Below are 71,927 nucleotides of genomic sequence, written 5' to 3'. Positions count from 1 at the left end.
TAATAAACAATAACAATAACAATACCCTAACACAAACATACACAACTATACAATAACCAATAACAATAACAATAACAATAACAGTAACACTAACAATACCAATAAACAATAACAATAACAATAACACTAACAATAACACCTATAAACAATAAACACTAACACTAACACATAACAATAACAATAACAATAACAATAACAATAACCATACATAACAATAACAATAACAATAACCAATAACAATAACACATAACAATAACAATAACAATAACACTAACTAATAACAAACAATAACAATAACAAAACAATAACAATAACATAACAAACAATAAACAATAACAATAACAATACCAATAACAATAACAATAACAATAACAATAACAATAACAATAACAATAACAATAACAATAAACAATAACAAATAACAATAACAATAACAATAACATAACAAGTAACAATAACAATAACCAATAATCAATAACAATAACAATAACATAACAATAACAAATAAACAATAACAATAACAATAACAATAACAAATAACAATAAACAATAACATAACAATAACAATAACAATAACAATAACAATAACAATAAAACCAATAACAATAACGATAACGATAACGATAACGATAACGATAACGATAACGATAACGATAACGATAACAATAACAATAACAATAAACAATAACAATAACAATAACAATAACAATAAACAATAACAATAACAATAACAATAACAATAACAATAACAATAACAATAACAATAACATAACAATAACAATAACAATAACAATACCAATAACAATAACAATAACATATACAATAACAATAACAATAACAATAACAATAACAATAACAATAACAATAACAATAACAATAACAATAACAATAACAATAACAATAACAATAACATAACAATAACAATAACAATAACAATAACAATAACAATAACAATAACAATAACAATAACAATAAACAATAACAATAACAATAACAATAACAATAACACCTAAACCTAACACTAACACTAACACTAACAATAACACTAACACTAACACTAACAATAACAATAACAATAACAATAACAATAACAATAACAATAACAATAACAATAACAATAACAATAACAATAACAATAACAATAACAATAACAATAACAATAACAATAACAATAACACATAACAATAACAATAACAATAACAATAACAATAACAATAACAATAACAATAACAATAACAATAACAATAACAATAACAATAACAATAACAATAACCAATAACAATAACAATAACAATAACAATAACAATAACAATAACAATAACAATAACAATAACAATAACAATAACAACAACAACAACAACAACAACAATAACAATAACAATAACAATAACAATAACAATAACAGTAACAATAACAATAACAATAACAATAACAGTAACAGTAACAATAACAATAACAATAACAATAACAATAACAATAACAATAACAATAACAATAACAATAACAATAACAATAACAATAACAATAACAATAACAATAACAATAACAATAACAATAACAATAACAATAACAATAACAATAACAATAACAATAACAATAACAATAACACTAACACTAACACTAACACTAACACTAACACTAACACTAACACTAACACTAACACTAACACTAACAATAACACTAACAATAACAATAACAATAACAATAACAATAACAATAACAATAACAATAACAATAACAATAACAATAACAATAACAATAACAATACCAATACCAATACCAATACCAATACAATACCAATACCAATACCAATAACAATAACAATAACAATAACAATAACAATAACATAACAATAACAATAACAATAACAATAACAATAACAATAACAATAACAATAACAATAACATAACATAACAATAACAATAACAATAACAATAACAATAACAATAACAATAACAATAACAATAACAATAACAATAACAATAACAATAACAATAACAATAACAATAACAATAACAATAACAATAACAATAACAATAACAATAACAATAACAATAACAATAACAATAACAATAACAATAACAATAACAATAACAATAACAATAACAATAACAATAACAAAAACAATAACAATAACAATAACAATAAACAATAACAATAACAATAACAATAACAATAACAATAACAATAACAATAACAATAACAATAACAATAACAATACAATAACAATAACAATAACAATAACAATAACAATAACAATAACAATAACAATAACAATATACAATAACAATAACAATAACAATAACAATAACAATAACAATAACAATAACAATAACAATAACAATAACAATAACAATAACAATAACAATAACAATAACAATAACAATAACAATAACAATAACAATAACAATAACAGTAACAATAACAGTAACAGTAACAGTAACAGTAACAGTAACAGTAACAGTAACAGTAACAGTAACAGTAACAGTAACCGTAACCGTAACCGTAACCGTAACCGTAACCGTAACCGTAACCGTAACCGTAACCGTAACCGTAACCGTAACCGTAACCGTAACCGTAACCGTAACCGTAACCGTAACCGTAACCGTAACCGTAACCGTAACCGTAACCGTAACCGTAACCGTAACCGTAACCGTAACCGTAACCGAAACCGTAACCGTAACCGTAACCGTAACCGTAACCGTAACCGTAACCGTAACCGTAACCGTAACCGTAACCGTAACCGTAACCGTAACCGTAACCGTAACCGTAACCGTAACCGTAACCGTAACCGTAACCGTAACCGTAACCGTAACCGTAACCGTAACCGTAACCGTAACCGTTACCGTAACAGTAACAGTAACAGTAACAGTAACAGTAACAGTAACAGTAACAGTAACAGTAACAGTAACAGTAACAGTAACAGTAACAGTAACAGTAACAGTAACAGTAACAGTAACAGTAACAGTAACAGTAACAGTAACAATAACAGTAACAGTAACAGTAACAGTAACAGTAACAGTAACAGTAACAGTAACAGTAACAGTAACAGTAACAGTAACAGTAACAGTAACAGTAACAATATTAATAATAGACAATAATAATGACGTCATCGATAATTGATAATGCCAATGTACAGACACTGACATATACGGCATAATTTATTTGTCTGATCTTAAAAAGGGTAATCATGTAGAGTTTCTTTCATGTATCTCTTTGAGTAGAAGGCATAGCCCCCCTCCCATACACATACACACTGAAGAACGTCTAGAACCCCCCCCCCCCCCCCCCGCCCACTCAACAAACACCCCTTCCCACCCTGAGAAAAAAGTCTGGAACACTATCTGCATGATTGAGGTTTAGTGGCCAAAAGTAGGAAATGGATATAGATTTTAAAAGTAGGATCCACCTTTAGTCTGTATGATCTACAAATGCCACCAGTGTTTCTTCAAAGCTACTCAAAAAAAAGAATGAGGTCATTGATTCTATATTATATAACTCTAATGACACGAAAATAATGACATCATCGATTCTCGATAATAAAGACACAAACATTACCACCTAATATATTTGTCAAATCTTATACAGAGAAGGAGTTGTGTAATGGTTATAAATGGCCACCGTATAAAACACATTAGATATCTATTGGCAGATTCTGCGCATGTATTTTTCATATTTGTGTAACAATACTCAAAAGTCATAAGGCGTACATTGGCATATAAAGTGAGGCATTGAGTAACGGTGTGTTATTTCTATACCACTTATTCTGTCATTTATCCTGACCAATAGCAAATCGAAGATTTCACCCCAGCCAGTGACGTCACATTACAAAAAAAAAACAGTTTAACCAACTAAAATCAAAGCTTTTATTTGAAGAAATGGTTTATTACTCCAGTTTAGCGCAAGCTATGAATTATAAATATTATTGCGTTACAGGATGCGTTCACTAAACCTAACACATATAGTATTGACGTCACAGTTTCATAATTTGATTCTGGCAAGTTGACCAACAGGGCAGGCATGTTGTCTAAGACAGTCACTGGTAAACAAATCACCATTTTCGATATGCAGATGGAATACAATGTCCAGAAAATTTTTGCCTCATTTATTTTGTTAGCTTGAGTCTTGGCTGTAAACTTGAATTTTCCGGTGCACAACTTTCGTGTGATGAGGATAGTGCATGTTGTGTTAACAATAAGCGGTCCCGTGATAAATAGTTGGGGAACTACATTACCTTCTAACACAAATATAAAGTTCATGAATTGTGGCGCTATTTTAAGCTTATAAGCACTAAAATCTAATTTAAGGCTTTGAGAGTTGATCCAATACATTAGATATAAAATATGTGTTGGAAGAATGAAAAGTATTGGTAGAACGTAGGCTAGACAAATTAGAATTTTGATCCTTCGAGAAGTGAAGAGTCTAGACGTATGAAAAGGAAAGCAAACTGCGACCATTCTTATGACTGATAGCATTGTGACATGACACATACTCGAGTAGAAACACAAGCGGATAAATGGTAATGCAACATTGAATGCCAGAGATACTACGCTATCTGGCAGTTTTATATTTAAATTTTCAACAACAAAACACCCGTGCATGAACGAGTTCCCGAGTGAGAACAACAGATCCACCACAGCTAAAGATAACAGAACAGCGTTGATGTTGCTTTTGAAGCCTTTCCGTTTCAGGAAGTAGATATTCCACAAGTTACTTACGACGCCCGTAAAACATAAAACCGGCAGAATGTAGATTAACAAAATTTTGTTAAACATTTTTGCGCATCGTTTATCGTGTATACACGGCAGTGCATGAGGAATATTTTTAACACGTTTAAAACTATTTGTTTTTGTGTAGTTTCAAGTAGGCTGAAATTCCATCTCCGACTATTTTTGCTTAAAAATGTAGTTTTCTCAAATTAAACTTTGAAAACAACGAGATACCAATAGAGTAGAATACAATTTTTATCCCCTTTTTATATGGAGGAAACATTATTTTACTGACGTAGCCTATAAGCTTGCGGGTTTCGTGTTACACAATTGGCCTAGATTAGTGTTTCAAAACGTAATATCTTTCATTATATTAATTAATGGTAATAATGCAGCAGTTAAGCATGCTATGACACATTTACGACCAATGAAGTCTATTTAGGTATTAACGACATGATGAAGAATTGAGAACGTGGTTAGAAAGTAAAGAAACACTAAGGTAAAAATCTCGACGTATATGCTGACTAGAAATAATGGACTGGCAATCAAGTCCGCCTACTACAGTAGGAGCCAATGTAAGTATTCCTATCTCTACGATCGGCCTAGGCAGGGGCGTAACGACCGATCCTAACATCCGGGGAATTTCGCACTCCCTCACGCCCATTTATATACATATAGTTACTCAAGTTGGTGAAAAAGAGTTTCCCTTCCTCACCCCCACCTGTTTGAAAATGTTGGTGGCGCTTTTTATCATTCACAATGCCATAACGGTTTGTACTGTGGTCGAACAAAACTGATGTAGTAAACAGTTACATCAGTGTGTAAAGCCTTGTAGATGCTTACTTTCCTAATGTTGAATATTTATAATTCAATACCTCAGCTTTAAAAAATTCCAACTCTTTTGGCGCCCCCATAGGTTCAGCGCATGGGGCGGCCGCCCCAACCGCCCTCCTCTAGCTACGCCATTTCGACAAGGAATGATGAAGGAACTGGGCTGAGTCGTTTAATCTGTCCTTATTTCATATAAATATTACAAAACGATGGCCCGTAAAAGGTTGCGCTTTTGTGTGTGACTTGTTATTTTCTGACGCGAGACACAAGTACTAGAAATTTTGTTTCTTACATTAAAGATATTAAAGCTACATTAACTTTTAATAGCTAATTAAAGCTCCATAAAAGCGAGATTTCTGATTTCTTTTATATGTTCAACACGATTTATAAAGGCATAGCCATTTATAACACTATTTTCCGTAGGCTTGCAAAACAAAACGTTAATCTTGTTTTTTTTTTTAATTTGCTAATAATAAAGAAGAGGAGTAGTGAAATAAACAAATAAAAATTATCCGTTATCTAATGTCTAACAGACTCCGTGCTTTTATTTCCTTGTGCCCGTAAAGAACAGTCATGAGTCATATGCTTTAGAAAGTTTGAACTTTGAACAATTTTTGCTTTTCCGGAAATAGAGATAAGTGAAGTAAAACCAATATCAGTAGTTTCATAACATTTTGTTACAGAGGCGTAGGGACCCCTCCCGGCGCCCGGGGACAAACTTTCAATTTGGCGCCCCCCCCCCCCCGCCCCAGATATATTTCTTACGTTTATAATTCAAATATGCAACTAAAATGAGCTTTTAATATTTTTTCAACCCATTTTGACGCCCCAAGGAACGGCGCCCGGGGACATATGTACCTTCCCGCCACCCTTTGCTACGCCTCTGTTTTGTTACCTGCGTCTCTCCATCCCCTATGTAATCCATAAAACTTTGGTGCCCCCCCCCCCCCTCTCAGTGCAACACATTACTTTTAATTTGATGGATGTATTTGCTAAATGGAACAAACTGTATCGAACCTAAGTGTTCTTAATAGTGCTACTCACATCTACTGTTTGTGCGCGTGCTGGATATTTGAATTTGCTTGCAACTAAAAACAGAAGACAGCTGCTAATTAAGGCTAAGCGATGGGTCGTGTAAAGTGATCGTGCGCATATTTCATAACGCACAATATTTTTTTGATGAACAGTCAGTATTCATAACATCTACACCATTGACATGATAATGTTCATGTTTTGGTTTTTTTTTGCTTTTTTTATCTGGGGGGGGGGGGGGGGGAGGGAGGGCGGTATGGGTAAATTGCTTTTATGGGTATTTATTGTGATGTTACAGTATCGATGTAAAAGACTTTCAACTGATTTTTTTCAGAACTGGTAGTTTGAAGTGTAGCCTATATCATTCAGCATGCAACTGACAATTTGGTTAATAAAATAGTTTTTTCTTTCTCTTTATTCAGCATACACTGGTAACAGTATGTTTGCTATATAAATTCTATTTCATTGTAGGGGGCGGTAGACCGTTTTCGGGGCCACCCACTATGAGTTGCCTGAAAGAAATTATGAATGCGACTTTTGTCAATTTGGAGTTTAGGTTTAGGAGTATGACTACGATTATATTGGATATGAATGGGCAGTAAATACATGGAGATCAAGGTAAAACCCGGTTAAAATGCCAATTCTGGATAAAAATCCGTCTTTAACGACCTTTAGTTTCCGGTTAAATTTGAAGTTGATGTGGCGATTTTGGTTTCGGTTTATAGAAAAAGACAACACTTTCAATCTAGTGCCCGTTGTATTTCTTTCACAACGGGCCATTTCTCTAGTAATAATAATAATAACAATAATAAAAATAACGACAAACTTTTATTTTGAGATATATATTTTACTCTAGTTTAGCGCATGTTGTGAATGATATATATTATTGCGTTACAGGATGCGTTAACTAAACATAACACAAATAGTGATGACGTCACAATTTCATAATTTGATTCTGGCAAGTTGGCCACCAGGGCAGACATGTTGTCTATGACAGTCACTGGTAAACAAATCACCATTTTCGATATGCAGATTGAGTACAATGTCCAGAAAATTTTTGCCTCATTTATTTTGTTAGCTTGAGTCTTGCCTGTAAACTTGAATTTTCCGGTGCACAACTTTCGTGTGATGAGGATAGTGCATGTTGTGTTAACAATAAGCGGTCCCGTGAGAAATAGTTGGGGAATTATGTAACTTTCTAACACAAATAGAAAGTACATCAATTGTGGCGATATTTTAAGCTTACAAACATCAAAATATAATTTAGGGCTTTGAGAGTTGATCCAATAAATTAGATATAAAATATGTGTTGGAAGAATGAAAACTGTAGGCAAAATGTAGACTGCGGTAATTAGAATTTTGATCTTTCGAGAAGTGAAGAGTCTAGACGTATGAAAAGGAAAGCAAACTGCGACCATTCTTATGACTGATAGCATTGTGACATGACACATACTCGAGTAGAAACACAAGCGGATAAATGGTAATGCAACATTGAATGCCAGAGATACTACGCTATCTGGCAGTTTTATATGCAAAAGTTCAGCAACATAACACCCATGCATGAACGAGTACCCGAGTGAGAATACAAGATCCACCACAGCTAAAGATAACAGAACAGCGTTGATGTTGCTTTTGAAGCCTTTTCGTTTTAGGAAGTAGATATTCCACAAGTTACTTACGACGCCCGTAAAACATAAAACCGGCAGAATGTAGGTGAACAAATTTTTTGTAAACATTTTTGCGCATCGTTTATCGTTTATACACGACCGTGCATGATGAATATTTTTAACACGTTTAAAATTATTTGTTTTTGTGTAGTTTAAAGTAGGCTGAAATTCCATCTCCATCTATTTTTGCTTAAAAATGTAGTATTCTCAAATTAAACTTTGAAAACAACGAGATACCAATAAAGTAGAACACAATTTTTATCCCCTTTTTATATGCACGAAACATGATTTTACTGACGTAGCCTATAAGCTTGCGGGTTTCGCATTACACAATTAGCCTAGATTAGTGTTTTAAAACGTAATATCTTTCATTATATTAATTAATGATAACATTGCAGCAGTTAAGCATGCTGTGACACATTTTACGACCAATTAAATAAAGTCTATTTAGCTATTAACGATGCAACAATTTATGAAGAATTGAGAATGATGTAGAAAGTAAAGAAACTCCTAACATTAAAATAGGTTCAGCGCATGGGGCGGTCGCCCCAACCGCCCTCCTCCAGCTACGTCATTTCGGCAAGGAATGATGGAGGAACTGGGCTGAGTCGATTAATCTGTCCTTATTTCCTACGAATATTACAAAACTATGGCCCGTAAAAGGTTGCGCTTTTGTGTGTGACTTGCTATTGTCTTACGTGAGACACGAGTACTAGAAATTTTGTTTCTTACATTAAAGATATTAAACCTACATAAACTTTTAATGGCGAATTAAAGCTCTATAAAAATTGAGATTTCTGATTTCTTTTATATGATCAACACGATTTATAAAGGCATAACCATTTATAACATTATTTTCCGTAGGGTGACAAAACAAAACATTAATGTTGTTTTTTTAATTTGCTAATTATAAAGAAAAGGAGTAGCGAAATAAATAAAAAATATCCGTTATCTAATGTCTTACAGTCTCCGTGCTTTTATTTCCTTGTGCCCGTAAAGAACACTCGTGAGTCATATGCTTTAGAAAGTTTGAACTTTGAACAATTTTTGCTTTTCCGGAAATAGAGATAAGTGAAGTAAAACCAATATCAGTAGTTTCATAACATTTTGTTACAGAGGCGTAGCAACCACTCCCGGCGCCTGGGGACAACTATCAATTTGACGACCCCACCCCCCCCCCCCTCCGTGCAACACATTACTTTTAATTTGAAGGATGCATCGAATCTAAGTGTTCACAATAGTGCTACACACATCTCGCGTGCTGGATATTTGAATTTACTTGCAACCAAAAACAGAAGACAGCTGCTAATCAAGGCTGAGCGATGGGTCGTGCGAAGTGATCGTGCGTATATTTCATAACACACAATGTTTTTTTTGGATGACACAGTTATTATTTATAACATTTTCACCATTATGTTTTTTTTTTGTTTTGTTTTTTTTTTGTTTGGGGGGTTGTATGGGTTATTTGGTATTTATATTTATAATACACACGTCACGATCCTTTATAGATACCATTTTCGTTGTTGCTTTTTCTTTTTTTTTCTTCTACAGAAGCCAGTGCATAGCCTGGCCGGATAGCTAATAAAAAAGATTATGGACTAAAATAAATTGTACCATTTTAAAGTATTTAATACTATTTAAATTCTATTGTATACATCCGGTAGGCGGGATGCTTAAAAACTACATAAGATGTAAATTCGTAAACATTTCTAGATTTAGAATTTAGATCTAGATCTAGATCTAAATGATACATATTATTATGTTAATATTATTACATATTGAGCCTGAGTATTGATTGACCTTGTGCTTGTTTGTATAGGGCGGGCAGAGCTAGAATCTAGATCTAGGGTAATCTCTTCTATCGTTTTAGTTTTGGGTACGTAAAATCGCCCGCGGCTAGTAATGTACGAAAAAGTTACGTCATTGTCAAGGCTTTAATAGAAGTATATTTGGTAATCTATCGTTTTGGGTACGTAAAATCGCCCGCGGCTATTAATGTACGAAAACGTTACCTCATTGTCAAGGCTGTAATAGAAGTATATAGTATATTGTATTATTGTGATATGTTTGTGTCAAATATTAGCCTATAGATAAATGAATAATAAACCTAAATCAGTGGCTAAATATATCAATATAGGCCAGAGATTAACTTTAAACAGCAGTGTCTGCAAGCAAGATTTGCTATATAAACAGCAGCCATTTGTAAAATAGAGTGACTTCCCCCTGAATCTCGCGCTTAAGTCTATAAAAATAAAACTTTAACAAGATGGCTGCTATAGTAAATGAGCATGGTTGCATCTGTTGGAAACATCGCTGGTGTTCATTTATATTACTGAAAAGTTTTAATTCAATTGTTTAAAAACAGGTACATAAAATGAAACAAGGAAACATTTTTGTATTTTTCAAAACATAAATCCTCCTCAAAATGTGAAATAATTATTAAAATGTAAGGAGTCACCTGTTTTTCACATTACTAGTCGCGGGCGATTTTACATACCTAAAACGATAGATTACCGTATATTTTGATATATTTGTGTCAAATATTATAGATAAATGAATAAATAACCTAAATCAATAGCTAAATATATCAATATAGGCAAGAAACTAACTTTTAACAGCAGTGTTTGCGAGGCTAAAGTTATATAAACAGCAGCCATTTGTAAAATAGAGTTGCCTTCCCCTGATCTCGCGCTATAAGTTAACAAAGAAAGAACTTAAACAAGATGGCTGCTACAGTAAATGAGCATGGTTGCATCTGTTGGAAACATCGCTAGTATTCATTTATTACTGAAAAGTTTTAATTCAATTGTTTGAAAACAGGTACATAAATGAAATAAGGAAACATTTTTGTATTTTTCAAAACACAAATCCTCCTCCAAATGTGAAATAATTATTAAAATTTAAGGAGTCACCTGTTTTTCACATTACTAGTCGCGGGCGATTTTACGTACCCAAAACGATAGATTACCAGATCTAGTCTAGGTCATATTAGATTATTAGGTAATCTAATACATACCTAATACATACCTAAAACGATAGATTACCTAATTTTAATGGTAATCTATCGTTTTGATTTTTTCAGTTTTCAATAGTTGTTAAAGAACCATGTCAACCACTGCTGCTTTGGATACAAGCAACAGATGGGTGTTGTCACTGTCAGATGCTACAACCTGTGGAGGGTTTGAAACTCTTGCCACCTTCATATCAGAGGATAGGGTAATGTCCAGCTTGCTATTTTAATTACATACCTTTTAACTAACTTTAACTTTAAACCCTCAGGCAGGTAAAAAAAAAAAGGTTTTGTAAGTGTACTATGCCCTTACTAGCCTAATTTATGCCAGGTACCTGTCAGAGCTGGATGGACTCAGGCTCAAGTATATCCAATGGATTCAAATGCAGGAGTGGAACTTCAGATAATAATTTTTAATAAGTCATGTGCCCTTCCACACCCTCCCCTTTACAAACCAGGCTCATTTCATTAATACCCCAGCATAAAAAACAAAACTACAATATAAAACTAATTTGGTTTTTAAATGAGACTGTAATATTTGTATTATATAGGGTCTTAATAATTTTTAATGTGAAGTTTCTATGTTTAAAAAATCATCTTATTGCTTTATTTTACTTTAACTTTAAAAAAGTATCATTCATTATACAAGTAGTGATATGATTTAGCTGATTGTATTTACCTTTAACTGAACTATCTATCTTCAGGTGTTGAGGGAACCAGTTGTATCATCAACATCTTTTGGTCCAGAGTTTAGCGCTGTGGCTCTTGATAATTTGCTGGCTGTGATACATGAACAGGATGTGATCTGCACCAACTTCAGTACGTTTTTAAAATTTTATTTTTTTAAAAATTTACATACAAACAGTAACCAAAATAAACCAGTTTAAAAACTTGGTGACCACTTCACTGGTTGGTGAATGTGTTTGTACGTTTTTGGTTTCCATCCAATATTTCTTCACGTTGCTGGTCTTTTGTTTGGGCAGCTTGTGGAGAGGTATGGGGTGGTTGGGCAGTGTCATAAGTAACTACTGTAAAAAAGTAATGTTCCTATTCAACCCTGACGGTCTAAGTGGCAAGTGAAGTAGAGTTCACCTGTTTCTGTGACCTCGGCATATGAAGAGATAGTGTGGTCAGGACTATGCCCAGCCGCATTTACTTTCCCTTGTACTCAGGGACGTTCTGCTAACTCGAGACTTTCAGGTTAGTAGTTTAGCGTTCTATCTACCCCTGACCACGCCATACATGATACCCTAAGCAACTACTGTAACATTGATTAATCAGCATGTACTATTTAAGTTACAAGTATGTAATACTTTCCATTTCTCCTTTTAGAGTACCATATTGATGCAATCGCAATATTAGATGGTGGATATCTTGCTGTAGGTGACAGAAGTGGAACTTTGACTATAGGGGTTGTTGCTGAAGGAAAATTTATTGTCAAACATTCTTGTGTAAGTTATATATTTTAAATTTTTTATTGTAACTGTAACTTACACTTTGGATTAGTTTCCATTTAGTTTTTTATTGAAGTTAAATACGGTATCTGGTACTGCTTGTCAGAGGGATAAAATGATAGCCTAAGTGAGCAGCTGACATACCAATATCAATGGGAGAAATTAAGCCATATGGGAATCAGAGTTCATTATATATATATGATGGGTTTTTTTAAGTAAGTTTTCTCTACTGTTAGCATAAGAAAAGAAAATATATTTGAAATAAATTTTAATAAGCCATTGGATTTTACTAGAGAAATTAGTTACTTAAGTCTATTATTGTTTTCCTTAACTTTTTTCCATGCAATAGCCAATAATTTAAACATACGTTTTTTTAAATTTCTTTTTTTTTATTGTTTTTCTTTTTTTTTTCAGAACATTTTTCCTGATAAAGCTTACACCTTAGCAACCACATTTCATAGAATATTGTTTCAAGTTGTCACAGGTTTGAAATTGTAATATTTCTCTGTTATTAACTTAGTTTTGTTTGTCGTAGACATGATTTTTTTGTAAGTTTTCTAATAAAACTTATGTTACAATATTTTTTCTAGTACTCATTTTCATCAGGAATAAAACATTTTTTACTATATCTTACCCTTAGAAAATGAAACTACAATCATTGCTAGATTAGTTTGTCTTTGCCCAGAGAACACATTGCTGATATTTTCCAACCTAATTCTACAAAATGGAGGTGAGAGATTTATAAAAACTTTAAAACTGCGTTTAAATTAAAATAAAATATTATTAAGCTGTAATAAAAGTGAGAATTTTTTTTTTTAAAATCATTTTTTTATTTTCCAATTAGATATTGATCTATCTGCTGTTAAAATGGAAAAACTGGCATGTATCCATGAAACAAGAGATATCTCTACATTTCCAAATGGGATTGTCACAGTGGTTGGTATATCTTTAGCGTCAAATTGTGTCCCAGTGTTTCATTGCTTGTTTGTTAAATTAATTAACTCCTTGCCTATCATGGACATACAGAGCTTCCATGTGAAGTCCTTGCTAGTAGTTTCTATTGACCAGCAATTGACTTGGAAAACAAACTTGCTGTAAGTGAGTTTAAAACTGCCCAGAAGATCCAAGTACACATCTTTGCTTGAATCTGGACTAGAATCTGGAGAGTTTAGTGCAGTTGTCATATCAATTCCATAGAATTACCACACTCCAAATTCTATTTTTTTTTGCTTACAAAATTTAACTATCTCCATTTGTAAAACATTTTTCAATACCTGAATGTTAAGTAAGATCTTTTTTGCACATTTAAGTGAAATAATCCATGACGAAATGTAGATGGTCTATTAAATTTGTTTAGCTTCTAATAAAAATTATTTACCTTTCAATTGCTAAGGATATTATTTAATTTTCTCGCTTTATTTAATTAATTACTTTTTGTTACAGGGAAAAGGATTTGACTGTATTGCTGTATATAGATTTGACACAGATGGTATTGTTCTGGAGGACAGTAGCTCAGCAGGTAAGTGCAACACACATCTGCTACATAGATGCAGTACGTAGATGCAGTAGATACATATATTTGCTAGACACACTACTGTTCTGACAGCTAAACTTAAATCCATATACAATTGTAACTTAATGGCTTTATTAGGCCTGTATTGTTAGTTAAATCTGAGTGCTAGCTGTGGCATTAAATTGTTTGACATAGATGTTGTATTTTAGTATGGAGAATTTTTTTCAAAATATAGAATTGAATAGAAATAAACAGCTGGTCCCCTAATATAATGGTATATTTTTCTTCTTTTAAAAATGCTTTAATTGAAAATGCTATAAAATTGTAGCCAATTCTTAAAACCATCAAATAAATATTTTTACAGAATCAATAAATCTACATTTTTAAACTTCGTATGTTCATTGACAACTTAAATTCTTGAAAGGCAATCTTCATATATTTTTTTCAACTTTGTCTCTAATTTAATCTAGATGAAGATGATGCTGTCATGATTAGAGTTCAGGCCACTGAAAATAATGAGGTGTATCTTACTTTAGACTCAAAGGTTAGCCAATATGTGCTCTTTCATACACATATAGTCACAGTTAGTTGTTTTGTTGTAAATAAATAGATTACTATATTTAATAATATCCATTGTTTTAAAAAAAAATCTGTAAACTATATGATGTGCATTTTATAACAAAATTAGTAGTTTTAAGTTACATTTTTAACCATGTTTTGTTTTTATAATTTAAAAAAAAAGAACACATAATGCAGTAAACACAAATGATATTCTATGTGTGAGAGAATGGTTGAAACTTGAATAGTTTAACACTCAACTGCTGATCCAAATTTCTTGACTTCAGTTCCCAGTCTTGAATCCCTAGGATCTCCTGAGTACACCCAGGTCTGGTGGATACCTGACTTAAATCAGGGAAACTAAACTTGGCTGGACATAGTGCTGACTACCAAATTTCTTTGTACGTCAAGAATACAGATATGGACCATCAAAAAAGTTCACTTTTTTATGCGTAATGTTCTTTTAATACATAATCATAATGTTTTTGCATTGCTTTTTAGGGAACATTTTATTTATGGGATAGCCTGACCCTCTGTGTTTTGGACACATTTTGTTTGCCAGGTGTTACAGATTTTAGACTGGTGGAAAGCAAATCAGACCAGTTTTTCAGGTATTGTTGCCAAATTGGATGATGGGAACAAATATCAGCTTTATTTTTACACATACACATTCATTTATTTTGTTAAGCAGAAAAGATGTTAGAGTACAAAATGTAAAAATTGTAATATTTTTAAAAAATCACACTATTGTGCATTATCTCTTAGATTATAATTAAACAATACAATCTTTATTAAAAAACGTTTTTTCTAGCTTGGAGAATATAAAGCTGATTGTGAAGCAAGGTCATCTGATACGCACACTCAGTCTCCCACAGCTAAAGGTTGGGTTTGAGTACAGGACTGAATCTAGTCATGTGGGTTTAAGCAGGATGCCCTTGTCTCTTGTGAGTTAAAAATATTTCTGCTCAAAACGATTATAAATTGATTAACTTCGTTTATGAAACTATAAATGACTTAAGTAAAATTTTAAATTATTGTTTTGTAACTTATGACTAGATTAAAATATAAAAGAAGTAAATCAGAATACTTTTAAAATTGCCACCAAATTGATGATATATTCTTTTTTAAATTGAAATTTCCTGCTTAAAAAAATGTACTAATTCTGCATAGTTGATTTTTAAGTAAAGTAAGTAAAGTTCCCTTTTCAAACCTGACGGTCTATAGGGCAAGTGAAGTAGAGTTCACTTGTTTCTGTGACCTCTGCATATGAAGAGAAAATGTGGTCAGCACTATGCCCATCCGCCTTTACTTTCCCTAGCATGAGTTAGGTACCCATCAGAGTTGGATGGAATCAGGGGCGGTCTACTGACTTGAACCCAGATTCGAACTTGAGACTTACGGGTTAGCAGTCCAGCTCTCTACCGCTAGACCACTATGTCCTATTAGTTGATTTTTTAGCTTTTTAAATACATTTTTAAAATATCATTTAATTGATAATGTAAGTCGAATTTTTTTATTTCAGGAGGAAATCTACGTGACAGAATTTAACTGTGATGAGTAAGCTATACTCTTTTTTACATACAAGTATTGTGTCTGACTGTTTTGATTGCAAGTCACACTCATAAGCTTATAAAAACATAACTACATGTGTGGCTCCCTAAGAGACTGGGTAAATGCACCCATAGAATCTTAGGGGTGTGTGGCAGTACTTTCGATTAGGGGATCATCATCATGAGATGCCCACATATCGCAATCCCTTTGGTTTAGTCCAAAGGAATTCTAATCAATACATGTTGGTACTAGCATTAGTTGCCAAAGCTGCTGAAAGGGGACCAGAGGGGTAATTTGAAGGGCCTTTTCTCCAGTCCTGTTTGATTTCAGTTTTGTCCTCAGCCAACAAGACTCATTTCTCTGGGGGTCAAAAATGCCATCCCCCCTCTAAAAATAACAAGGATTTTATAAAAATTCTTTCATTTCCTTCATTTTTTGGAGTAAAATCACTAATGTTTAGATTTTAAAATGTTTAAAGTAATTTAAAAACCACAATGCAGTAACTTTATTTAGAGCTAGACTCCAAACTAAGTTCACTTCTGAAAATAAAAAAAATGTATTGTCATGGTTTGAGAAATTGTTTACCTTTTGTTATTTCTTGAAGAGAAGACACTGAGGCACAGGTGTTCTTCAGGTGCTATACAGAGACAAGCCCAGAGAGAAGGTACAGTACACATTGAGAAGAATTTATAATTTGTATATTTAAACTTAAAATAGTATATTATATGACATTTTAATTGAATTCAACATTTTTACAGGCTTTTGCGTCTTGTTGCTAAGAAACGGTTTGAGGAAGCTGAGCAATTTGCTAAACTTTATGGACTCAACTTTGATGTGAGATTGTGCTTTATTTTTATTTATTTTTTTTGCTGGCTAAAGAAACAAGCAGTTTCTATTTGTTAACTAGAAATAGTTTCCTTCTCCAACCAATTTCCAATGAAGCTTAACCAATACAGTATGTTCTGTTTTTATTGTATATATATTATTAGAATATCAAATAGGACAGAATGACCTAGATGTAGAGCTTGAATCCTGGTTTTTAAGTCAGTAGAATATCCCTGAGACCACCCAGCTCTGATGGGTACCTAACTCACATGATTGAAAACAATGGTGGATAGGCGTAGTGCTGACCACACTATCCCTTCAAATGCAGAGGTCTCTGAAACAGATGGACTCTACTTCATCTGCCCCATGTGTCTAGGGCATGGATGGGAAAAGATGATGATGATTAGAATATCTAACCAACAAAGTGAATGTTACTTGACTCCACTTATTAAACTTTTTTTGTAAAGTCCAACAAAAAGAAATCAATACAGACCTATTTTACCCAACCACTCTCCCATCCTCTGACTCTGTTAGTGTTAGTTTGATCCAGTCGTAGTCCAGTATAGTCCAAGAAAAAGAAATTAATTCAGAATTTTATTACCCAACCACTCTCCCATTCTCTGTCCCTGTTAGTTGGATCCAGTCGTAGTCCAGTATAGTCCAAGAAAAAGAAATTAATTCAGAATTTTATTACCCAACCACTCTCCCATTCTCTGTCCCTGTTAGTTGGATCCAGTCGTAGTCCAGTATAGTCCAAGAAAAAGAAATTAATTCAGAATTTTATTACCCAACCACTCTCCCATTATCTCTCCTTGTTAGTTGGATCCAGTCGTAGTCCAGTATAGTCCAACAAAAAGAAATTAATTCAGAATTTTATTACCCAACCACTCTCCCATTCTCTGTTTCTGTTAGTTGGATCCAGTCATCGTCCAGTACAAGCTTAGAGAGGTTAAAGACACCTTTGATGAAATGTCCTGCCACCTGAAACAGTGCAAAAATCAGGTAACATTTCCAACACATTTTACCTGTTACAAGATTTAGAAATGTTTACTTTTCCAGTTCAGGGCATTTAGAATTGTAAGTGTTAATGATCAAAGTTTATATAGTATAAATTTGACTTCAAATTAAAAAGTAGGTTAATCCATTTTTGTTTTTGTTTTTTAAAAACTCCCTGAATATCTTACAATTTTTCTCTTATAATATTTTTTGTTCTACACTAAATACATTTATTTCATTCTGTTTTTCACTATCTTTCTATGCTATCAGCTTATTTTACATTTTATAATACCTGTATATTTCTTTCCTCCCTGTTTCTTTCATTTCTTCCTGTAAATTTATTTTATCCCTAAAGATTATGTTATTACATCCTTCTTGTTTACTTTTGTACTGCCATTTTTTTATCATCCTGTTTGTATATTTTCCTTATCCTACCTGGTAATGTTCCTGAATTTGTTTTCAGCTGTTGAAAATGAAATCTGGCAACCCATCAGTGAATCAAGTGCTTGCTGAGGTACCCTAGCTGTTTATGCAGCTTAGTCATCATTTATTGTTAAAGATATTATATTAAAAATTTTATCTTGCCTAATCCCACACTTTGCCACCTAAAGCACAGTTTTTCAATGCTATTTTAGTTGTAACTATTAAAGGACTCACATTTTATTTTTTACTCTTTTAGGTGTCTGATTACAACTATAGATTGGAGTCGTTTGCCAGAGTGTTTGGAGAGGCTAATTACAGGTGTGATAATTAATGACTTTTTTCTGTAATTGATACCTACCCCCACCACATATTTTGTTTTTTTCCCCCAAAGTATAAACTTACTATCCATATCAGTCAATGGAGTAGAGTTATCTATCTATATTTTGAGTCATACTTGAATGTATAAAAGTTTACATTCACCACAATAGGAAAACCACTTTTACTGTCTCAGTTTTAGTTAACTGCTGATCCATGACAGCTGTAATCTTAAGACCATATTTTGATGTTTTTTTTTTTGAATGTTAGATGATCATAGCAGCCAGTGACTTTAACCCACCCACAGACCGTGTTCATTTGAATTTTTCTAAATTTTTGGTGTTAACCTACCCAAAGATGAACTGAATTTGATTAATAGTATTAGAATTGTTTTAAATTTTTTGGTATAAACTAACTGTAGTGTAAAGAATCCTCTTCAGGCCTAGCGATCCATTGGGCAGATGAAGTAGAGTTCATATGTTTCTTGACCTCAGCATATGAAGGGAAGACATGGTCAGCATTTTGCCCAGCCACCTTTACTTTCCCTAATATGACTAAGGTTTTAGGTACTTATCTAAGCTGGGTGTACCCAGGGACTTTCTGCTGACTTGAACCCGGATTTGAATTCGAGACTTTCAGTTTAGCAGGGTAGCACTGAGTGTAGGGTCACTGACAAAATGTTTTTTTTTTTCCAGCCGGTCCCAGTGGGAAATCTTTATGGATGAAAGTCCTACAGCCATGTTCAGCCACTTGCTCATGGAGGACCCAGTCAAGGCTTTTGAGCTGTGGAGATGTTTTCAAGTGAGCCATCAGCAGTTGCCTCCCTTTCTCTATCCCAGCCTCTCTTTCAGCCATTACTTCAGTTGTCTCCCTTTCTTTCTCTCACAGCCTCTCTTTCAGCTATTACTTCAGTTCCCCTTTCTTTCTCTCCGAGCCTCTCTTTCAGCTATTACTCCCGTTGTCTCCCTTTCTCTCCTCCCTCTATTATTTGTATAGCTGGCATAAGCATCACTCTTAAGCCTGACAGACTGCAACAGAAAATAGAACTGAGCTTTTTTTATACACAAAGCTGCCATCTACAACACCTGGTATGGATGGGGGTGGAATCAAAATAAAGATTCTCTCTGAGTCTTTGACAACCAATAGGGAAGGTGAAGTAGAACTGTTCTGTTTCAGTGACTGCTATTTTTAAAGAAAGTGTTGTCAGTACTACGCCCAACACATTTATTTTCTCTAACATAAGCTAGGCACTCATCCGAGCTGGGTGGACTCAGAGACATCCAAACTCTAGACTTTCAGGTTATCAGACATGCTCTTTACCGCCCAGCCATGTCATTCCAGTGAAGATGGGGGGTAGGGTCTAGAGTGTTGTATTAATTTTTTCCTCATCATTTAAAAATACCCCTTGCTAAAAAAAATCCACGCAATTATTCACCATATTCTCAGTGGTTGAGTGTTTCAATCAAATGTTTCTGCAGGCAGACATGAGCAAGCAGCTTAAGCCAGGCACCATCCACCTCATCCTACAGCGGATACCTGTGGATGTGCCCTGCACCTTGACCGCCAGCTGGATCTGTGACTGTGTCGTGCCAATCCTCATTCAGAAGGACCCAGGGGCTCTGGTAGGTTGGACACTGGTCAGATAAACTTTGTGCGAATTGTTGGGTTTTTTACCAAACTGACATAGACCCTGGCCACATAAGCTTGACCTTTTTACCTCAGTTTTTTTATAACACTACAAATAAATGTATTAATTAATTGACATTATTTCTAGTGACCACTATTTTAACATGGACTAGGCCAAATAAAACTATGCTGTTGACAACTATGGTGACAATTAAGGTGTATGTGTTTTTTTTTATGTTGGATTGGAATATTAAACGTGAAATATATTTCAGACTGCAATAATCTCATGGGCAGAGACCCAGGTGTATCACCTAGAACAAAACAGTCAGGTAAATATCCGCCTACATTTTATTTGTGTAATATTGTAAATGTTACTTTTGAATATTTTCTTTGCTGAATATAGCCAAGCAATTTAAACTCATGTCAGCTGCAGTTAAATAATAATAATAAAATGTTCTTGGCTCTTCTAAAAATTGGTTCTTTGTGTATATCAAAGGGAAATAATGATGAATAATAGTTTATTAGTTTAACTCAAATATACTACCTTTTAATATTTATGACCTGAAGATGAAATAAAATTGTCTCTGTAAAGTTTTAATGTTACTGAAATCTTTGTTTTGTTTAGGATGGCTATAACCTTGTGTGAAACACTACTGAAGAGTTAATTGTCCCTGTTCTTAAAGTTTTAATGTTACTGAAATCTTTGTTTTGTCTAGGATGGCTGGCCAGTGAATGCTATAACCTTATGTGAAACACTGCTAAAGAGTTAATTGTCCCTGTTGTTAAAGTTTTAATGTTACTGAAATCTTTGTTTTGTCTAGGATGGCTGGCCAGTGAATGCTATAACTTTATGTGAAACACTGCTAAAGAGTTAATTGTCCCTGTTAAAGTTTTAATGTTACTGAAATCTTTGTTTTGTTTAGGATGGCTGGCCAGTGAATGCTATAACCTTATGTGAAACACTGCTGAAGAGTTAATTGTCCCTGTAGTTAAAGTTTTAATGTTACTGAAATCTTTGTTTTGTTTAGGATGGCTATAACCTTGTGTGAAACACTACTGAAGAGTTAATTGTCAGTGTAGTTAAAGTTTTAATGTTACTGAAATCTATTTTTGTCTAGGATGGCTGGCCAGTGAATGCAATAACTTTATGTGAAACACTGCTGAAAAGTTAATTGTCCATTTTAAAGTTTTAATGTTACTGAAATCTTTGTTTTGTCTAGGATGGCTGGCCATTGAATGCTATAATCTTGTGTGAAACACTACTGAAGAGCCTGGAGCAAGCTGTTAAGTGTGAACTGGACCAAATCTCAGAGCAGAACTTGCGAGAAATTATGGTAATTTTATGTCTAATGATAGTCAAGCAAAACATCAACTCATACTTGTATTTTGTAGACTACCCACCTAGACAATCCCACAAAGGGTAAATACTAGATAGTTCTGTGATGACTTTCATCTCACATCTATGAATAAAATGATTATCACAAAGTTCTTTTTAAATATGCTGAATCCAAAGTTTCAGAACATTTTTGACTGCGAACTGGACTTGCTCAAAATAACTCCACAATGCTACTGTGGTTATTATTTCCCTTTAGTTGATGCTGAGTTCTAATTTTCTTGGCAGACAAAAATGAAATGTGAAAGTGCTTTACCTCCCCTGAAATTGCTGATAGACCAATTGCACTGGCTTCATGAGCTGTGGACAAACTTTTCATGTCATTTATCACTTGACAATCTCAAAATGGTGAGTTGAATTGTAACTGGACACTCTCAGAATGGTAAGTTGAATTGTAACTGGACACTCTCAGAATGGTAAGTTGAATTGTAACTGGACACTCTCAGAATGGTAAGTTGAATTGTAACTGGACACTCTCAGAATGGTAAGTTGAATTGTAACTGGACACTCTCAGAATGGTAAGTTGAATTGTAACTGGACACTCTCAGAATGGTAAGTTGACCTGTCACTGGATACAGAATGGTAAATTGACCTTGGAAGACCTAAGTTATCAAGTAATCTAATTGCACTAATTGTTACACATGATTTCATGAAAAGCCTAACAGCATTTTCATTCAGTGTCATTACAAGTAAATACTAGTAATTTTCATATGTTGATGTGGTTTTTATTAAATAGGATTTATTTGTTTTTAATATGTAAGTAATTTTATTTAATCTTTTATAAATACAATTTTCCAACTTTTCTAAAACTGTAAACTCACTTTGCCAAATTACAAATTGTTCTGCTGTAATTCATTATACCACTTGAATAATTTGTTTCCTTACTGCTCATTAAATTCTCCCCTGTTGGTTTCTGTTGACGACTGCTTGTTTTAACATCTGCAGGAAACAACAGAAAGTATCGTCTACAGAATGCTGGACAGGGTGGCGGCCGTAGACCTGCTGCCCCAGACATTGAAACACCAGGTGTTGCCCTACATGCAGAAGAATGACTTGTCAGCTAATGAAGTATTTGCCAGCTATGTTCAGGTTAGTTGTCTCCCTTAATGCTTTAAACCTATTCATAACATTTACATGAGGAAATATTCACCATTTTGTTAAAATATTTGTTTTTTCTTAATTTCATGCAGTCAAATTATCTGAAAAAAAAATAAACAGAAAATGTAATGTTTGTGTCTATATTATTGTGTTTTGTATAGTGTAAAGTAAACACTTTTGGTAAACTATGTTATAGCAGTTTTAGCAGTTATTTATAGTGAAAAAAATTACCATTAATGCTAGTTTGTTAAAGATAATAAATTGAGCATAAAAGATCACAGCTAAAAAACAGACAGTCATTCTTTGTCCAGTTTAAGTTCTATGATATTTTAAAATTTTAGGTCCTAAACAAAGATATATATAATTTGATAATAAATGGACCGTATCTCCATATATTAAATGCTCATGTCTGTCATAATGAATACAATTTGTTTTGAATCAGGATCTGATGAACAAAACAACTTGGGGGCGCTGTCAGTACTCCTGGGAGGAGAAGATTAAAGCCATCATCAGAGTCATCAGTGATCCTAAGGTATGGGGGTCTGGGCTGCGGGGGGGGGGGGGGGGGGTCATTCCTATATGGGGGTCATTCTTTGGCAGTTGTGTTTGGTGGGGTGGAGGTGGGGTTTATTTGATGTATATATGATGTATTCCCTAAGTAAGTGGGGGGTTCATCCCTAAGTAAGTGGGGGGGTTCATCCCTAGGTAAGATGGCAGGGTTATTCCACTGCAAGTGGGGTCAGGTAAGGGATCATACATTTTAAATTTGAGTTTTGCTATGGTAAGTGGGTTTCTTTAAAATGTAGATTTTTTAGTTAACTAAGATGTGTCATTATTTGTTAGGTCATCCTATAATGCAAAAGATAATGCTGCAAGTTTTTCACTTTAGATAAAGATTGGAGCGCTACTTAACCTGGTAGAGAAAGTTTCCCTGCCCATCCCAGGATTTGTACATGATTTGGTGGCAGAGATCAACAGTGGGTGTCAGCATGACCTGTAAGTCACAGGCTGGTCTAAGGTGGGGGGGGGGGTTAAAGGTTGTTGTGATGGTCTTGGTGGGGGTGACAGGTTGATGTGATGGTCTTGGTGGGGGTGGCAGGTTGATTTGGTGGCTGAGATCAACAGTGGGTGTCAGCATGACCTGTAAGTCACAGGCTGGTCTACGGTGGGGGGGGGGGGGGGGGTGGCAGGTTGTTGTGATGGACTTGGTGGGGGTGTCAGGTTGTTGTGATGGACTTGGTGGGGGTGACAGGTTGATGTGATGGACTTGGTGGGGGTGACAGGTTGATGTGATGGACTTGGTGGGGGTGACAGGTTGATCTGGTGGCTGAGATCAACAGTGGGTGTCAGCATGTCCTGTAAGTAAGTCACATGCTGGTCTAAGGTGGTTTGTGGGGGTGTCAGGTGGTTGTGATGGACTTGGTGGGGGTGACAGGTTGATCTGGTGGCTGAGATCAACAGTGGGTGTCAGCATGACCTGTAAGTCACAGGCTGGTCTAAGGTGGGGGGTGACAGGTTGTTGTGATGGACTTGGTGGGGGTGTCAGGTAGTTGTGATGGACCTGGTGGGTGGTGTCAGGTTGATCTGGTGGGTGGTGTCAGGTTGATCTGGTGGCAGAGATAAACAGTGGGTGTCAGCATGACCTGTAAGTCACAGGCTGGTCTAAGGTGGTTTGTGGGGAGGGGGGAGAGATCATATATCAACAAAATACATCAACATAAAGCATTCAAAAATAGCACAAAACAAACCAATGACAAGACAGTTGACAGTAATTCCATGCAGGATTTCATTACATGAGGATATCTTAACATCAAACTTCTATTCTGTTTTAATTACAGACTGGCAACACTGAATAACAGATGGAACTTGAAAAATGCTGACAATATCATCTTTAACTATGGCATGAAGCCTGGTTATGTGAAGACTGCACGGCAGGTCAAGGTAAGGCTTGCTTTACCTCCCCTGGACTTTTTTTTTATGCAAGGGAGACTACTATGTATTTTTTGCACATTGCAGAAATATAGTATCGTTAATTTCCTTTTTTTACTTTGAAACGCTATATAAAAAAATATGAAATTTTGAAATAAACAGAAAAAAAGTAAATAAAAAAGATGTAGATAAAAAGTTATTAAAAAATAGTAAAAATGGAAAATGATAAGGAAAAAAGGAAAAGTGAAACAATAGTTTTTAAAATTATAATAATAATAGATTTAGTAACCTGACAATAATTAATTTAGTAACTATCATATTATCCTCTACTGGGACTTTTTTTTCATTGCTGATTTAAATTAAATCGTAATTAGAAAAAAAAAATTAAATCATAATTGAATGCTACACACTTATATTAATATGAAGTAATTAATTTTTATTAATGAAAGATAATTACTTAGTATTAATGAAAAGGAAATAATAAAGTTGATTTTTTTTTCAGACGAATGATTAGAATTTATTTTTCTACAGATCGTATTAGAATGAGCATAATTTTGTTAATTTTGTAATGTGGTGGTGTAAATGACTAGGTATGGCAGCAGAACTGCAATCAGCATTATTTTTCAAATAGTTTTACAAAATAAATTTTTATAATATACAAAATCAACCCAATAATAGGGGTTGGCGTGGTCGAGTCGGTAAAGCTCATGGTTGCTAAACCGAAAAGTCTCGAGTTCGAACCCTCGGGCAGATGAGGCTCGTTAGCTAGGGACAGCCACTCTTCTAGGAGAGACAACTCCAAAAATTAAACAACTGCTGCCTTGTAGTTTGTTCTTGGTTGGACAAAGGCTATGGAAGCAAATCCAGAAAGAAAAGCAGGCTGAAATCGGAGTCAATGGCCTCAATGGCGCATAACCAGTTGACACGTAACGCTTAATTGTGTTGGAGGCGTGGTCGAGTCGGCAAAAAGCTCATGGTTGATAAATTCGAACAAAGTCTCGAGTTCAAACCTACTGGCAGATAAATCTCGATGCCCTTCAACGCTAATAATTAAGAACGAAGAAGAAGAAGAAGAACCCAATAATAAAACTTCAAGAAATAAATACAAAGAAAAATGGCTGCTCTTGTGACCAAGATTTTCGATTAAAAACTTGGATTCTGAAAAAACTACAAATTAAACAGAGACAATGTTATCAGACTCTGGGAGTGTTGTTAGGGCATGGCAGGTCGGCCTGTATTAAATTCTGCCTGGTTATGATCTTAAAGAGTTAACAGAAAAATGAGCAAATAGAAAATATTTATACTAATTGTAAACCATATGCAAATATAAAACATAACAGTAAACCATCTTCAATGAATGAAAGCATATGTCATAAAGAAGTATTACTATTGTAAATCTGTATCAGTTCACAAAAGCCAATTTAAAAAAAATAAAAGCTGAAAAAAAAAACACTTTTAATTTCTTATATTTTGTGGAAAAAATGTTTTATTACGCTGCAAGGTGATGATTTTTTTTTATAGAGCTATAAATGCTTGATTAGGAAAAAAAGCCCTTACTCAAAATTGTGCCTACAGTTCTTAATATTGCATATTTATTCTGGTTGCTGTCAGATAATTAGAGTTGCTGTTCCTTAACTCTGTTTTTCATCAGATAATTAGAGTTGATGTTCCTTAACTCTGTTTTTCATCAGGAAATGGCCAAGTTCATCATCTCTAGTGGGGGACCATTTACTGATGTAGAGAGGCTGCTCTCTGCCCATAATCTCACCTCCACTGGGCTGAAAGAGCTGCACAAGTTTCAGTGTCAGCTCTTTGTCATCAGGAATCAGGTGATTGTGATTTGTGATCTTTGTGTCCCTCTTGTAATTTGTGATCTTTGTGCCACTGCTTGTAATCTGTGACCTTTTGTGTCACCACTTGTAATTTTCGATCTCTGTGTCACCACTTGTAATCTGTGATATTTGTGTCACCTCTTGTAATCTGTGATCTTTGTGTCACCATTTGTACTCTGTGATCTTTGTGTCACCACTTGTGATCTGTGATCTTTGTTTCACCACTTGTAATCTTTTATCTTTGTGTCACCACTTGTAATCTGTGATATTTGTGTCACCACTTGTAATCTGTGATCTTTGTGTCACCATTTGTAATCTGTGATCTTTGCATCACCACCTGTAATCTGTCATTTTTGTGTCACCACTTGTAATCTGTGATCTTTGTGTCACCACTTGTACTCTGTGATCTTTGTGTCACCACTTGTAATCTGTGATCTTTGTGTGACCACTTGCAATCTGTGATCATTGTGTCACCACTTGTAATCTTTCATTATTCCTGTTGTCTCAATCTTTAATGATTGTGTCACCACTTATAACATTAGATCACAGTATCACAGTTTGTCATCTTTGATCATTCTTTCACATGTAATCTCTAATCATTGTGTCACCACTAGTAACATTTGCTCATTGTATCACCTTTTAGAATTTGAATCACTTTGTTCCCACTTTTGATTTGTAATTATTACATCTGATCTTAGAATTACTATTTTTAATCTTTTATTATTTTTGTCACCATTTGTAATCTTTGATCACCATGCCACAATTTTTAGTCTTAGAACATTTAAATCATGTCACCATTTACATAAAAAAAATAGTAAAGTTCTCTTTTGAACCTGACAGTCCTTGTGGCAAGTGAAGTAGAGTTCACCTGTTTCTGTCACATCAGCATATGAAGGGAAGTCTTGTCAGCATTATACCCATCCGCCTTTACTTTCCTTTACTAGAGTCAGTAACCCATCAGAGCTTGGTAAACCCTAGGACGTTTTATTTTATGTATTTGATTTCGGATTTGAACTCAAGACTTTTGGGTTAGCATTCATACCATTTGACCACACCATCTCATAACACCACTTACATATAGTTAGCTAATTATGCCATGCAGACCTCAAAGGGTTAACTCCCATTGACTGTATCCACAGATAGATGAGCTGAAGCTGTACCTCAAGTCCCTGCCCACGCAGGCTGTTGTCTACTGCTGTGTTGATGTTGTCACAACTGCCTTCTACAACATGGATGAGGCTGATTTCCTGACACAGGTAAAGCTTCAGTTGCTTATCCCTGCCAGTTGCAGGTTGAGGGAGAATCAGCCTGATAGCGTTGGTCTAAATTTAAGTAATGGATATAACATATGAAAGCTTGATAGCTTTTGTCTAAACTTAAGGAAAGGATATAACATGTAAACTTTAGCTCCATAGTTTTGGTCTAAATTGAAGTAAAGGATATAACATATGAAAGATTTAGCTTAATAGCATTTGTCTAAACTTAAGTAAAGGATATAATATATGTAAGCTTAGCTTGACATTGTTAGTCTAAATCTAAATCTAAGGAATGATATAATATATACAAGCTCTAGTTATCCATGACTGTACAGTGACTGTGTAACATTAAAGTTTATCTGTATTTTTTTTTACCTGTTGCAGGTGAAAAAACAAGTAAGGCTGTCATATTTTGAAGCTGCAGGTATCGCTGCCAGAATTGTCCTGCCACTAATTGAAAGTAAGCAGCTGATATTGCCTTCCATGTATAGAATTTAGTGGTCACTAAAGCCATTTCAAAAGATGACTAAGCGTTCCTTGCCATTGAGTGCAATCAGTTTTACTAGTCGTATATGCAACCAGAAGTCTAAATATCTATTACCTTTGTTTTATTTCATAAATGTATTAGATATGAAGGATATCAAAATTTAGAAACAAATACACCTATATACTAACATTTAGAAATAAAATGTAATAAATGTAGTTTTATAGTATAGCCTTTTGATTTTTCTAATTAAATTAAAACAAATTTTTTATATTTTCTTTTTTCTAGGCATTACAGAAAGAAAAGAGATAAAATATAAAGCCAAGATGATAAAAAAAGCAAAGGATCTTGAGGTTTTATTTTAATAGAGTTTTTAGTGTAACAAATACAGCAAACTAGTTTTGTAAACAGTTTTGAGTATCGCTTTTTGAGTACTGCAGTATTTTCTAAAGTTCATGTTTCTTGACCTTGGCATATTATGAAGGGATCATGTGGTCAGCACTATGCCCAGCCCCCATTACTTTCTCCAACGTTAGTCAGGCACTCATCAGAGTTGGGTGGACTTCCTTCAGTCACACGTCCGAACCAAAATCTAAAGATGAAACCTTTGTGCTAGCAGCCAAACACTTTATCATTCGACCATGCTGTCCAACAACTATGAATGAAGGCCACTCTTAATTTGTTGTATTATTCTCAGGTTCATTACCAAATCTACATGAGTGAAGCAGGGTTTCAGGACAAGACAAGGTGTACTCAACTACTCAGACACTACATGGGCAAGCTTCAAGATGAGCAGCTGTGCAGGTAAATTGGCCAACATTCTTTTCTTTTATACGCTGAGAAAGCGCAAAATATTTCTTCAGACCTGATCGTTTACAGAGCAGATAAAGTAGAGTTTATCTGTTTCTTTGACCTCTGTGTATGCAGTGGTTGTGTGGTCATGTCAGGCACTGCTTTAACCACCTTAAGTCAGGTAACCGGGTGAGTTGGGTTTTCTTACAATATTGAGCCCAGAAGTTGAACATAATGTGTGCTCTACTACTTGAATGATGGGACGTATGGGCCTAGTGGCAGAGAGCTGGACTGCTAACCCGTCAGTCTAGTGTTCAAATCCGGGTTCAAGTCAGTAGACCGTCCCTGAGTCCACCCAACTCTGATGGGTACCTAACTCACGTTAGGGTAAGTAAAGGCAGCTGACCACACTATCCCTTCATATGCTAAGGTCACAGAAACAAGTGAACTCTTCTTCACTTGCCCCATAGACCGTGAGGTTTGAAAGGGAACCTTACTACTTGAATGAGGAAATTGGGCTTAACTTTTCTAACATAGATTAAAAAGCTTACCTGCTCCAACAGTACGGAAAAAATTTGATGCCTTTGTGGAGAACAGGTGGTAGCTATGAACTAAAATTTTATTTTTTATTCTCGTGAATGGGATTACAATTTTCATAAGGTTTGGGTTTTTGGTTTTTTTTTCTTTGAACATAGTGGAACAAAAATTTGAATCCATTGATATGGCTAAGTCTTATGACACCAAGTGCAATAGTACAGTGTGTCTCCCTTCCAGATCAACAACTATACATGATGTACTAAAACTGTGGACAATTTCTTATCACCCCCAGCCTGGAAGGGGTCACCATGTACTTAAAAATATGTGAATAACTTTTAAAAATTGTAAAATAATCATTGCTTTGGTGTCATCCTATCTCCTCTGCATTGTGACACCATTATTTAAGATTGTATGTTGAATAAGATAACAAGCTTGTGTACATATTTTGTATTCAGTTTAGCCAACCTGCTTGGTTTGACCAAGAGTGACCTGATCAGAACCGCCATCTTGGAATCAGCCAATAGAGCAGCTTGTCCAGCTACAGCCAAACTTTTAGAGTAAGTCTCAGATTCTGTCCAGCCAAACTTTTAGAGTAAGTCTCAGATTCTGTCCAGCTACAGCCAAACTTTTAGAGTAAGTCTCAGATTCTGTCCAGCTACAGCCAAACTTTTAGAGTAAGTCTCAGATTCTGTCCAGCCAAACTTTTAGAGTAAGTCTCAGATTCTGTCCAGCTACAGCCAAACTTTTAGAGTAAGTCTCAGATTCTGTCCAGCTACAGCCAAACTTTTAGAGTAAGTCTCAGATTCTGTCCAGCCAAACTTTTAGAGTAAGTCTCAGATTCTGTCCAGCCAAACTTTTAGAGTAAGTCTCAGATTCTGTCCAGCTACAGCCAAACTTTTAGAGTAAGTCTCAGATTCTGTCCAGCCAAACTTTTAGAGTAAGTCTCAGATTCTGTCCAGCCAAACTTTTAGAGTAAGTCTCAGATTCTGTCCAGCCAAACTTTTAGAGTAAGTCTCAGATTCTGTCCAGCCAAACTTTTAGAGTAAGTCTCAGATTCTGTCCAGCTACAGCCAAACTTTTAGAGTAAGTCTCAGATTCTGTCCAGCTACAGCCAAACTTTTAGAGTAAGTCTCAGATTCTGTCCAGCCAAACTTTTAGAGTAAGTCTCAGATTCTGTCCAGCTACAGCCAAACTTTTAGAGTAAGTCTCAGATTCTGTCCAGCCAAACTTTTAGAGTAAGTCTCAGATTCTGTCCAGCCAAACTTTTAGAGTAAGTCTCAGATTCTGTCCAGCTACAGCCAAACTTTTAGAGTAAGTCTCAGATTCTGTCCAGCCAAACTTTTAGAGTAAGTCTCAGATTCTGTCCAGCCAAACTTTTAGAGTAAGTCTCAGATTCTGTCCAGCCAAACTTTTAGAGTAAGTCTCAGATTCTATCCAGCCAAACTTTTAGAGTAAGTCTCAGATTCTGTCCAGCTACAGCCAAACTTTTAGAGTAAGTCTCAGATTCTGTCCAGCTACAGCCAAACTTTTAGAGTAAGTCTCAGATTCTGTCCAGCCAAACTTTTAGAGTAAGTCTCAGATTCTGTCCAGCCAAACTTTTAGAGTAAGTCTCAGATTCTGTCCAGCCAAACTTTTAGAGTAAGTCTCAGATTCTGTCCAGCCAAACTTTTAGAGTAAGTCTCAGATTCTGTCCAGCCAAACTTTTAGAGTAAGTCTCAAATTATGTCCAGCTACAGCCAAACTTTTAGAGTAAGTCTCAGATTCTGTCCAGCTACAGCCAAACTTTTAGAGTAAGTCTCAGATTCTGTCCAGCCAAACTTTTAGAGTAAGTCTCAGATTCTGTCCAGCCAAACTTTTAGAGTAAGTCTCAGATTCTGTCCAGCCAAACTTTTAGAGTAAGTCTCAGATTCTGTCCAGCCAAACTTTTAGAGTAAGTCTCAGATTCTGTCCAGCCAAACTTTTAGAGTAAGTCTCAGATTCTGTCCAGCTACAGCCAAACTTTTAGAGTAAGTCTCAGATTCTGTCCAGCTACAGCCAAACTTTTAGAGTAAGTCTCAGATTCTGTCCAGCCAAACTTTTAGAGTAAGTCTCAGATTCTGTCCAGCTACAGCCAAACTTTTAGAGTAAGTCTCAGATTCTGTCCAGCCAAACTTTTAGAGTAAGTCTCAGATTCTGTCCAGCTACAGCCAAACTTTTAGAGTAAGTCTCAGATTCTGTCCAGCTACAGCCAAACTTTTAGAGTAAGTCTCAGATTCTGTCCAGCCAAACTTTTAGAGTAAGTCTCAGATTCTGTCCAGCCAAACTTTTAGAGTAAGTCTCAGATTCTGTCCAGCCAAACTTTTAGAGTAAGTCTCAAATTATGTCCAGCTACAGCCAAACTTTTAGAGTAAGTCTCAGATTCTGTCCAGCTACAGCCAAACTTTTAGAGTAAGTCTCAGATTCTGTCCAGCCAAACTTTTAGAGTAAGTCTCAGATTCTGTCCAGCCAAACTTTTAGAGTAAGTCTCAGATTCTGTCCAGCTACAGCCAAACTTTTAGAGTAAGTCTCAGATTCTGTCCAGCCAAACTTTTAGAGTAAGTCTCAGATTCTGTCCAGCCAAACTTTTAGAGTAAGTCTCAGATTCTGTCCAGCCAAACTTTTAGAGTAAGTCTCAGATTCTGTCCAGCCAAACTTTTAGAGTAAGTCTCAGATTCTGTCCAGCTACAGCCAAACTTTTAGAGTAAGTCTCAGATTCTGTCCAGCTACAGCCAAACTTTAAGAGTAAGTCTCAGATTCTGTCCAGCCAAACTTTTAGAGTAAGTCTCAGATTCTGTCCAGCTACAGCCAAACTTTTAGAGTAAGTCTCAGATTCTGTCCAGCCAAACTTTTAGAGTAAGTCTCAGATTCTGTCCAGCCAAACTTTTAGAGTAAGTCTCAGATTCTGTCCAGCCAAACTTTTAGAGTAAGTCTCAAATTATGTCCAGCTACAGCCAAACTTTTAGAGTAAGTCTCAGAATCAATGCACCATCCGTCTTTTCTTCTTTAGAATTATTATATCTAAAACTCTGTTCTTGGTTTTGCTTAACAAAGATTATTTATTGCCATCACAATGGTATGTGTAAAAAAAACTGGAGTAAAAAAAACAATTTCAAATATGAGGGCTGGTAGTATTTACCTTTAACACGGCACCGTTTAAAGATTATAGAAGTTATTAAATTCAGTGACACAATAATTATTACAATTTATCTTTTAAAAATATTCAGTTAGCAACCTTTATTATTTCTTAATTAGATTCAATTAGCAAGTGTTAAAATTCAGCTAGAAAACTTAATAAGTTATCTTTCAATTAGACTCAGTGAAACAATTGTTATTATAATTTTTCAATGAACATCCTTAGTTATTTTTTAATTGGATTCTGTAAACAAATGTTTTTAATTTATTTTTTAACAAAATTAAGTTGATAAAATGTTTAAAGTTATATTTTGGTAAGACATAGATAACCAATATTTTCCCTCTAATGTCAACCCCAACAGAAAGCTGAGTGCCTCAGTCCCACAGAACGTGGCCAGTGGGGAACTCCTCCTCAACAGTTTGGCCATTGTGGGGGGTGAGGGAGAGATAAGTGTGGGGTCCTGTCTCAAGCTGGCCCAGCTCTGGTTGACACACTGTGCCTTGGGTGAGTTAACTGCTAGAGACTGTAGTACATCTGTTGGTGTTAGATGAGTTGACTGCTAGAGACTGTAGTACAGCTATTGATGTTAGGTAATGTAGTCTTGAGTGGTTGAGTTGACTGCTAGAATCTGTAGTACAGCTCTTTGTGTTAGTTGTTAATATAGTTTTGTGCAATGGGTGAGTTGACTGCAGAGACTGTAGTACAAGTATTGATGTTAGTTGATAATATAATCTTGTGGAGTGGGTGAGTTGACTGCTAGAGACTGTAGTACAACTGTTGATGTTAGTTGTTAATATAATCTTGTGCATTGGGTGAGTTGACTGCTAGGGACTGTAGTACAACTATTGATGTTAGTTGTTAATATAATCTTGTGCATTGGGTGAGTTGACTGCTAGGGACTGTAGTACAACTATTGATGTTAGTTGTTAATATAGTTTTGTGCAATGGGTGAGTTGACTGCTAGGGACTGTAGTACAACTATTGATGTTAGTTGTTGATATAGTCTTGTGCAGTGGGTGAGTTGACTGCTAGAGACTGTAGTACATCTCTTGATGTTAGTTGATATAATCTTGTGCTGTGGGTGAGTTGACTGCTAGAGACTGAGGTACAACTCTTAAATTAATTTGCAATCAGAATAGTTTTATTTCTTTTTATAAAGTAAATACTGCTTTTGGACGGAATCACATATCTTGTAAACTTTTATTATTGTCATAAAAATGGACCTGTATTGTTTTGATATATACATGATTTAGATCAGATGTATTATTTTGACATCTCCACAATTAGACTAGATGTATTGTTTTGCTATATCCACAATTTAGATCAGATGTATTGTTTTACTATATCCACAATTTAGATCAGATGTATTGTTTTACTATATCCACAATTTAGATCAGATGTATTGTTTTACTATATCCACAATTTAGATTAGATGTATTGTTTTGCTATATCCACAATTAGACTAGATGTATTGTTTTGCTATATCCACAATTTAGATCAGATGTATTGTTTTACTATATCCACAATTTAGATTAGATGTATTGTTTTGCTATATCCACAATTAGACTAGATGTATTGTTTTGCTATATCCACAATTAGACTAGATGTATTGTTTTGTTATATCCACAATTTAGATCAGATGTATTGTTTTGCTATATCCACAATTTAGATAAGATGTATTGTTTTACTATATCCACAATTTAGATTAGATGTATTGTTTTGCTATATCCACAATTTAGATCAGATGTATTGTTTTAATATCTCCACAATTAGACTAAATGTATTGTTTTGCTATATCCACAATTTAGATCAGATTCACCAAACATCTCAGCTGGTTTCTCTGGTGTCTTTGATGGTTGATATCCTGGCCCAGTCTCAGGTAGAGTTCATTACATCAAGTACAGTGTAAATTAGTACAAGTACCTCTACTTTATCTCTCATTACATCAAGTACAGTGTAAATTAGTACAAGTCTTTCTACTTTATCTCTCATTACATCAAGTACAGTGTAAATTAGTACAAGTCCCTCTACTTCGTTTCTCATTTTGTTGTTTCTTTTCCTTGTTTTGTTGATGGAAATGTATCTACCTTGTAGAAGAGCCAGATGGCCAGCCTGAGCCAGATGTGGTTAGATGAGTACTTTAAAGAGTTGCCTCATAGAATGGATACTGAAACATTTCTCACAGAGGTTATCAATGCTGTGGATGTGGCCAACAGCCCAGGTACTTTGTTCACAGGGTGGTAGTTTCTTACATCTCATGTCTATAAACTAAAGGGAATTCAATTTATGTTAACTCGTATCTAAATCATTGGATCTACATTGGGCACCTATATGTGTTTAAATACAAATGTAAATCTTTTTAAGATTCATTTTCTTTTCTTGTTTGTGCCCAAGACTCTTGGAGCAGATGAAGTAGAGTTAATCTCTTTCAATGACCTCATCATACAAGGGGATAATATGGTCAGCACTATGCCCAGCCTCTTTTGTTTCCCTAATGTTAGTTAGATACACATCATAGCTGGGTGGAATCTTTGACGTTCTACTGATTTGAACCAAATTCGAATTTGAGACTTTTGAGTTCACAGTCTAGCTCTTTACCTCTAGGCTTCTCCGCCCCTTTTAACTTAGAATATCTAAAAAAAAATTAGGCTTGATTTTGTTGGTGTTGCATAAAGTTTAAAATTTTCAGAAACTTCATCAGAAATTGTTCTGGCCAATACCAGAGCACTGGTGGAGCCCCTGTTCTCATGTGGTCAGCAACAACTTGCTCTGAGAGCCCTGTTGATGTTGTCCTCCCTGCTACAGACCAAACAGCTACACACTAACCCTATTGATGATGCTGAGAAAAATCAGGTTAGTTAACTCTTTTAACTCAAGTAGCAAAAGTAAATTGGGTTTTAGAGGGTTAATTAAACTCTAGTAACAGCTACACACTGACCCTATTGATGATGCTGAGAAACATCAGGTCAGTTAACCCTTTGAACTCTACTAGAAATAGTAAATTGGGTTTTAGAGGGTTAAATTGTTTAGTCTACTACAACAGACCAAATGGCTTCACACTGACTACTGATGATGCTGAGAAAAATCAGGTCAGTTAACCCTTTGAACGCTACTAGCAAAAGTAAATTGGGTTATAGAGGGTTAAATTATTTAGTCTACTACAACAGACCAAACATACACACTGTCCCTACTGATGACACTGAGAAAAATCAAGTTAGTTAACCCCTTGAACCCTAGTAACAAAAGGAAATCGGGTTTTAGAGGGTTAAATTGTTTAATTTAGTCAACAGTTTGTTTTACTACTGTTTTCTATTGCATAGGATTCATCTGTGCTTGTGGAAATGGTTGAGATGTCATATAAAATATTGTCAACTACAGCAGTCCAAGTAAGCAATTCAATTTTAGTATATCCATATGGTGAATAATGTATTGTTTTTTAGTCACTTTTAGCCTTTATTTAAGCTAAATATCACACACCAAGAATCATCATTTTATAAAATCTCATCATAAGAAATTTGTTTCTTTATTATTTGACAATGTTTATTGCCTATAGAACTCTTAAACTTTACTGTACAGAGTTCTCCTGTGACTTTGTTTGCCATATTAACATTTTTGTTTCATCATCCAAGCTCCATCAGCATAAATGTATTGGTCAGGTACCCATTAGAGCTGGGTGGACTTACAATTGTGTTGTGATCTTGTGCCCAGTATTGAACTCACTACAGCCAGTACAAGAGACAGTCTCTACTACCTGACCACTTTATTCCACATAATGTTTAGAACTGTTTTGCAATTTTTTTTAGCTTAGTTCTGATTTAGTCATCTGACTTACATTGTAATTCAGTCACCTGCCTATTTGTGCTTCAATCACCTGACTTTAATTGTGCTTCAGTCATCTTACTTTAATTGTGCTTCAGTCACCTGACTTAAGTTGTGATTCAGTCCCCTGACTCGTGATTCATTCACCTGACTTTTCAGATCCTGAACTTCCCCACACTAGATGCCCACCTAGCCCTGGCTTATGTATTGAGTCTGCCAAACAAGCAGGCTGTGGGCCTGTTACAATCTTCCATCAAGTCTTGTGGCACCAACTTCAAGAAGTTGAAAGTAAAATATCTCTTTTAGTACAAGAAAACTTTAAAGGTTTAATTTGGGCTTATTTATTAATATAACAAAAACATAGATGTCAAATTTCAGCTTACTTCATACACAGTTATAAAAGTATAATTTTGAGTTGAATTATTTAACAGAAGCAAATAGTTTAAATGTTTCAAAAAATATTGCAACTAGCTTTTTAATTATAGCTTGCAGCTTTGCCTTTTAGAAAATAACTTTATTTTTTGTGAATTTTTAATTTTTATTAATTTAATTGTTTGCCTTGAATATAGATGTTTAGAGCTTAGTTCTTTTAAACTGTCTTCCTTGCCAGCGAATGCTTAACCTCTTATATTATAAATTATCTCCCCTTGCCAGCGCTTCAGCATGATAGCCTATGCTGCATCAGAGATGTTTGGCAATCAGAATTTGATTGACAGCTGTCAGAGTGTTAAAGTCACCGCTAAATGGGGGGTCAGGCTGGCCAAGATTGGGGTAAGTGTAGGCGCTATTTGTTTGTACCTAATATTTTGTTGATAAATCCACACTGGTTTCATTGATTTAATGTGTGAACATTACATTTTAATGTTGGTTTAGATTCAGGTTTTATGAATAAGTGATCAAACAATAATTCTCTAACAAGTTGGGAGCATTTAACTAGTGTATCTAGAAATATTTCAGCTAGTCTGGTTTAAGATCTACATCTATAACCCTGTTGTGTGCCTCCTTTGACTAGTAATTAAATAAAATATACCTTTAGTCTCTGTTTAAAACAACAAATATAACTAGCCAGTTGAATGCCTTTACCTAATGTATAATGCAATCATTATTTCACTTAGATCCCTTTCAAGTCTACAACTGTGATCTTTGGATGCCTTTAAATAATGTTTACTACAATGTTTTCCATAGATACCTTTCAAGTTTACAACTGTGACCAATCCACTGGATGCCTTTAAATAATGTTTACTGCAATTTTTTCCATAGATACCTTTAAGTCTACACCTGTTGATGCCTTTAAATGTTTACTAAAATGTTTTCCATAGATCCCTTTCAAGTCTACAACTGTTGGATGCCTTTAAATGTTTACTAAAATGTTTTCCATAGATCCCTTTCAAGTCTATAACTGTAACCATTGGATGCCTTTACATAATGTTTACTACAATGTTTTCCATAGATCCCTTTCAAGTCTACAACTGTAACCAATCCACTGGATGCCTTTGAAGTCAAAGATAAACTAGTCCAGAGCCCTCACTGTGATGTTGAAATTTTAACAGAATTCTTTCGGTAAATTTTTCTGTGTATTTTTTTATCAGCTCATGGCGAGAACTTGACCATCCAGGTAGTTTGGGCAAAGTAAATGATGCTGGATATGGGATGGCGTGGCCTAAGCTGTTGAGCGCTATTCTGCTAACCTGTAAGTCTCGAGTTCTAATCTGTTTCCAAGTTAGTAGAACATCTCTGAGTCAGTCCAGCTCCGATGGGTACCTAACTCATGTTAGGGAAAGGGGGTGGGGCAAAGTGCTGACCACACGTTCCCTTTGTATACCGAGGTCAAGAAACATGAACTCTACTTCATCTGCCCAATGGATCACTAGGTCTAAAGAGGATTCTTTACTTTTTCAAATTATGCTCGGTACAGTGCTGACCACACTATGTTCAATGAAACAAACTAAAGGTTATGCATATAGCTTATAGTTTAAGGTCTAACTTACACTTGATTAACACCCACATAATCTCTGGACACTTGATGTGTTCCTACAGTGACTTTAAGCTGGAGGTGGACCATCTGGACCCCAGCCTGATGAAAATGTTTGAGGCGTGTCTGACCAAACATTCCGACGCCAACCCCACCCCAGCCCTGCTAGCCAAGGCTCAAGCTATTTTAAAATCTGTTCAAGTCAGCAAGCTAGAGACACTCAAACGACTGCTGACCAAGGTAAGTCTTGTCTGACTGACCAGGGTAAGTCTTGTCTGACTGACCAAGGTAAGTCTTGTATGACCAGGGTAAGTCTTGTCTGACTGACCAAGGTAAGTCTTGTCTGACTGACCAAGGTAAGTCTTGTATGACCAGGGTAAGTCTTGTCTGACTGACCAAGGTAAGTCTTGTATGACCAGGGTAAGTCTTGTTTGACTGACCAAGGTAAGTCTTGTATGACCAGGGTAAGTCTTGTCTGACTGACCAAGGTAAGTCTTGTCTGACTGACCAAGGTAAGTCTTGTCTTACCTGACTAACCAAGGTAAGTCTTGTCTGATTGACCAGGGTAAGTCTTGTCTGACCAGGGTAAGTCTTGTCTGACTGACCAAGGTACGTCTTGTCTTACCTGACTAACCAAGGTAAGTCTTGTCTGACTGACCAAGGTAAGTCTTGTCTGACTGACCAAGGTAAGTCTTGTCTTACCTGACTAACCAAGGTAAGTCTTGTCTGATTGACCAGGGTAAGTCTTGTCTGACCAGGGTAAGTCTTGTCTGACTGACCAGGGTAAGTCTTGTCTTACCTGACTAACCAAGGTAAGTCTTGTCTGACTGACCAAGGTAAGTCTTGTCTGACTGACCAAGGTAAGTCTTGTCTTACCTGACTAACCAAGGTAAGTCTTGTCTGATTGACCAGGGTAAGTCTTGTCTGACCAGGGTAAGTCTTGTCTGACTGACCAGGGTAAGTCTTGTCTGACTGACCAGGGTAAGTCTTGTATGACCAGAGTAAGTCTTGTCTTACCTGACTAACCAAGGTAAGTCTTGTCTGATTGACTGACCAAGGTAAGTCTTGTCTGTCAGACCAGGGTAAGTCTTGTCTTACCTGACTGACCAGGGTTAGACTTGTCTAATTACGAGGTTAAGTCTTTTAGACTAATGAGGGCAGTTCATGTTTCACTCACTGTCTTTCAGCTTTTTATTCAGTACAAAAGAAAATTCATATCTACTTTTTAGATTAATTTTTACTCAAAAATTTTCCTCTATTCCCAGGTCAACTGCTACAATTATGAAGTGATAGAGTTTTTGTTAGAGAAGATTCTTGCCTTGGAAGTCACAGCTGAGTCTACAAGGGTTGGTGGACAAAAAAATTATTTCACCTTTAGTCTAGCTACTTTACAGAACTTGTGCTTGCTTATTAAAAAAAAGAGAGTGTCTATTGGTACTTCACTACAAATAGCCCTCAGAGGGCTATTCGTACTTCGCTATTTTTAGCCGACCAATCAAATTTATTTTTAAATTCATTGTCCTGCAGTCTGTGTATGAGATTCAAATTTTGTAACTTGTCGTACCTGTTCCGGTGGTCGAAGTGGTTGCGCATTGGCTTATTAGGTTTTCGAGGCATGGGTTCGATTTCCGCTGGCACAGAGGTTTTTTTTTCTGTTTTTTTTTTGCTTTTTTTTTTTAATTTTTCTTAAGGATTAGGGTTTAGCATTAGGGTTAGGGTTAGGTTTAGGCATAGGGTTAGGGAGATCTAAAAATAATTAGTTCTAGATCTATACAGCTTGTAAAAGATGAAAAAGGGAATTCAAGAATAAAAAAAAAAATGCCGCACGCTGATTGGTCAGAGTACGAATAGCCTTCATAGGGCTATTTGTAGTTAAGTACGAATAGCCGCAGCCAAAAATAAATAACATTACACAGAGACCATCACAGTTTTTGTGTGTTCAAATGCTTGTTATCAGCCTCCATTTTTTTTCAACCAGTGGCCAGATAAATATATTGTTTTGTTGCCAGGGTCTGGAGCTGCTCAGATACCTGAAGATGTACACAAGGTGTAAACCTCCCACCGAGAGTGAGAGGAGGGAGTGTTTTACGCCCAGAGGAGAGGCAGGGCACGGAGCAGATGTAAGTGAATTTTTTCTGTCAGTGTATGTAAGCAAATGTTCTGTGTTAGATGTAAGCAAATGTTTTCTGTTGGTACATGTAAGCAAGTGTTTTGTGTCAGATGTAAGCAAATGTTTTCTGTTGGTATATGTAAGCAAATGTTCTGTATCAGATGTAAGCAAATGTTTTGTGTCAGATGTAAGCAAATGCTTTCTGTCGGTATATTAAGCAAATGTTCTGTGTCAGATGTAAGCAATTGCTTTTTGTGCTAGATTTAACCTTATGATATATGTATTACTGTTATTGAAAGTCCAATAGTATTTGTGAACTTTTTATTTTCACATTGTTCATTCTGAAATTGCCCCTCCTATTTGTTTACATGATTTGTTTGTTTACTCTGATATTGCCCCTCCCATTTGTTTATTTACTCTGATATTGCCCCTCCCATTTGTTTATTTACTCTGATATTGCCCCTCCCATTTGTTTATTTACTCTGATATAGCCCCTCCCTTTTGTTTATTTAATCTGATATTGCCCCTCCCATTTGTTTATTTACTCTGATATAGCCCCTCCCTTTTGTTTATTTAATCTGATATTGCCCCTCCCATTTGTTTATTTACTCTGATAGTGCCCCTCCCATTTGTTTATTTACTCCAATATAGCCCCTCCCATTTGTTTATTTACTCTGATATTGCCCCTCCCATTTGTTTATTTACTCTGATAATGATATTGCACCTCCCATTTCTTTATTTACTCTGATATTGCCCCTCCCATTTGTTTATTTACTCTGATATTGCCCCTCCCATTTTTTAATTTACACAAATATAGCCCCTCCCATTTGTTTATTTAATTTGATATTGCCCCTTCCATTATTTACTCCAAATAGCCCCTCTGTTTATTTACTCTAATGTTGCCCCCCCCCCCCCCCCCCCCATTTATTGACCCTACCATCTCCTCTAGCTGACTGAGCTTGACGTCCTACCAGAAATCAGCTCCACTCGCCTCCCCTATCATCACCTGGTGGGCAAGGACAGGTGGAAGATCATCACACCTGAGCTCAACCTGCAGACCTTGAGTTCCTGGCTCAACATGGCGCCAGTACTGCTGGTACGGGTTTCTTTTTATGTCGCATTCACGATTATCATACATGGAAATTGTTTAAAACAAATATATAACATTAGCTTAGATCAGATCAGGTACTTTTTAAAAAAATGGTAGTGCAGTGTAGTAAATGTAATGTTGTATGTTATCTTATTAGCTGTCCATTATTCAGGCCAAATAAAAAAAAAATTAAATTGCAATCAAACGATTTATTTTAAAATGTTGATGTTTTCGGTAGATTACCCCAGATGATGTGGTGCTAAAAGTGGCCTCCAACTTGCTGGAAGACTACCTCAAAACCTCATCGGCGCTGTCAACACCAGGCAAAGTCAGTGATGAGTTCTGTACCCTGCTGGTGCAGATTGATAAAGTTCTCTCCCTTGTTGAGAGGAAGGAGTGTGCTATGTGGTTTTGTCATTCTTTCCTAGAGAAAATCACCAATGGTATGAGCACAGTTTTTATTGCAAATTTCTGTCATTAGTCAGTTAAAAAGGGGAAATAAATACCTTTTACTTCCATGAATAGGAAATTTTTGATGTTTTAATTACATTAAAAAAATTAATTATTTAAATAATAGCTAAAATTATACAATTACTACTTTAATAATACAATTTGTATTATTAAAGTAGTAAATATATTAATTCTAGCTGTTATTTAAATAATAAATTTTTTATAGTTATAAGCTATATTTTGATTTTTAACTAATTGTTTTATTGTTTATCTGACCTTGAAATTCAAACATTGTTTAAATGGGGAACAACTCTCAAAATTATTTTCACAGTGGGGGAGAAAACCCTGGCCCTCAGGGGGTGTGTCAGTCGTGTGGATACGTGGCTTCATTCAACAGACGATGTTAGTATTATTTGTATTCATATTTATTTTATATTAGTCTCATACTTAAAATTATATTCATAAATAATGACATCATATTTTATAAAGTATGAAAAAAACATTTTCATCTAAACTGTAACTATCCCATTAAACATGTAAAAGGGTATTCCCAAAATTTAAGAAAAAAATGTTAATGGTTTGCAGAATACAAAATATATCTAAATTAAAATTCAGTTAAATTGTTTATTGCAATAATAATAGGTAGGCCTCTGTATTTATTTTTATTTTATTTAAATATAAAAACAGTTTTTCTTATCTAACTCAAATAATTTAGAAACTTTCTAAATTAAAAAAAATTGCCAACACTATTTGATAAATGAAAAACCTTCCCATACTTGTAGCCCCAGATCAAACCTAAAGCCCAGCTGACACAGCAGATGTTCACCAACAAACTTGCCTTCTTCTCCACCCACTGGTCCCTGTGTAAGGCGGGGCTGCAGGGGGAGGGGGAGCTGCGGAAACTTGTCAAACAGCCAGAGGAGTTGATCCAACAGCTGTACTCCCTCCCTTGTATAGTCAACTCGGCTGATAAAACAAAAGATGCCAGCAAGAAAGGAGGTTGAAAAATTTATTTTTCTATTAAAGTTAGCTTTATGTGTGGGTGGGCAGAGGAACCAAATTTGAGGCTGGTATTTGCAGTTGTTTTGTCTACCACTCAACCAAGCTGTCCCATAAGCCAGACATCCAGATATAAACAAGCTGTCCCATAAGCCAGGCATCTAGATATAAACAAGCTGTCCCATAAGCCAGGCATCCAGATATAAACAAGCTGTCCCATAAGCCAGGCATCCAGATATAAACAAGCTGTCCCATAAGCCAGGCATCTAGATATAAACAAGCTGTCCCATAAGCCAGGCATCCAGATATAAACAAGCTGTCCCATAAGCCAGGCATCCAGATATAAACAAGCTGTCCCATAATCCAGGCATCCATATATAAACAAGCTGTCCCATAAGCCAGGCATCTAGATATAAACAAGCTGTCCCATAAGCCAGGCATCCAGATATAAATTAGCTGTCCCATAAGCCAGACATCCAGATATAAATTAGCTGTCCCATAAGCCAGACATCCAGATATAAATTAGTTGTCCCATAAGCCAGACATCCAGATATAAATTAGCTGTCCCATAAGCCAGACATCCAGATATAAATTAGCTGTCCCATAAGCCAGGCATCCAGATATAAATTAGCTGTCCCATAAGCCAGACATCCAGATATAAACAAGCTGTCCCATAAGCCAGGCCCAGCATTAGCTAATTTGTTAACCTGCTGTGATTTTATTACCCAGATATCAACAAGCTGTGTGAGGAAATAGCTGACCAGCATGGTATCAACCTGTTGGAGCTCCGCCTCTCTCTCATAGACAAGTGGGTTCTGGGAGCTACAGCCATTGCTGATGCTGATCAGGTAACAGAATTTTTAAAAAATTGTTTAAACTGTTTACAAGTATAATGAAGCTGTTTAGTAGCAAGATTGTTACAGAGAAAACATGCTGGTTTCTATTCTATACTGGATAATGGGAATCTTAAAAAAGTTGTTTACACTGCTGGTTGCAAGGATAATGAAACTGAACAGATATCATGATTTTCAAAACTTGTTTGGGTTGGCATGGATGGGTTGGTAAAGATCATACTTGCTAAACTAAAAAGTTCCATGTTCAAACATTGGCCATATAGCAATAACTGGGGACAGCAACCCATCTAGGAGAGACAACTCCAAAATCAAACAACTGCTGCTTTGTATTTTGTTCTTGGGTGGACAAAGGCTATGGAAGCAAGTCTTAAAAGAAAAGCAGGCTGAAATTAGAGTCAACAGCCTATATAGTGCTAAACAGATTGACACTTACAATAATTAATTGTGTTGAAGGAAACCCCATCAAACATTACTTAATTAATTATTTTAAGAATGAAGGAGAAATTCTTATTTCTTCTGCAGGTTTAATTGGCAGATGACATAGTTTTAATTACCTAATAAATATAGATTTAATTTTTTTTTAAAAACAATGTTTTTTATATTCTTTGAGTCAGTTGCTGAGATTTTTCTTTTTTTACCCCCATTTAACCTCTAATATTTGTCTGGAAAATAAAACATTATTCAAGGTAGTTTTTTACCCAAATTTTTTTTTATAAAAAATAAACATTGATGTAACATTTTTTTAATTTAACAGACCATGACATTTGATGTTGTATGTGACTTGACTGTCAATGAAGAGGACATTGTAAAAAGGTGAGATTTTTAAATAATTTAAATAATTATTGAAAAACAAAATAACATATTTAGAAATTTTACAATATACAAATTTCTAAAATGCTTCAACTAATTACAGAGTGATTTATCTACTGGATTCTAGAGATCGGGAAGAGTGTCTCAAATATTTAGCTGGAATTATCAAAGGGGTAAGCACCTGTTTTCTTATTGAAGGGAGTTAATCTACTTTTATACCTATCTTCATATTTATTTATTGCTCTCCCCTAGTACATATTTTATTTTTCTCCACTTTTTTAAAAATTTATTTCTAGTCTTAATATAATTAAAATAATTTTGTCTGCAGAACATAGTTTCCTCATACTGCTCTAATATCTTCTACTCCATGCCTCATGTATTTAACCCATCTCCCCTCTACCAGACTCAGCTATTCTGTAGTGCTGACGTCTCCATTGCTCACAGCACTGAGTACATGATTATTTCCCCTTCACTTTCAGACTGAGGCCTGCAACAACCAGTCCTATAAACGTGCCTTGTTTTGTTTGCTGAGGTGTGCCACAGAGGATGAGATCAAAGATCATTTGGGGGACCACATTTTTTAAGCAAGATCAAAGATCATTAGAACATTTTAAAACAAGATCACAGATTGTTTAGAAACAGCATTTTTTAAACATCAAAGATCTTTTGAGGATAATATTTTTCAGACAAGATCAAAGATCATTTGGGGGACAATTCCTATTAAAAATAAAAGATAATTTGTGGAAATATCTAGACATGTTTAAAGATCATTTGGGGGAAAACATATCCTATAGATCAAAGTTCATTTGGGGACATTTCTAATAGATAAAAAACATTTGATTGTGGATTTACAATCAAGGATATTTTATAGTGATGTCTTCTAGAAATACATTCTAGCAAAGATAAAACTCATATGAATGAGGGGCTCACATCCAGTCGAAAAGATTTTCTGGAAACCTAACTCACTGTTTCAGCTTTACAACTCAAATTGCGCAGTAGCTCTGCACAACCTCAGCTTGACCAAGTGTGCAGCTCTAAATAACCACAGCATCAACATCAATTCCCTCTGTAACTATGACACTGTACATCCTTTTCTAATTTCACATTTTTCTTTGCTGTATATTTGTATTTCATCTAGTAAACCAGTTTACTTGATGCTAACCTCATCTTTTCTGAATCTCCTTTTAACACCTGAATTATTCACATAGTGATAAGTAATCACATTTTGGATAATAATGGATTAATTAAAATTCACTTTTTTATTATTAAAATGATACATATTGTCTTTTGTAACAGTAAAAATATTTGTATATTATTGATTACTTTCTTTACCTAATTTTTAAAAATTAAATGTATTACTTAGTAGTAAAAATCTTTGTATATTATTGATTACTTTCTTTCTGGAATTTTTAAAAATAAATGTATTACTTACGTAGTATCACAGAATGATGGAGTCTTGTCTGTTTACATTATGAATGTTATATTCTTGTGATGAAAATCCTGGGTACAATTACAGTGTAATTAATTGTTAAACTTTACTTGTATTTAACTCATAGTCTGAGAAAAATTTCTTCACTAGTCCTACCAATAATGTTAAATATGACATTTAAATTAAATCCTTTTATAATGATGGCCTTAATTAATAAAACCAGTTTATCATTTAATTATGTATTAGCCCATTATTAATTACTGATTTAAAATTTTAAAAAGTAATTAATTGAAGAAAAAAAAAATCTTCACTGTTGAATTTGGTTTTCCATCACGTTTCTTGACGGGCTGTTGAGGCTACGTCCGTAAGGGGAGAGAATCGTTACTCCAGCCCGCGTCAATAGAGGGGAGATAATCGAACCGTTAAACAAGACAAGAATGGAGAGAGTCGGTCAACAAGGCTAGAGACATGGACCAAATGCAAAGTTTGTTGACAGAGGCGTGGACAAGTGGGGGGACGGGAATATTCCACGAGTTTGTCTGTGATTATTCATTTTTAACGCAGAGGGCGCTGCCTGCTCGCGGGTCTTAAAATAACTTTGGGGATAATGAAGAACAAACGTGCCTCGGATTCATCAGTAGGGGGCTATGGTGGTGTGGCGGAGGGCTTGTTTAAAAACGTGATAATTAATTCGATGTTTGTAACCTAGTTAGTTAAGTACCTTGGTTGGTAGCCATTTAAATCCAGAACGTTCTATGTCATTGATTGAAGGAGTAGCCTACTTTGGACTAAGCATGTAAAAGAATTTTGAAAAATCTTGGTGGAATCAAGGAACTGAAAAAATGCTAACGGGTTGGCCCTCCAACGTCCTCATCTCACAAATTGGTACAAATCCCGGTTTCTTTTTTTCTTATTTTTTTTTTGTATACATAAATATAAATTGTTCCTGAGCCTCCCCAGCTATAATAAATACCTGGCACGTGTTAGCAAGTATCTTCTCGCCACACACCTATGTCTCAAGGTTCCTTCTACTTTGTGGTCTTAATATTCCTCAACCCAGTCTAAATATAGAAAAGCTAATGCTACAGAAATATTATTTATACCGCGTTCACAATAAACTACAGAACTTGTAATTATTTGTTGATTTTTGTTATAATCACTTCAGCAGACATCTTCAGTTCACTTGTTAAAATTTTAATTTTCTTAAAAGGCAGTAAAAGTCTTTATACATTTTTAACTAGAGGTTCATGTATAAAGAAAAGTGCAATTATGGTTAAATATCTCATCCATCACACGTTAAAAAATTCCAACACATAAAATCTGCTGCATCATTCAAGGACGACAAACTGTGATGAACAAAACATAATGTTGTTAATTTATTAATGATTAATGACTTTTTTTGTTGGTGGGAAAAAGATTGAAAAGAGCGAATGAAGATTCGGCGAAGACAGTGTCGGTGAAACAGGTTCAATGAAACGACATCGTGCCTCAAGTTTTGTTGTCGTTGTAACATTTATATTGTGCAGCTGGGTAAATCCCCCCCCCCTCCCCATCACCACGAATATTAATGTTAGTTACTACTGATAAATTGAACTGTTTAAAATATTTTTTCTGCAATTACTGAACATTATTGTGTTGGATTTCGATGAGCTAACAGTTTATCTCAATTTACACGGTGATCAATTTCATCTCAATTTTTATCTCCCTTGTTTTAAAACAGATCGACGTCACAAACAAAAAACATTCACAATTTTCAATTCAATCCTTTCAGAAAGAGACAGTGTGTGAGAGAGAGATGGAGGGGTGAGTGGCGTAGTGATAGCCACTCTAAAGTAGTGGTTCCTAACCTGGGTTCGATCGAACCCCAGAGTTTCGGTGAGTCAGTCTCAGAGGCTAGACGGAGGTCAAGACACACCCGACTCATATGATTTAAGATCGGATTTTGTCAGCGCAGACGATAGAACTATAAAGAAGGGTTCGGTGAATGTTTTTATGAAACTGGTGGAGTTTGGTACCTCCAAAAAAAGAAGAACTACTCTAAAGCATATCAAGCTCACGCAAGAACAGTCAGAAACTAAACTATCAAAGTCCCTCCCTCGACAGGAAGTCTCACTTTTGCATTATACAAAAGCAATGTTAGAAAACGAGTTGTAGACGTTATTTCGCGTTTTACAAAACTAATAAGTTATAATAGAAATTGATCAAAATACTCTATGTTGACAGAGTTCAGACAAGATTTTAGAAAATATATCGATGTTTTAAGAAACATTCAATAGCAATTTTGAGAGGGGTTGTAGGCTGATGTGTGACGTCATTTTAGTCGGGAGGGTGTGGCTTTTTGGGACAACGTGTGACGGAGGGGGAGGGGGGGGGGGGAGGTTAAAAATCGTCAAAAAAGCGTGACGTCATTTTTGGATGACCCCTTTTTTTAAATCCTGAACCTCAACCAAACCTAACCCTGATCCTAACCATGCTATGTACTCTACACATAACATCAACAACAGTACCATCAGAAAAACACTAAATCGTATTGTCCCATCACAAGTTCACAATATTATCCCCCACCCCTAAGTTTTTGTTTTGGATAAAATATGACTACCCACATTATCATGACATCAAGCTTTTACCCTTGACCTTGCTCAAGTTCATCCAATTATCGATGGTTGGATTCGAACCTTCGTCACGCTCTGCTGATTGACCAATGAAAACACTGGCATTCTTTGTTTTTATCTATTACCTCCCCTTGCTTATTTTTGTTCGTAATCTCGTGGGGATTGTGCAGCGCACTAAATACAACACTTGTGTGTCAGCTCAATCAAGGGAAATAATACAAGATTAATCGAACTTGGTAATGGCAGAGTTGCGCATCTTTTCCTGCGTAGTATCGCAATCAATGCAGTGGGCTTCGTCATAAAATTGGTTCGGTGTGGAGGGGCGTGAATTAAGGGAGGAATGTATCTGCATGTGTGTGTGTGTGTGTGGGGGGGGGGGGGGGACAGCTTCTAAAGACCCAACCACATCACAAGGGGCGTACCCGTATACGGCACCCCAAGGACCATGTATTTTTTTTATACAGCAGCGGCATTTCGATTTTGACGTGCTCTCAGAGTTTTTCCAGGCATCTCCCCGAAGAGAGTCTACCGCCCCCCCCCCTCCTCCGAACGAAATGGAATTTATATAGAAAATATATACTTTAATCGTGTCCGCCCCCCCCCCCCAAGAAATTTTAGTCCGCCCCCCCCCCCCCCCCCCCCCGCCGAAAATTTCAAGTGCCCCCCCCCCCCCCCGGGAGAAAAATTTCTGGAAGAAACACTGCGGTGCTCTTGTAAAATTAAAACGGAAGGGGGGTGGGTGTTGTGACGCTCACCTCCCCGTACTCACTTAGATACCCTGCCTAACAAACTTACTAATACTTAGTATTTATGGGCTACGCTTCATTGAACAGCTCTCTAGGGTGACATTAGTCCAGTGAGAATGACAGATCAGGAAGAAAAGTGACAGGGTGCATCAATACCCAACATTCTTTTGGAATGCGATCCCTCTTCTAACAATGTCTTCAACCCCACCTTTTCTCTCCGTGTAGCTTTCTTATTCCCCTTCCCCCCCCCCTCCCCCCAGTTTTATTGGACTCTAACTCAAAGAGGTATCAGAAAGGTGAAAAAAAGGTTAATGTTAATTAATTATTTCATTAATCTCCCGTCTTGTATTTTATAATCGCATTGTTGTAACGAAAACTATTTTTTAACACAATTTTAAAAATAAAATCTCGTCACAATTTTCAATTTTAAAAATAAAAAAAATTGTCAACTCCTTCCCCCCCCCCCAAATCACCTCTTCTTATAAGCACATCTTCATAAAAGTCATATTTCTATTTCCCTTCCAGATGTGATTTCTTTAAGGCCAAATGCCACCCCCTTCCACAAACAGACACACACTATAAATTCTATTTACAATTAATAAACACTGATTGTAGTACTACCTAGCTGTATACTATAACTAAGAAAAAAACAACAACACACCAGTACCTTACCATTAGCCCTTGTCTGCCCGTCTGAAAGACCCAAGTCCTCAAGTCGTGGAAACTCACTCAATGGGACGTAACTCTGGGAAACTCACTAAATGGGGACCGTAACTCTGGGAAACTCACTAAATGGGACGTAACTTTGGGAAACTCACTAAAAAGGGACGTAACTCTGAGAAACTCACTAAAAAGGGACGTAACTCTGGGAAACTCACTAAATGGGACGTAACTCTGGGAAACTCACTAAATGGGACGTAACTCTGGAAACTCACTAATGGGACGTAACTCTGGGAAACTCACTAAAAAGGGACGTAACTCTGGGAAACTCACTAAATGGGAAGTAACTCCGGGAAACTCACTAAATGGGACGTAACTCTTGGAAACTCACTAAATGGGACGTAACTCTGGGAAACTCACTAAATGGGACGTAACTCTGGGAAATCACTAAATGGGACGTAACCGCATGACGTGATAACAAGGGGAAGCCACCTGATTTCATGGCGGCCGTCATTATGACATTGCACTACTAATCGATACAGCTACATGATTAAAACAGTTTTTTTAAAGCTTCGTTCTAACCGAGGGTGGGACGGATAGTTGGTCAATGGGGTATGGGGGAGGGGTATATCGACCTGACAAGCTATGGGAAAATTAACTTTGAATTTTTTTTTTCATTTCGGGAATGTAAATAAATTATAAATTATAAAGAGTGAAAAGCAATAAGAAAAAAAAATTTAATGGATATTTTTTTTCCGAAGAATAAAAAAGAGATAAGAGATAAAGAAAAGAATGTTATAAAGAAACAGATTAGAGAGCGAACAATAGGAAGATAGGGGATGAGGGGGGGGGAGATAAATAGAGGTAGTCTAGAAAGAGAAATTCATTAGGAATTTCTTAACCAGAAGATACTTTTTATGTATAAATAAGAAAATGTGCGGAAGGGGGGGGGGGAGGTGGGCGTTACCCACAGACAGGAAGTCAGACAGGTAATTATACATGGTACAAGATGGATAATCAAAAGGTAATGGTAACATCAAATAGCCAGTAGTTAAAATACAACCATTGTAAGATTATCACATGTAACCTTTACCCAGAGTTTCTCCAAGGCATCTCTTCGGAGGGGGGGGGGGTGGGGGAGGGGGTTGGGGCGAACGCCACCGCCCCTACACCCCACCCCCCTTGACTGAACCAAAGGAAATTGAGTTTATATTAAAAATATATACTTTTAACAGTGTCCGTCCCCCCCCCCCCCCCGAAAATGAGTGCCTCTACCAATGTCTCCCAGCTCAAACCCCCCACCCCACACAACCTCACACAGCAGAACTACCGCTAGCAGACTGCCGAAATACGCCAGCGTTGCTTGCAAACATCAAGTGATTTTGGTCACGTGTTTGCAAGGGGTCTATTAATAATTAAAAAACATATCCATTTTGTTAAACAACAATCCATTGCCGGAAAGCAAGGCTATGCATTGCAGAACTTCACTTGTTGCATCATTTATGGAATTTTTGTTTTCTCAAAGAGATTTTTCACAGGATCATCATCATTACCACAAAGACACATTTCTACAAAATTTATCAACTGAAAACAAAGTCCTTAAATAATACATTAATACAGTGGCGTCACCAGGTCAAGTATCATCCTGTGTAGTAATTGAGTGCGCAACACACCCTCCCCATCACCCCCCCACCTTACCTTCGAAAATTTTGCATGTTTCGTTTAGTGTCACCACTCCCCCTACTAATTTATTATTTAAACTGGATACACCATTATAAAATGTACGACTTTTTTATTTAGTGTCACCCCTCTAAATGGTGTCACTCGCTGCAGGCCGCACTACCTGCCCCTACTTGTTATGCTACTGCATAAATACATACACTAATTCACTTCCGGAAATAACCTGCACACAGGGACATAACTCCATATTCTACCGAACTAACAAATCGTACATTACAAGTTTCCTCCCTTTCCCCTTATGTCAACCCCAAACGTTTTATTTATTTATCCATCTTCATCTCTACACAGAACTACCCCCCCACCACTACCTCTACACCCCGCCCCTCACATACATGAATACCCCCACCACCACCTCAACCCCCACCCCTCACATACATGACTACCCCCCACCACCACCTCTACCCCCTACTCCTCACATACACGACTAGCTCACCACTACCTACCATCGCTTCGCATATTTTTTTCCGTGTCCGCTCCTTGTTTACACAATTGTCGTCGCGCGCCGAGAATGGGGAATTCCCAAATCTTCGGGGACCATTTTTTTTACGCGTTGACAATCTCTGGCGTGCAAATCTGGAACATTCTGTAGTTCTAGTCTCTAAACAATTTTTTTTTTTTTGCACACATGGATTGAGGGCTGCCACTCCCCCCCCCCCCCCCCCGCCAACATTTATAACGTCACCTAATCGAATCTCAACGGAGTGTATTGTCCCCACAATTTCTGGCGCCATTCTCGTCGATATTGCATGTTTGCACGCGCGATTGCGAGAGCACGTGCTGTGATTTAAGAATAAATATTTTTGTGTGACGTGTCGATTTTGTTACAGCCCAAGTATGGAAAGTTCCGGTAGTTTTATAAAACTAAAGCAGGTAATGGAATACGGAATCAGATTATTGAGATTATAGGCGCTATATTTATACATCATATATATATATATATATATATATATATATATATATATATATAAATGTATATATATATATACATATATATATATATATATATATATATATATATATATATATATATATATATATATATATATATATATATGTCGTCTAAGACCTGCCACCAAACCAACGGTCAAGACGCTGTGCTGAAGTTTGTTTTAGGTAATCTTAAAAGTCGTATAACCATGACCTTTGACTCTTTAGGTCTCTAATTCCCTTTATTAAATTTAGGTCCCGTATAGTCCATCAGCGCTTTTATCCGTCGTCCGTCTTGTCCGTACCCCCTGGGCATAGAGGAAACCCGTCTAATGTACCAAGTGCTTAGTGACAACTTTTTCTGGCGAGGGGGAAAAAAGTTACATTTTTATAAAAATCTCAAACTACTAATGTGTATAGCTACTGTAATTTGTTGTACAGAGTAGACTGATAACTGTGACATTATATAAATTGTGATTTTGCGGGTTTTTTTCCGTATTTTTTTTCATTCAATTTTTTTTTTCTTCTATGTGTTCTGAAGCTTTGAATTTATTTCAGTTTCTTCGAAGTATTTTAACATTTAAATTCAAGTGGATATAACTCCGTATTTCACAACTGGCGCTTATCGTTCATAATAAGGTTTATAAAGTGAGTAACATCCACACGTTTGGGTAATCTTGCAGCCGTCACTTAATCTCAAAATGTTGTCATAGAATAATTTACTATTCGTGTACTCATTTTTTAAATCACAATATTTTGTACACGATAAAGTGACCTAAAAATATCGAAACGCAAGATCAAAGAAAAATAATATACAAAACGCAAATAATAAGGGTGGGGGGGGGGGGCGGACCGCACCGAGTGACACCATTTAGAGGGGTGACACCAAGGCAAAAAAGAGCAAAATATATAGAGAAAAACTTGAAGGGGGGTGCAAATCGAAAATTTGAGGGGGGGGGGTGCAAATTGAAAATTTGAGGGGGGGGGGTACAAATCGAAAATTTGAAAGTTTGTCGCTACGCCTTTGGGGGTGACACCATTAAGTACCGCACCGGGTGACACCCGACCTCGCTACGCCACTGGTGTTGACCACACCTTCCCTTCATATGCCGAGGTCAAGAAACATGAAGTCTACTTCATCTGCCCAATGGTTCGCTAGGTCTAAATAAGAATATTTCCTGACGTCTAAAAACCCAGCAAATGTTTACATTCTGTATTATAAACTTAGTAACCCTCCTACCGATTGTATGTTTTACATTTCAGATTTCAGTTTCTTGACTTGAGCGTCTATCATTCTCTGTCTAACCAGGACAAAGAAAACAGATTTTTGTAAAAAAAAAAAACAAAAACAAACAAGACTTTCTCTATACTTTGTATATACGAGAAAGTAAATAAAACTACGAACATTTTCCAAAACGGAACGAAAGTTTTGACTGTAATTTGTAAAGATTAATGTTTTTAAAAAGTTTGGTGTGGATGAGATAAGATGCTATTTATCTAGATTAGTCGTGATTTTTGTCTACTGATTTAAAAAAAAAACAAATTTCAACAAAGGAAGAAAATCTTCATACCTGTCGGAATTAGAATTGAGGCGGTCTTTAGTTTAAAAAGTAGGGAAGAGTCATAAGCAGTAGAGTCTGTCTGTTTCTGTGACTCACACATGTAGATATGTTTATTTATCAAACACTAACAATAGAGGGCCTTTTTAAAATTATAATTGTCCAGTGTCTGAACACAAATATAGATTAAAGCCAGTTGATCGAGTGTTAGAAAAAAACAACGAATTTTATGTGTGACAATAACGACAATTTTTTTTTCCGAAAACTCGTAAAAATCGCATTCAGAGAAGATAGTTATTTTGATGAATTGAAACTATTGTTAAAAAACTTTTGAACACATAACGGCTGATAGGCAGTTGCAGTAGAGTGCATTTGTTTCTTTGACCTCCGCATATGATTGAATTGTTAAGCAATATAAGTCCACCTTGTTACGGGTCATTGTGAGGTCAGATTAGAATAGGTTAGAATAGTCTCGAACCTAGGGGAGAGTGCGTGTGTGAGTTGAGTTCACCCTACTGTGTAGTAACCCCGGTGTGTTTATGTATTGTTATCCCAAGGTCGAATGCGGGTATAAATAAAAGCGTGAGTGAACGAATGTGGGAGGTGTGCTGGTTAGTTGGTAGCTGGTAGGACGAGGGCTACTCTGGAATGTATCTATTTGATACCGAATAAAAGTATTGAACGTAAACACGAGGCGTTGTTGAGTTGAAACTAACCAGGACGTAACACACCTATCTATAACATTACCAAAGTGAGTATAAAAACTCTAGAGCTTGTTGGATCTAGAAATTGTCTGTCTATATGAGCCGATTGTGTTATCACTTCTATTAATGCCTTTCCCTGATTTAAACCGGTTACCTGACAGATCAACCGTCGCGTCCGTACGCTCTACATGTAGACCATACCGTTCCATACGTTTTGTACACGTTAAACGTCTGACTATACGGGGCGGGTGCTGATATCTGTGACATAGTGCACCTGCCCCACCCCACGGAATAATGGCCCAAACCTGTGACACAGTGCACCTGCCCCACCCCACGGAGAAATGGCCCAAATCTGTCACAAAGTGCACCTGCCCCACCCCACGGAGAAATACCCCAAACATGTGACACAGTGCACCTACCCCACCCCACGGATAAAGGGCACAAATCTGTCACAAAGTGCACCTATCCCACTACACGGAGATATGGTCCAAGAGCGTTCACTGCTGCAGCGGGTCATATGGGATCGGCCAATTAATTATCTTCCCATGTCAATCAGTAGCTTGTAATGTTAATGGCGCGTGCCCCTATCTCAAGGTCAGAGCCACCGGCCTCTAATCTCAAGGTCGAATGAGCTGTTATCACCGCCGTGTTCTCACGTGCGGTAGTCACGTGATGACGGTAATAAATTTTTTTGGGCCGGTCATGTCACGTGTGTTTAGGGCTAATCAATGGAGGGGGGGGGGGGGGGGCATTAGGGGGAGGGGGAGGCTTTAAGAGTGGGGTGACTGGGGAAGGGGGGCTGGGGAGGGTTCTTTAGTGGAGGGGAGTCTTTAGGTGAGTGGAGACTATGGGAGGGGAACAAGTGAGGAAAGGGTACAATCGGAGGGAATTCGGTAAGGGGATTGATTGGAAGAAGGAACTGTAGCAGAGGGAAAAAGGAGGGGACTTAAACATTGGGAGACTAGTGAATGGAGCCTGATGGGGGTGGGGGGGGGGAGGTAAGGGAAGATTTTAGTGAAGGGAGCTAAAATAGAGAAAGAGGGGATTTACGGGAGGAAGTCTTTAGGTAAAGGAGACTTATAGGGAAGGTAGACACGAGGGGACTGAAAGGGAATGTGGGGACTTTAGGGGAGAAAACCTACTGTGCAATATTCCAGATAAAGTTTTTGATAAGGCTCTGTGAGCTATTTTTACTTTCAAGTTCGCTGTGAGTCAGATATATATTTACATGTGGTCAAACGATGCGGACATACAGAGCGAATATATTTAACAGCGAAGTTGGACAACTATCCCAAAAAAAAGTATGTAAAAGTAAAGTATAGGCTACATGAAGCCCGATCTCCTAAATACCGCAGTCCTGCTTATAAAATATTGGTAGGGGACTAACCTGACAGATCGCATCGAACGCTGTTTTTTTTTCTTTCAGTCCAGCCCTGCATTTTTCTTAAATTGAAATTTCTTTAAAGCAATAAAACATAATAAAGCGAAAATTCGATCTCTGTGCTGCGACCTTGCTATAACTCTTCTACCCCTACACCCCCCCCCCCACACACACACTCCTCCCTAACCGTCAATTCTGTTTTCTCATCCTTCTTTCTTTCCCACGAAAGCTACCCTAAAATAAATATCAACTTTGAACCCCATTTTTTTTATTGAGAGGGTGGAGGTTGCGGGTGGGGGGGGGGGGGGGGGTAAGTGGGAGGGGTAGTGTGTGTGTGTGTGTGTGTGTGGACCGGGGCCGTTATCGTCTGATTTCCACCAAGCTGAAGCCCTCGTGTGCGCTCACACAGAAAAACACGGGCGTCAAAGCGCTCACAATATGGCGGTCACGCGCCCAAGTCCTATAAATAGCGCAAGGCGGGCGATAACTCCGGTGATAAACGAGTAAGTGTTTACGGCTAATTGCCGCACTTTGCCGGGATTTTCGGGGGGTGACAGTAAAAAAAAAGTGGCTTTTGGTGTCCAGGCATATGTTTCTGTTTGACCAAGTTGGACGGGTTTTTTTATACAACCTGATAGCGGTATCGATTTTTGTTTCTTTGTTCTTAAATCAAACGTTTCAACTTTGGGAAGGGAGAGGTGGGGGTGAGGGTGGGTGGTATGGGGGGGGGGGGGGGGGGTAGCGGTTATGGAAGCAGGGTTAATAGGTTCGGTGAAGATTAACTCCCGGGTCCCTAGGATTCAAGTGTGTGGGGGCAGGGTGGGGGGGAGCGGGGTGTGGGAAACTAGGCAGAGTCCTGTTTTAGTGTGTGTGTGTGTGTGTGTGGTGTGGTGTGTGTGTATGTGTGTGTGTGTGTGTGCGTGTGTAAAAAGGTTGTGCTGATACTATCAGGATTAATATCGTTGTTAAAATGCCAGTCAGCTGATAAGGTGAGAAAGAAATTAGCATCTTGAAATGCAGTAAAAATAAAAAATAAATTAACTTTTAAGTTTTTTTTTTTGCCCGCAGCTGCAGAATCAGGGGAGGGGGGGGGGGAGGGGGGGTGTGGCAACGTCCATTGGTTAGGACATGAGCACGCTGTATTTTGTGTTGATCATATGCACATACAAACATTTAATCACAGGTTTCACAGTTTCCCGAAATGGTTAGATTTTTTACTTAACCAAATACCTACATTCTGAATTTTAATTTTTCAATAGACTTAGATCAAAAGTAATTGGTTCAATTTTTTCTTGATCGGCCTTATGAGCATGGTAAAATATGTTAGAGCAACCGGGTTAAAGACTTAATTAGTCTCATTTAATTGGTTTAGAAAAGGAATAACATGAAGCCTAAAATTCGCATAGGCGCTACTAATCAATAAAAGTCAAAAGTAACATACACAATCCCATCCTTTAAATGAAAAAGACCCCAGTATTAAATAATGAGATATTATTTATAATGTATATCTTTTAAAAATATAAAACAATGTACGAAATAAAATCAAATAATAAAACACCAAACCATTATGTTGAACTATTTTTTGGAATCTGACCATAACCATTTTTAAATAAACTGTTTTTTTTTAAAGAGCACATATTAAAAAGTAAGTCGTCTAATATTTCCGGGGCTCTTAGCTACGGGCCTCTCACTTAACCCTCCCCCCCCCAGCCCTCATCCCCATTTTACTGTACTGGTCTGCAGAAGTCTAAGACACTGCAATAAAAAAACCTCATCACGTAATGAGCCATCAGATGCTATCCGTCAAAGTTTCTGGAACTCTTTTATTTCTCCGTGTCTTCACCCCACTTTCCGGACAGCGGAGAAATCATCCCCTCCTCGTTAACCTTATCATCGAAATCCCTCCCTCCCTAACCATAGCTAATTACTTCATATCCCCCTTAATGTTCCATCTCACCCCCCCCCCCCTACCCCTTACTATCATCTGCAAGCCTTTTAAAAAAATGCGATTTTTTTTCTATTCGCGGTGTCTAGTAGAAACGCATTTAGAAATAAAACTGGCTTTGCGAAATGAAGTCTTTTCGGAATTTCTTCGCGAAAATCACGCGAAATGGGCTGTCAGTGACGTGTCAGCCGGCAGAGTAGGACCGGGTCCGGCTCTGAGATTTCTTGACACTTCTGCGCATGTCTGCCACTTCGTATAACAGTCTGCCCATGCTGCATCTGCTGAATGGATGTACGAGTCCCTGAAGCTGGTATGGATAATGATGGGCAGTGGCGTAGGCAAGGGGGGGGGGGGTTAGGCGGGGTTATAACCCCTCCCATGGACTCATATATATATATATATATATATATATATATATATATATATATATATATATATATATATATATATATATATATATATATATATATATATGAGTCCATGGGAGGGGTTATAACCCCGCCTAACCCCCCCCCCCCCTTGCCTACGCCATATATATATATATATATATATATATATATATATATATATATATATATATATATATATATATATATATAAATGATTGTATACGTATGATAACATGTTTGAACCCCTACCATGACCAATTCCTGGCTACTCCACTTATGATGGATATGGATGGGAGAAAGACGTTGGATGCTAGGGGAATGTGAGTGAAAAGTGGTATTGGATAGCTGGGACAAGTGGATTGTGGCGTTAAAATGGTTTTGGAAATTCCGGGAAAAGGGTTTGTGGCGGTAAAATGGTTTTGAATATTCCGGGAAAGTGGATTGTGTAGTAAAATGGTGTTTGAGATTCTGGGAAAGTGGATTGTGATTTAGAATTGGATTAGGATTGCCCGGAGAGCAGAGATTTAGAAGTAGAAACATGGTCAACTTTAATCGGTTTTGAGACGGCGCGCTAAAACCTTTTAAAAGTCTTAATAACAGAGTTTTGCTTTTGTTAAAATAACTCGTTTGTATTGGTTAGATTCAGCGGTTTCCACATGTGTGTCAATATACAAATACTCATAGCTACTAGTACAACAATAACATGCATTGGCTTTGAGTCATAGGAGCGACCATTCTGTAACCACAAAATTTTGAGACTAAAAAAATAACTAAACTGTGACGTTAGGATAGAGATAGAAGAGCTAAATAGAATAGTTAAATAACTTGGGAACCTCGAAAGACCCACACAATTGCTTTGCTTAAATGTAGGTTTACAGCCTACACAAAATAAAGAATCCTTTTTAGACGTAGCGTTCCTTTTTTGCACATGAGTACAAGGTTCTTGACTACGGCATGTGAAGGAGAAGGGTGATCAGCACAATGCCCAGCCGCCTTTACTTTCCCTAACATCACAGTTGGATGGACTCAGGGACGTTCTTGGGCCCGGAATCGAACTCGAGACCTTCGGGTTATCAGCCTAGCCATTTACCGCTGAGGCCACGCCGCTCCATCCTACACGAAATATTGATATCAGATGTATAAGCAGATTCGATAAGCTTACTAACGTTTTCCTACGGCTGTTGTAGCTTTATGTAAGCTTGTAAAAAACGATGTTGTCGTTTCTACTACATTGTAATGAAAATGGTCGTGGGAATATCCGGTTTCTTCAGGACAAGAAAAAAAGTCTGAGAAGACAAATAAGGCAGACACGTGTCCTGATCACGTGACAAAGATTGTCCGAAATTGTCTGTGGTGTCCGATGGACATTTGCAATTTGATGACGTCCCCGCCACGTGCGTCCACGGCCATCGTCCTCTCACACTTTTGCTGGACATTCATGTCTGGCAAGCGCTTTTGACGGACCGAACTGTCGGATAATTTAGACGGACCTAGGGTTCGGATAATTTAGACGGACCGAACTCTCGGATACTTGAGATTATCCGGAAACAGAGTCAAGCCACTGGATTCATAAATCTTCGATCTATCTGATTTATGATAAAAGGACTTTTAGTTCAATAAGCAAAGCATCTTTGTAAGTCAATTTTACTGAAGTGAACCTGATATCAATTTGTTATAGCTGCTTTATAAGAGAGTTTTTTTTAAAAACTTGGCAAATTTTGAATTTGTAAACGTCGAGTAATTTGAATTTTAAATTTTCGGCCGAAGTCAGACAGGATTATGTAAGCTACCCTACTTTGATAATGTGTATGGTTTTTAGTAGTATAAAGGTTTACAGTTGGGGGCTAAGATTAGGGTTAGGTTATGTTAGAACGTGTGTCGGGAATTGCGTTGACAACAGTTGTTTAAGTTTATATTTTACTACCCTATTTTAGGACCAGTATTATTAATAACATTCACTGGGTTGTAGACATGCAGACTTTGAAACACAGGACAAGTGGTCATTTACACAAAAATAGTGATATTTAAAAAAAATGAAACTCTGTTTTAGTGTGTGTGTGTGTGTGGGGGGGGGGGGGGGGTTCTGTGAGTGTGTGTGTGTGTGTGGGTTGAGTGTGTGTGTGTGTGGGGGGGCTGAGTGTGGGGGAGGGGGCTGAGTGTGTACAATGTGCTGGTGACGCCAAGACCAAAAATAGAAAAAGAGTAAAAAAAAAAACTAATTAATTAATCCCAATAAATAGCTGACGTCCTGAATTATGGGATTTTCTAAAACCAGCGACTGCGCTACGCCAGTTCATCTGATTCCGCCCCATCCCCCCCTTACCCCCTGCCACCATCCCCACCCATTCTCACCCCAATAACAGCAACAGTAGTTTTAAAAAAAAAAGAAGATCGTCTGGCCAAACGAGCCCCTATGATGGCAAGTGGCAGTTTTTCGGGCGTCCATCCGGGTCCTTTGTCATCGTTATGTCCACCATGTTCTGTATCCCCCCCCCCCACCCCCACCCCGGACCCAAGGAAGCGTGGCTATGGTTCTTTTATAAGCGCCAACAATTCTTTTACATTAGAGAAATCTAAGGGCGGGAGCAGCGGGCAGAGAAAATGAGATGGAGATAGAGATGTATAAAGAGAGGAGAGATGATGAGGAAGAGAGGAGAGAAAGAGAATTTGAAAGAGATTGAAATAAAAAATAAGATTTGGAGATAAGATGAGAGTTAGAGAGAGAGAGAGAGAGAGAGAGAGAGAGAGAGAGAGAGAGAGAAAACCGAGTAGAAAATGAAAGAATAATAATGAGTGAGAGGGATATAAATTTATAATGACTATGCAAGCCTATTTTTTTTTTGATCTATTTTAAATCAGGATTTGAAATAATCCAGCTATGTTATATAACATAATGTATGTTTAACGGCCGTAGATGCATTTGAATGCATTTTGTCGTGGGTTAAACTAATGAAATGAGACGGGCGTGGTTGTGTAGTAGTGTGCATCACTGCTTGCCCGAAGGTCTCGAGTAGGACGTCTCTGAATCTACCCAGCTCTGATGGGCTCCTGACATATGACTGACTACATTATCCCTTTAAATGCTGAGGTTACAGTAACAGATGAACTCTACTTTATCTGCCGTATGTACCGCTAGGTCTGAAAGGATACCTTATGGTTCATGTGTTATAATGCATACATTTAATTTTATATAAAAGAAAAGAAAACTTTTATACAAGACAAGCAACACTCCCTCTCAGAGGAAAATGCTAGTGTGCAACTTGTGTGCGCGGTGTTCTAAAAGCCTTATACAAGGATATACGTATTTTACAAAAAGACTGCGCGGCAGGTTCAAAATTACTGCGCGGCCGGCCGCACAACCGCGCAGCTTAGAGGGACTACTAGACTCATGTAGGTGGTAAGGGAGGTAAGAGATAAACTCAACTTTAAGGGAAGTAAAAACAACCGCGCAATGACTGATACATTATCCTTTTATTTACTGAGGTCACAGAAGCAGATGAACTCTAAGAAATAGGCTTAACCTCTCATGAAGAAATACCATCTTGAACATTTTGTAACATATATAAATTACAATTGCATTTCTCAATCAATGCCGTTATACTAAAACAACGCTGACAATATTCAACAGGCGCGATCTAAAGCTCACTGAATGATAGTCTTGATTAGCTTGAACTTTGCCCCTTACGGCTTGTTATTGTTTTTATTAACAAAACAATTCACGGAGCACCTTCCTCCTTTATTGTCTCATGTCAGAGATAATCATTACCAAAAGCCATTATCGCCCATGATGCTGTGGGGTCGTTCAATGGGAGATCACTCTACAATTATGAGCAGTCAGCGTTAGTGGCGTCAAGGAGATACATTTTTATCTGTTTGCAGATATGGATCTCGGTTTTTACTTAAATGGTAGACTTAGTTTTTATTTTATATATTGTGAAAGTTCTGGATTATCCAACGGTAATCACGTGGGTGTTGATCTGTGTACATTGGAGTAGTCTTTGTCTCTTTTTCGTTCTTATTAATTCTTGTGTTGGAAGGGATTCCCTCCAAAACAATTAAATATTACGTGTCACTTTGTTAAACGCTTTAAAGGCCGTTGACTCCGATTTCAGCCTGCTTTTCTTTTTTTTTTGGATGTTGATTCCACAGAATTTATCCAAGCAAGAAAAAACTACGCCGACCTCCTATTTGAGAGGTGATATTGTTGTAAAACAACAGCAACCAGTAAATCTCATAATAAGCCATATGAGTCACGACGACAGCCACATGTCACTCAAACAACGAGTAGTTATGTATAGACGAAGGGATTTACCACATAACCATAAACTTTTAATGACAGTTTCGGTGAGCTTGGTTACAGTAGCAAAGATCTTATGTTAATTAGTCAGTGACAGTCGTTACCCACTTTTTTTTTTAGCGTCGAAAATAATCTACTAGAGCAAGTGGCAGTTGTCAAAGTTATGTATCAGTAGGATGGCACCGACACGTAATGACACTAATAGTTCTTATACACACAAACTCTGTCTGTCTGTCTGTCTGTCTGTCTGTCTGTCTGTCTGTCTGTCTGTCTGTCTGTCTGTCTGTCTGTCTGTCTGTCTGTCTGTCTGTCTGTCTGTCTCTCTCTCTCTCTCTCTCTCTCTCTCTCTCTCTCTATATATATATATATATATATATGTATGTATATATGGGTAATTTTAAAATATATTACCGTACTCGCTAATGGGCCCGGTTAATGCTGAACTAGCTCACGACAATCCCCTTTTGTTTTACCCCGAGTTCCCACAAGACCGGATAATGCCGGCTCTAACATCCAACACCTTAAATACACCGGGCGATAATCTCTCGAAGCTTGGCTTTTGCTGTGTGTTTATGGCGGGCGCTGCCTTATGATCTATGAATAATCCAACAGGTTTTAAACTTTTTCATTATAAACCTGACATCGCTTGCAGTAATACTTTTATAATAATATACGTTTTTCCCCAGTAGAATATTATGTATGTACCGTATATAAATGTTCCAAAATGTTTATTTACATTGTTCTTATTGCAGAGGAAGAGTAAGAAGGAATGTATGCTTTTTTAAATTAATTTTTGTGTGTGCCTGAGTTTCTCCAAGCATCTCTTTGAGGGGGTGGGGAGTCTACGAAATGGAATTTATATTGAAAATATATACTTTTAACAGTCCGTCCCCCCCAACCCCACCCCACCCCCCACCCCCGGAAATTTTAGATTTTATTCGCCCCCCCCGGAACCCTCGGTAATTTCAAGTGCCCCCCTCCCGCTTCCCAAGGAGAGAGCATTCTGGAAGAAACACTGTTTGGTGTGAACCTCAAACATGTTCCTTTTAGTATACAGTTTTCATAATCGGCTTTTGAGATGTGATACAGATTTAATTTACAATAGTAAAAACTTCTTACTGACATATCCTTTCATTCCGTAGTCAACTTTACCGTATACAACATTTGTAATTACAATTTTATTTTTTAAATCAGACAATGCAAATAGATAGAGGATTACCAATTTTTGTTATTTTCCTATCAATGGTAAAAAACTTAATTTTTATTTATAAAAAAACAATATTCTCCGCACATGGGTGTCTAGACATACAACTGATTGTTAAAATAAATTATAGTAGCAAATTTTAGGTTGTTTGAGCTTTAATAATAAAAGACAGCTACATTTGAACGCAGATTTTGTATTTTGTTTTACGTTTTTTTCGTCTTCCATTAGAGTCTAGTGTCTAGCGGGAATAAATGTCGCGTTGGTTGGGAATTGCGTCCCTTTGTAACACAGGGCACCCACTGCGTTCCCTGCAAGACGTCTGACTTAGTTTCCTCCCCTTAATTCACACCAGTTTTTATTTTGTTTTTGGATTTAGGACAATATAATTTTTAATTAACTTTTTGCTACGCCGGTAGCTGAGGAGTCAACCGCAATGAATCATGAAGTCTGTCGATTTTCTGCTAGCTTTAACAGTAAATAAAAAATAATAATGAAAGAATCAGTTTGGCTTCAAGTATTATACTACAAGAAAAGAGTAACTAGTGTATGTCAGATACAATATTGTTGTTACTCTTTATATATATATATATATATATATATATATATATATATATATATATATATATATATATATATATATATAATCAAACTATCATTTACTCTTATTTATTTTTTCTAGGGGGACTTCCCACCGCCTATTCGGACTTACGTCCTAGTGCATCATGGCATTTTATCAATTCCTAATGATCATTCTTTTGTTTCGTAGTTCACCTGAAATAAAATTCAGGTTTTTTTAAAAAACAATGATTGCGAATAGTATTCAAGTCGAGACGAAAATGAGTGACAATAAAGAAATCAGCTAACGGTATTTTGCAAGTCTTGTAAAAGCTTTAAAATAAAAAAAATACAAAGAAATAAATAACAAAAAACAAACTACATGTGATGAGCCCTAGAATATATACGACTAGACTTCTTCTAATTTCAACACGATATGACGTAGACCTACACATGTGTTGGTCTAACCTGACCAGGAACACATGTGGCCATCTGGCGGTGTCTGGGTAGGTGAGACAGTCTGGACAACTTTGACACGAAACTTGTGACACTTGGGTTGACGCGTAGTATTGGAAACAGTGGTTAGTTTAGTTTTATTATTATCAATAATTGACCGGTTATATATATATAATTTGTGGTTAACTTAGTTTTATCTTTATCAATTAATGACCGGTTGTGTGTATAATTTTGTGGTTAGTTTAGTTTTATCGTTATCAATTAATGACCGGTTGTATATATAATTTGTGGTTAGCTTAGTCTTATCAATATCAATTATTAATGAACGGTTGTAAATATAATTTGTGAACTTACAGATTAAAATTTGTGTTAATCAGCATAATATATAGGTAAAAAAAAACTAATCTTTTTAATTACAGATTACTTAGCTACGCTTGATTACTGAAGTAGACGTCTGAAAAGTTTAAACTTTACGTATAACTAAATAAACTTACAGAATAACTTAAGACCCACAAATATAAAGTCTTGTAAACCGCCAGGATAATGTATTGTTTTTTTTTCTTTCACAAAGTGGCTAGAGTTGCAGTATCATCAGCGAAAATTGACTTAACGTAATGATTTCTAATTAAACTAAATTTGAAAAAATAAGTTAAATCAACATTTATTTTCCTGGTTAAAACAAAGTAAACTGAACTCTTTATAGTTTATAGTTACATAGGGCCTAACTAAATATGCCCCCAAGCACTCCTCCCTCGCCCTCCCCCCTTCCCCCTTGAGATGAGCATCCCACGTGCCGGCCATTCGCCCGCGAGCGGACACGACTGCTAGGCCCGGGCGCTTTCAAAACCGAGACGGCTGTCGAGACACCACGTGAGGAGTTGTGACGCGTCCCCGCTTGTTGATGGCTGGGTCCACGCAACGTTTTTTTTTTCAAGGAATCAAATGGAATTGGATTTGTTTTTAACTAATTGACCGGGTGATGGATTCCGTGGCATCCACAGGGATGGAAGTTTAATATTTCATACGCGCCGAAATTTGAAAGTAAAATTTTCTTCGGTCGTTTTTTTTTTTCTGTGCGTGTGGACATTGTGAACTTTTTGCGACTCGTGCCGGCTAATATTTTAAATCATATTATTGATATTAACAAAGCCATATCTAGATCTAGATAGATCCTATTTGCTTATATCCCTGTACTCGTATTAAAATACGATATTGATATTATCTTATTCTTATAGATATACATGATCCAAATGTTTTGCTAAGGAATTAGTGAAGTAGAAAAAAATAATTTAATTATTTTAATTGAGTGAATTTTTTCCTGGAGAAACTGGCTATTTGTGCTGCTGTGTAGATTCTAGGTTCATCGACATCATATGTGGATAAATACCTACATAGCTTGTGACTTGTGTGTACACATACATGATTGTGTGGTGACATAATCTACCTGATTCAAATTTATAAGTTGCATAGTGGATTTATTTTTATATTTTTACATTGTGTGATAATACTTGAGGATATGTGGCAACATTTTGAGTAGACTTCAGGATATTATACCGTGGACGAAACGCGGATATTGCATCTTCTTGTGAGTATAGATCTATATTTTTTTTAGCTTAAAGTTTGTTCATCGTTGATGGGTTAAAAGTCTTTGTGGAGCTGATGGGTGGTGTTAAGCCACTATAATAATCACTATTGACTATTGATCGTTGAAAGGGGTAAAGTAGCAATGATTGCAACAACATATTAATGCATCCTTCAGCTCAAAATCTAAGGCTTAAAGCACCGATCTTAATGCACCCACTCATTTCCCCCATCCCAGTATTTTCTTATTGACATTTCATTGAGCTCGACACAAAAGTCAGGTATCCTCTTCTGATGTAAAATAAAATAAAAGGACTAAATACTGATGAATCATTTAACATGGAATCATGGTTGTAGGAATTAGCCTCATTTGATATCGAATCCAAATTTAGGGGAGCTTATGCCCTGGTTACTGAAAATAAGTTCTTGATGTCATTTATTTGCACATATTCATACCTTATTAGCATACATTCATACCTTATTAGCACATATTCATACCTTATTTTGCACATATTCATACCTTAAACCCAGTAATGAAAGTTACACTAACAATATTTAACACATCTTTACTCTTTAATTAACGAAATTCCTAATTAAAAACCCAGTTCATTATGAAGAGCCTGTTCACATGTGTCTATACCTCGGATTCACCTTTTAAATAATAATTTCATTTTTTTTTTGCTATTTAAAATAAAGAAAAATAAAAAAATAACCCGGCCCCAATAATTAATGTAAATTATTACCCAGAAGGCCATATTTAATTACATCCAATCAGAACACGTGTTGTGTTGAAGCAACAGCTGGTGACATGGGCGGGCACTAAGGCAGGACCAGGGGCAAGTTGGGACACAAAGCAACCGGTCGCTAATTATCACTAATTAGCCAAATATGCCGTTTAATATTGCCTTATGAAAAAAAAGCATGACAAGTATTGTTAGAGTTCATTATTACTTTTTTCTTATTTAGTAATTTTGGTTGTGATTTCGGAATATTGTTCTGGCCAATTAGTTGGTCGTTGTTTTAGTGTTGAGCATTTACTATTTACATTTATTAATTTCACATAATGTATACATCATGTTTATATGTCTTTATCCTTGATACAAATGATCAGCAATTTGTTTCGTACAAAACAGCTGCAAACAAATCGTGTAAGACCGTAAAGGGACGTACATTATGTTCATTGCTGCGATGTATCTGCTTTAGATTCACATAATACCGGAAAGGTGCAAAACTCGGCATCTATAGAATGCCTAGCTTTTTTTGTTCCTTAGAGTTTCCGCAGTTGTTGAGGTAAAAGCTGTGAAAGCATCACTTGCCATTTTCAGAAGGCTTAAGTAAACTGTTGTCAATAAGACTAGACCTAGATATAAATGTTGATTGATTTGGATGACTGTCAGTGGCGTAGGCAGGGGGGGGGGGTTAGGGGGGGTCATAACCCCCCCCCCCCCCCCATAGACCCATCTATATATATATATATATATATATATATATATATATATATATATATATATATATATATATATATATATATATATATATATATATATATATATATATATATATATATATATATAAAGTATGAGGGGGGGTGCAAATCGAAGGTTTGATTGGACCCCCCTTCCCCCCCCCCCCCCCCCCCTTGAGAAGATCCTGGCTACGTCACTGATGACTGTTGGTTGAGTGAGTCTTGTGATGAGCATTTTTAAGAACTCTTTGTCCTGCTGGCTCTGAGATTTCAGTCACACAGTGTTGGTTAGAATGTTGATCATTTTTGTTTTTCAGCTCAGCTAAATCAAATATTGATTTGTGGTCTGCAAGTTGTTTTGAAACTGGCTTGAAGTGATTTTTCCACGATTCATTTACGAACTAAATCTAGAATTAGATGTATTCTAGTTCTACTAACTAGGCCTATTGCCTAGTACGATCGAATCCAAGAATATTTTACTGAAGCAAAACGTTAACTACTATTTTTTTTTAAATACTTTTATTTGCAATTAAAACAAGTAGGTACATCAACATCAAATTTTTCAGAGAGGGTCAATGGGACAGTGAAGCATTTTCTATGTAGGGAAACAACTTAAGTTGACTAGTTGAAAGGGTGTTGTAGTGGTCGCATTGAGTTTTCAAAAGATTGCAGTGTGAAAGATGAGGACTACAACGAGGTGATCGATCGAACCAGAGGATTAAGTTGATGTGAGAAATCTCTTAATAATAAAAACTAAGGTTGAAATACCGCTAATGTTTTTGTATTTTACATTTTTGTTTGCGTTTTAATTTTCTCCTCAAAAGCTACTACATTTTAAATATTTTTAGCGTAAACATATTTCCTTCATTAATAAACTACCAAAAATAGTGATATTATTTTACTTTTGTATTACTAAAATGCTTTAATTGACTTACTAATTTAGTTGTATGTTGCCTCCCTTGACTCCAATTATTTGGTTTTTGTTCCATAGGGGAGGTAATGCATTTTCTATCTCTAACCTCATCAACTGTGAATGTCATTCACCCAACCAGTCCCCCCCCCCCCCATAACCCTTTCTCTTAATATTTAAAAAAAACAATCAAACATAAGTTGTTCTAGTTTTCATCTACTATTGTAACAGCACTTACAGAATGGAAGTTTATATTATTATTTACGAATTTCCAGACACGGACGATTTGTTTTCATTCTTACACATGCGCTCAAAGCAAAATTAAAGACACGCATATTTTCCCCTCTCATGTAGGTGGGTTACCCTGGATTTTTTTCAGCAGGCGTTTCGCTCAATACAAAAAAAAAAAAAAATTAAAAAAAAATGCCAGAACGAAAAATTGATTAAATCTAATCAAATATTTCAGAATCCTCAAATTGTGTATCAATTCCTGGCTTTCTTATGTAACTCGTCTATGTTTCTTAATAGTTTTTTTTAGTTTTATGTATTTTAAAATGTAATGTCAAATGAAACATGGGCGGCATGTTTTTAAAAAGTTTCCATTCATTATCTGGCAGATGAAGCAAAGAGTACTAGTGTGAGATGCATACCTGTGTTAAACGTTGTGTCTGGCTATGGTCAGACATGTGGGTGGGGGTATTTATCGGACAAAATGTTTCTGTAACATCTCGGATTGTGTGCTGCTTAACATAAAAATCATATTACCCTGTCAAATCACCCTTCTCTGCACATGTTACTAAGCTTGAGTCTGCCACCACCCCCCACACATACACCTGAGTTTACCCTCTTTCTTTTGCTGACGACACCTGAATTGTCGCTTTATAACTAATCACCAATACTAAGAGCAGAGTTTCTTTCAGGCACATCTTCGGGGACGGGGAGCACGTCCTACTACTCCGCGGACGAATATATATATATATATATATATATATATATATATATATATATACATATATATATATATATATATATATATATATATATATATATACATATATATATATATATATATATATATTATATATATATATATATATATATATATACATATATATATATATATATAACATACACATTTAATTAAGAGATTTGAATTAATTGCTCCCCCACACCTGCTCGAAAGTTCCATAGCCCATCCCCCTCTTCTCTTGGTGAACAATGTCTGATAGAATTGCACTTATGACACCGCGTTATAAAATAAAACACAAGCGCCTAAAGCCTGGATAGTTTAACTTCCTGTGTAGCAGTCTAAAAATAACATCACAACTTGGTCGTGACGTGATATCCCGATTGCAGCCTCATCAAACAAATGGACAATGTTTCGTGCAAATGTCACAATCATACTCACACATGTCATACCTAATGTCAATCTGTCGCCAGTAGTTAACGCCATGACCTAGTTTCGTGTCCACCGAGCTGTCACCCCAGCGCCTCCCTCCCCTCGAACTTCCTTCACAACAAATCAAAACGAGGCGGGGTATCGAGTTCGCGTCATTACGCAGTCTCGTGGTATCGCGCGGAATCTTTGGTTTCTACAAAACAACAAACGAAAAGAGTAAGGAAAAAAAACAACAACAGGCGGAACAAATACGGCAGATGAGGATAATTAAAATTGTTTTCAAACTTGACAAAACAAACAACAGATGAATCTTTCTGTGCATTGATTTAAACCTTATGTAATTTTAAAAAATTACTTTAAATATTTGTTCGAAAAAGTGTGTAAACAAAATAATTAAATGTCAAGGCTAATTAACTTTTTTGGATTATGCAATGCTTTATTTCATTAAGATCAAGATATATATATATATATATATATATATATATATATATATATATATATATATATATATTAATATCACACTATACATAACATGTAGCATCAAAGAGCATAGAATGTACATATAATGTAGAACAAAAAAAAAAACATGTACTTACTAGGGTTTGTGCACATTCGAAACATCTCAGAACAGCGATAACACTAATCGAAGCTAATTGTCGTTAAACTTTGAAAAATGATGCCACGCGTAGCACTTCTAGCACTTAACCATAGCACTTACACCAGCACGTTACACAAACACATTAACTCGTAGGTACGTTTAATTCAAGCCCCGACTATAACAGCCGTTGATAAACACTAAAGCACTACTGATTTTTCGGCGTTTTTTTTCTCTTCTAAATTGAAATGTACAAAGTATTACAATATCGATGTCTTACTTTGTCA

General features: G+C 36.2%; 1 protein-coding gene across 1 annotated transcript; it reads left to right on the top strand.

The window, feature by feature from the left end:
- The first annotated feature begins 11,321 nt into the window (after window positions 1-11,321).
- LOC131955603 (kinetochore-associated protein 1) lies at window positions 11,322-46,673 on the top strand. The gene is made up of 52 exons (XM_059319781.1): window positions 11,322-11,455; window positions 11,954-12,068; window positions 12,582-12,700; window positions 13,118-13,187; window positions 13,344-13,433; window positions 13,548-13,639; window positions 14,147-14,222; window positions 14,687-14,760; window positions 15,276-15,385; window positions 15,586-15,718; window positions 16,297-16,331; window positions 16,930-16,989; window positions 17,084-17,159; window positions 18,063-18,152; window positions 18,610-18,660; window positions 18,826-18,887; window positions 19,580-19,685; window positions 20,363-20,506; window positions 20,783-20,839; window positions 21,227-21,275; window positions 21,434-21,441; window positions 21,731-21,844; window positions 22,132-22,251; window positions 22,849-22,992; window positions 23,444-23,533; window positions 23,891-23,997; window positions 24,840-24,942; window positions 26,622-26,759; window positions 27,902-28,018; window positions 28,403-28,478; window positions 28,791-28,855; window positions 29,200-29,306; window positions 30,287-30,388; window positions 33,344-33,486; window positions 34,791-34,861; window positions 35,077-35,203; window positions 35,672-35,835; window positions 36,303-36,368; window positions 36,961-37,089; window positions 37,456-37,572; window positions 38,252-38,361; window positions 38,839-39,013; window positions 40,039-40,119; window positions 40,783-40,893; window positions 41,833-41,979; window positions 42,212-42,416; window positions 42,755-42,825; window positions 43,206-43,422; window positions 44,152-44,270; window positions 45,031-45,089; window positions 45,190-45,259; window positions 45,566-46,673. The coding sequence occupies exons 1-52, from the start codon at window positions 11,345-11,347 to the stop codon at window positions 45,668-45,670; spliced, it is 5,298 nt and encodes a 1,765-aa protein (XP_059175764.1). The 5' UTR covers window positions 11,322-11,344; the 3' UTR covers window positions 45,671-46,673.
- The last annotated feature ends 25,254 nt before the right edge of the window (window positions 46,674-71,927 follow it).

This window comes from Physella acuta, unplaced genomic scaffold, assembly GCF_028476545.2.
Source record: "Physella acuta isolate Inbredline_101_S28 unplaced genomic scaffold, ASM2847654v3 ptg001085l, whole genome shotgun sequence".
Classification (NCBI taxonomy): Eukaryota; Metazoa; Mollusca; class Gastropoda; family Physidae; genus Physella; species Physella acuta.
The sequence above is the reverse complement of the archived record's forward strand: the minus strand, read 5'-3'. Positions and strand labels throughout refer to the sequence as shown.

What these genes read in the sequence shown, in the direction of transcription:
- LOC131955603 (XM_059319781.1), top strand. Translation starts at nt 11,345, where the DNA reads ATGTCAACCACTGCTGCTTTGGATACAAGCAACAGATGGGTGTTGTCA. An exon ending in TATTTGCCAGCTATGTTCAG is followed by an intron (nt 22,993 to 23,443) that starts GTTAGTTGTCTC and finishes GTTTTGAATCAG; the next exon opens with GATCTGATGAACAAAACAAC. An exon ending in AGGCTGATTTCCTGACACAG is followed by an intron (nt 28,019 to 28,402) that starts GTAAAGCTTCAG and finishes TACCTGTTGCAG; the next exon opens with GTGAAAAAACAAGTAAGGCT.